The sequence below is a fragment of the Oryctolagus cuniculus genome, assembly GCF_964237555.1.
Source record: "Oryctolagus cuniculus chromosome 17 unlocalized genomic scaffold, mOryCun1.1 SUPER_17_unloc_2, whole genome shotgun sequence".
Taxonomy (NCBI): domain Eukaryota; kingdom Metazoa; phylum Chordata; class Mammalia; order Lagomorpha; family Leporidae; genus Oryctolagus; species Oryctolagus cuniculus.
In genome coordinates, this window is record NW_027208203.1 from 70,888 (window position 1) to 142,623 (window position 71,736).

The 71,736-nt window shown below is 47.2% G+C and overlaps 5 pseudogenes; 2 read left to right on the forward strand and 3 right to left on the reverse strand.

Annotated features, from left to right (window-relative positions):
• Positions 1-1,556: 1,556 nt before the first annotated feature.
• LOC138847870 (adenomatous polyposis coli protein 2-like) lies at positions 1,557-6,262 on the reverse strand (annotated as a pseudogene).
• A 20,016-nt stretch (positions 6,263-26,278) lies between these two features.
• LOC127488648 (protein CDV3 homolog pseudogene) lies at positions 26,279-52,888 on the forward strand (annotated as a pseudogene).
• LOC127485620 (ubiquitin carboxyl-terminal hydrolase 45 pseudogene) lies at positions 33,640-37,756 on the reverse strand (annotated as a pseudogene).
• On the reverse strand, positions 41,178-41,883 carry LOC138847871 (protein FAM3D pseudogene; annotated as a pseudogene).
• An 856-nt stretch (positions 52,889-53,744) lies between the features above and the next one.
• LOC127485623 (deoxyhypusine hydroxylase pseudogene) lies at positions 53,745-54,602 on the forward strand (annotated as a pseudogene).
• The last annotated feature ends 17,134 nt before the right edge of the window (positions 54,603-71,736 follow it).

Sequence of the window (71,736 nt, forward strand, 5' to 3'; positions counted from 1 at the left end):
AAATAACTTTTTGATTCTTATATTAAATGTGTGAGCACAAGTGAACAGCATAAAAATGAATTTCCCACACACACTTTTGGAGGATACTGTGGGACACAAACAGGCAGAGAGAGTATAATGTGAAAGATAAAATGCCTTGGAGTGGGCAGGCCTTGGCGGTGAGAACACGGCTGTGTGTGTGTGACAGCTGGGTCAGAGCCCCTCTGGGCAAGTGTACGTTCGGATGCTGGTGACACAGACATACACATGTGTACACGGGTTTATATTACACAAGCTAGCACTTTTCTTGTACTGGAAATCAAATTTGCTTTGTAATAGTTTGTACATTTTGCCTCTGACAGCAAACATTACAAATAAACAGGAAATGAACAAGCAATAAAATAAAATACTATAGTAAAGGTGCATTGAAAATGTTCAGATAAAAATGGAAACAACTGTAAAAATATTTCTTTAAGTTTAAAGAATGTAAGCTTACGGTAACTTCCTCATTACTGTAAACACTTCGCTTTCCATTGTATCAAATGAAGGTTATTTGACAGAACTTCTAATTAAAATATAAATTTCCCAATATATGGATTTCATTGTGTTTTAAATAGTGAAAAGCCATTGGTGTCTGTGTTACAGGTGAATATTAAGCAAAGGAACATTGGCAAGGGCGCCTCCCACATCATATCAGCTCATGCAAAGGATGACACAGCCGTCACAGACACCAAGGTTGCTATGACTTGCCACAGTTCTCATGACAGTGTCATCTATAAACTATTAATAAGCTGGGGCTTAGATAGTATTTTCCACCAGCATTCATATCTTTTCATATGAAAAACAGATAAGGGAGGAAGAGTGAAGCGAAAGCACTATTCTTAGAGAATTTAGCTACTGAAATCTGAAGTACATTAGAAAACTATAGTACTCTGGTCATTTTTTCTTTCTTTTTACAAAATACTTAGCTATTCATTTGAAAGACAGAGAGAGCTTGGAGAAAAAGAGAAGAAACGTGTATTCAGGTGTCGCTCCCCATCTTCGTGGAGGAACGACACAGGACCCTGCGCTGTTCTTTTGTCTGCTCGGCCCTTCCCGGGTTTGCTGCTGGTTCTTCCCGGGTTGGCTACCGACCCTTCCACCTCCGTGGAAGGGCAGTTCCCCCTAGCCACTTTCCCCACTTCCGCGGGGGAGCCCGCGGCTTTACATGGGGTGCTGGCAGTGGCGCGCTAAGTACACGTGGGACGGGTGCTGCAGGGTGTGAGGAACAGGCGGGTGGGCGGAGGGAAGGCTGCCAAGTGGCCGCCCATCCTGAGTGGCCCTGGGAATGGCGGGGGGGGGGTACTGGTGTCCAGGGTCAGGGGCTGGGCAAGACCCGGTCCCCAGGACAGGGCCTGCAGCCCCGCCTCAGCTCCATTGCCCAAAGGTCACTCTGTGATCTCCCCATGCTGGGCGGGGTGAGCTGTGCCTGCATCTCCCCCTCACTGATCCGGGAGCAGCCCCGAGCCCCAGGCCTGAGGACACCCAGCAGTCCCTGTGTGCAGAGGCCTCGGGCGCTGCCTCACCCCCACTGCTAGTCATCTTCTGGCCGGCTGCCCCACGCTCCCCAGGACCCCTGCTTGGCAGCCGTGGCCTAGAAGGAAGTGCGTGGCACCTGGGGTGCACCCCGGAGCTTGGGGGCCACCCCAACTCCTCCTGGGCTGTGTCCTGCAGGGCACGGGTGGGGCCTGAAGGGGGCGCCCGCTCGGGTTGCTGCCTGCGGCTGTCTGGCCAAGGCCCAAGGGTGTGGAGCACAGGATACAGCAGGTGGAGCCCCTCCTGGGGGATGGGGTGTGGGGGTAGCCCTGCTGGGCAGCCACCCGCAGGTTCCCTTCTCCCAGCCGGATTCTGCAGGAAAGAGGTCGCTGGCTCTCTCTACAGCGCGCTCCTCCGTGGAGGTGGGCAGGGCCGCGGGGCCCCTCTCCTGCTGCGTTCAGGCTCCTGGGGTGTGATGAGGCTCCGGTCCCCAGGCTGTGATGGCCCTGGGGTCCCGTGGTCCTTGTGCTGTCCACGTGGTCCGTGCAGAGGAAGCTGGGAGGGAGGCACAGAGCCAGCACCCCCCGCCACGCCTGCCTTGCCCACCGTGCCTTGGCCGGCACCGGCCCATCCATGTCGCTGCCCAGGAGGGTGGCCTGGGCGCCGGTTGGCGCGGGGGGCTACTGCCTGCTCTCCAGGCTCAGGGACGCGCTGGCGTTGGTCTTGGGCTGTGCCACCTCTTCTGTCTGCACCATGGCGACGCTGGTCTTCTGCAGCGGGGGGCCGGCGGGGCCCTCCTCGGGCGAGGCGCCCCGGAGCAGCAGGGCCGAGGAGGGCACGGTGCTGCGCAGGATGTGTGCGACGTCCTCGTCCCGGATGCGCCGCCATGTAGTACCTGGCGCGACCACCCTGGGCAGTGGCCGCGCCTCGCCGTCGCTCCCGTGGCTCCGGGTGGTGTGCGCTGGGCTGGGGGCTCCTGGGGCCCCGCCATCGGGCCTGCGGGCCACGCTGACGTGGGGCAGGGAGGAGTAGCGCTTGACCGCCTCCGGCCGCACGGGGGCGCTCACGGGCAGGAGCGAAGGGCTCTCAGAGCTGGTGCGCTGGTGCACGCGGGCCGGGGCCGGGACCGGATCCTGGCCGGGTTGGCTGCTGCCCCGGGGCCGCCCTCAGCTCGTCGCAGCGCGAAGAGCAGAGGAAGACGGCGGGGAGCGCGGGCCGGCCGCGGCGGGGCGACGCGCCCTGGGAGGTGGAGGCGGAGTCGGACAGCAGCTCCGTGCGCCAGCGACGCAGCAAGCCGGGCTACTCCTTGATGAAGGTCAGTTGGCGCTGGAAGCCCGAGCGGTCGGAGGACTCGCTGCCGCTGGAGCGGGTGGAGGCCACCACGCACCAGGCCCATTCGGCCCCCACGCGCCCCTGCCGCCCCCTCGCGGCCTCTGGGGCGGGTCTGTCCGGCGGCGGCGGCCCGCGCCTGGCCGGCCTCTGCATGAACGGGATCCGGACGGGCGACTTCCGTGTCTTGTGGTGCTTGGCCAGCAGGGCCCGTGCCAGCGTCTTGGGCACGCGGGGGGCTGCTGAGCCAGGCAGAGACCCTGAAGCTGGGGTGGAGGGGCGCGACTTCCTGGGCAGAGGCTGAGAGGCGGGCGAGGTCTGGGAGGAGCTTGAAGAAGAGGTCTTGGCCAGAGGAGCAGGGTGGGTGGCACTCCTGGGGGGGGGGGCGGGCGTGGCTCAGCGCCGCCAGCTCCGATATCTTGCCCGGCCGGTGCAGGCTCCGAGAGCGCTGCTTCCTGGGCGCTGGCGCTTTGCCTGCGGCTGCTGGCTGTGCCAGGCTGGGGGGCTCCGCCGCCTTCCTCAGTGTGGCCCGGGGCCAGGGACAGCTTTGGGCTGGGCCGGGTGGCCGGGCTGAGCACGTAAATCACTGTCCGCCCCTGGAGAATGGCCGGCACCCCCGCTGCTACCTATTGAACAGTGTGCGGCTTCTCGGGCCACCAGGGGCGCGGGGGCTCGAGCGCTTTTGGCTGAGGCCAGGCTCCCTTTCTCTGGCCGCCGGGCACTGCCCTCCGTGCCCCGCCCCGGGCTGGCGCCTGCTCCTGCGATTGGATAGCTGTGGGGAGGGGTCCATGGACAGAGCAGACCATAGGGACAGGAGCTAGTCAGACTCGGAGGCCGCCTAGCGGGGTGCCGCCGCGGCCGCCTGATGCAGCCATGTGAGGATGGAATTGGCGCCCTCCTGGATGGCCCGCCACTCGACGCTGTCCAGGTCGGAGGCCCGGTCTGAGCTGGCCGCCTCCTCGCCGAAGTCCCAGGGCGCCTCTGCCGGCCGCTTGTCCTGCCCAGCAGCCCGAGCCTTGCAGCGCTGGAGGCCAGAGGCCGAGGGCCTGTGCCTGGGCATGGCTGAGCCAATGCAGCAGCGCGGGAGTGCCTCCTCGGAGCGCGGGCTGGGGGAGCTGTCGCGCCCGCCTCCTTGGTGCAGGGCCTGGGGGACCGTGGGCTCCAGGCCTCCCAGGTGGCTGGCCGGTCGCTCACAGCCTTGAGCGAGGTAGCCGAGGAGCTCAGGGAGTAGCAAGGTAGGGTCTTACCTGCGATCAGCCTGGGCTGGGCCCCGGGGGGTTGGGGCGGCTGGGCCGGAGCGGCTGCCTTGGCTGGGACCCGGGCCTCCTTCCTGCCCTGCTTCAGGGCCCGCGGGATGGGGCGGCCCGGCCAAGGAGGGCGCCTCGTCAGAGTCGTAGAAGCAGTACACGGCCTCCTCGTGGGCGTCGTGAGGCACAGGGACTGCCTCCCCCCTTCCCCGCTGACCCCGGTCCAAGTGGGCACTTGGGAGCTGGCCCAGGGGCAGCTCCAGCCCGGCCGGCTCCTCCCTGTGCCCCGGACCTGCTCCGGGCTCCGGCCGGCGACCCCGGCCTTAAGCCAGTGCCTGGAGACCCGGCTGGCGGGGGCCACGAGGCCGGCGGGCTCCTGCCTGTCCAGCCGGCCCCCTGGGGCTGCTCCCTGGGGGGCCCTTGCAGGGTCTCCTCGCTGAGGGACGCTGCGCTGGAGAAGTTGACAGGCGTGCCCTTGGCCGAGTCAGTGCATGAGTCGTCCTCCAGGGCCAGGGCGGGCCCCAGCATGTAGACCAGGACGGGCAGCGCGCAGCAGCTCCAGCTCCTGGTCCGCGGCCATGCGTGTGCGGGAGCCCGCGGACGCCGGCCCCTCCTGTCGTCCCACATCCTCTTCTCGCCGGCGGTGCCCGGCGCCACCGCGACCCCCGCCGGCGCCGCGGTCAGCAGCAGCAGCAGCTCCACGTAGTGCTCATGCAGGGTGAGCGCACTGAGGCTGGAGGCGCAGGAGAAGTTCTCCTCCGGCTTCTCCACAGTGAAGCGGACGCTGCCGGCGTCCAGCTCGGAGGCAGGTGGCAGCGCTCGTGGCAGTTGGCGATGTCCAGGAAGCGCTTCACGTAGCTCTCCCACTGCAGGCTGAACTGGCTGCTCTGGGGCTGGCCGGGCGGCGCGGCCGGCGGCGCCTTGCTGAGGCTGGGCGGCATGGCCTGCCCGGGGCTGTCAGGCAGCTTGCTGGGGCTCACCTTGCCGCTGCCCAGCCCGCTGCAGGGGTCGCTGGGGGTGGAGCTGGCGATGGACGGGCTCTCAAAGCTGCCCAGGGAGCTCACGGAGCTCCAGCGGCTCAGCACCAGCGGTGTCTCCTGCACACAGCTGGATGGCGTGACGTCCTCCAAGGTCAGGCCCCGGCCTGCGCCACGCCCGGTCCAGCTCCGCCTCTTCGGGGCCTGCCTCCTCCAGGCCCTGGAGGGAGGAGTTGCTGTCCAAGTCTCCGGCCTCGCTGGGGCCTGGGCATCCGGTCGAGGACAGCGAGCTGCAGTGGGACAGCGAGATGGGCCCCTCCTGCGCCACCAGCCTCTGCAGCGCCCTGCTGGCCGCAGCTGTCCGGGTGGCCCCCAGCTTCTCGGGCACCTGGCTCAGGCCCTCCACCAGCAGCCAGGCCTGCTTCCGAGCCTCGGGGGCTGCCTTGGGGCCGCAGGGGGCCCCCGCGCCTGCCCTGCCCGCGGCCTCCAGCAGCGGCACGGCACGTGCTGATAGGTGGGCGACAGCTTGATGGTGGGCACGCGGGCGTCGGCGCTGGCGGCGTCCCGGGTGGGCCCCTCGGCCTGGCCACCCCGCAGGTCGAGGTCGAGCCCAGCGGGCCGCGGCTGCCCGCCCAGGAGCTCCTCGCGGTGCGCGGCCAGCGCGGCCAGCGGGCAGGGCCGCTTGTGCTCCCGCGGTCAGTAGCCGTCACTGGTGCTGCCGCTATTGAGGCTGTCGTTGGAGAGGCTGGCGTGGGCCGCCTTGAGCCAGAGCAGTGGGTGCGCCCGGCCCAGGTGCCGGGCCGAGCTCCATCTCCAGCGCCCACTGCTTGCGCACGTAGAGGCTGGGCATGCAGGTGCGGGGGGGACACGGCAGTGGCGGCCGCCTGGTGCTTGGCGGGCCGGTGGGCCAGCAGGTTGTGCAGCATGCCCACGGCGCCCAGGTCCCACACCAGCTCCTGGTCCCGCGCGCTGCGGGCGGACAGTTTCCAGAGCGTGCCGCACGCGTTGCTCACAATGGTCAGGCTGTGCGAGGTCAGGTGCTGCAGCAGCGTCTGCAGGCAGTTTGTGGTCGCGGAGCACCTGCCTGGGTGGGGGAAGTGGGGGCGGGGTCAGCTGTGACCGGAACAGGCGGCCCCGCCCACCCTCCCGGGATTGGGTGGCCGGAACTGACGGCCCCGCCCAGCTCTCCGGGGATAGGGCAGCCTTTGTGGGCATTTGGGGGCGTGGACCAGCAAGTGGGAGGGATGGTGGTGGTGTGTCTCTGCGTTTCTCAAATAAATTTTAAATTAAAATTCAAAAATAATAATAATAATACTTTGCTTATGATATTTGTATCTGCTTATGAAAGGTATGCTTTTAAAAATCATTTCAAATCCTGGTACACTTGCATCATCATCATCAATGTAATGCTGATTTTCCAAAAGAAATTAAAACTATTCTCAGCTTATTTCCATTTGCATAGGTTTGGGAACAGGTTTCCTTTTTCTTCCTTAGAAGTTTGAAATATACCTGTAAGCCTGAAATTTTGGTTGTTTAACTTTTTTTCTTGGTTGCAGTTTTCAAAATGTGATTTAACGTACTTGGTTTATGTATGAGGTTTTCTATTTTATGTTATATTTGTGTTTTGCGAATTTGATTTTCAAAATATGATAGATTTTGATCTATGTAGTCAGAATTTTACTCAGGAATTTCACACATTTCTCTAAGTAGGTTGGTAAAGACTATAGTTCCTACAAAAGAATGATTCTGTTTTAATTCCTGAAATAGGTTTTTTTTTTTACTTTGACTTATGTTTCCTTAATCGCTTTTAATAATGACCAAAGAAAAGACCCAGTCATTTGCCCTCCTTTGTTTCTTGGACATGTCTGACATGTGGAAAAAATGAAGTAATCATTGCTCATTAAGTTGCAAAGAAATGCATGGCTGAACAACAATAAATATTCATGAAATCAGATAACTGTGATGCTGATGTAATGTTCTTATATTGGAAAAAAGTAATACTGTGTTTTCATGATGCAATCTGATGAGCCTTAAATGTTGATAGAAAAATGTACTATGATAAAACTATGCATAGATTTAAATATTTTTGTAGAAATACTTATCTTTCAATTCCACGTTTCTAAAATCTTCTCAATGTGCCCTTGTTTATTTATGCTAAGCAATCTCCTATGAATCCCTTGTTGTTTTTGTACAACCCAGTACTGAAAGTGAGTCTAGTCTGACTTGTTTTAAGGTTGTACATTATGATTAAAAAGAAATAAAATAGTACATTTGCAGTTGTTAAATTCTGGACTATTTCATTTTCAAAGATTTATTATTTACTTGAAAGGTAAAGTTCCAGACGGTGAGAGAGAGAGATCTTCCATCTGCTGGTTCACTCCCCAAGTGGCCACAATAGCTGGAAATGAGCTAATCTGAAGCCAGGATCCAGCAGCTTTTGGGTTTCCCTTGTGGATACAGGGACCAAGTACTTGAGCAATCTTCCACTGCTTTCCCAGGTGCATTAGAGGGAGCTGGATCAGAGGTGGAGCATCTGGGACTCAACCCAGCACTTATATGGCATGCTAGCACTACAAGCAGCAACTTTACCCACCAGGACACTGTGCTGGCCTCAAAATTTTGGATTTTTAAGACAGAAATTTCGCCAGCGCCACAGCTCACTAGGTTAATCCTCTGCCTGCAGCACCGGCACCCCAGGTTCTAGTCCTGGTTGGGGCACCAGATTCTGTCCCGGTTGCTCCTCTTCCAGTCGAGGTCTCTGCTGTGGCCCGGGAGTGCAGTGGAGAATGGCCCAAGTGCTTGGGCCCTGCACCCCATGGGAGATCAGGAGAAGCACCTGGCTCCTGGCTTTGGATCGGCACAGTGCGCCAGTTGCAGTGCACAGCTGTAGCGGCCATTTGGGGGGTGAACCAATGGAAAAGGAAGACCTTTCTCTCTGCCTCTCTCTCACTATCCACTCTGCCTGTCAAAAAAAAAAAATACAGAAATTTCACTGATTGGAAGCTAAAGATGTTTGTCATCCATTCTCTCAAAGAGACTTGGCACTGTATAGCAATAAGCCCAGAGTACCCAACCTTACTATTTATATTGCCTGTCTATGCTGAGGTACATGCATTGCCAGCTGTCACTTCTTAGTGAAATTCGATTGTACTTAAAAATAAAGCAAAAGAAATACCAGCACTGTTTACAAACATGAAATTTAAAATAAATACATAAACCTTCAAATGCAACAGTCCATAGTTTCTTATGGTTTCCTGCTGTAAATTTTCAAAACATCAAAAGCCAAGAATAAAATGAGGAACAATAAGACAAAAATAAAATACTTAGCAATACTGCTAATGACAATAATGTTAACAGTTTAGTTACATGCCCTATATCAATTGAGTTCTTTCAAATTGGGACCCAAGCACACAGACCCCCATAACTACCTAAATAAACACTTAAAAATCTGGATTATTTTGTAGAAAAGTGCTAATCTAACCCAGCCCTCATTTGAAAAGACATTTATCCTAGTAAAAAGGAAAGAAAGCCAAGGCAAAACAGTCAAAATGAAGACTACTCTGATCATTGAGGTTTCAGATGGTGAAGTTTAGAGCTGTTCTCATGGATAATCCACACATACATAATTATCTTTCACTTTCATTAATTTTCCAAATGAAGGCAAAATGCTGTCAATAAGCTTTTGGAAGGGCATTACAGAGTCTATCAACCAACTTTGCGTGGGAGTAGCACCACAAATTTACTAGGTCCTAATCTCCTGTTAATTCGCCCCGCCCAGAGTCAGGTTTTTCTGCTAGGCTCAGGGCCGGTGCAGACCTGAGGTTGCTCTGCTTATGACGTATGTCCAAGATGGCGCCTGCTCTTTGTCTTGCTCGCCCTTGAGAGGTGAGCGGAGAGAGAGAAACCCGTGTCCGTACCACTCACCTTTCTCTCTCTCTCTCTCTCTCTCTCTCTCTTCCAGTTAGCCTGGTGAACTTTCCCCCCCCGGGGGTCGTTCCCTCTAGTCTCCTCTCTCCGCTTGCCTGCCGGTGTCTCAGGCTATTGAGGTTCGGCTCACCTCGCGTTCCAGCGCTGGTGTGTTGAGTCTGCCGCTGGTGTCCCGAACTGTGGGCTCCCACGCTCTCCACGCAGGTCCGCTGTGAATCACACATTCCGGAAGAGTTTCTTCTGCCGTTTCCTCCCCTACTCTTCCTTGAACCTGCAGTATCTCCACTTTTATTAAACTATCTCTCTCCGGACTATCAGTGTGCTCCCTTCCTATTCCACCATCTTGCCTCCTCCCCCGTTAATGGATCATTAAAAACACTTGCAAGTTGTCTCACTGTGTAATTTGAGAAAATGATAAAGTGTCTAGCTTATATGACACTGTATAGGATGTGCAAGATCAAAATCACAGAGCTAGAGAAATTATGCTTTGCTATTTTATGATCATAACATAAGGCAGAGGCTCTGAAAGAGAAAGAGCTAATAAGAATCTTCATTGCAGCACGCAAACAAGCTGTCCTGAGGGGTGGCGAGGTGAGGAATGTTGGCAATTTGGCCAATTTCATTTCTTTTCTTGATGGCGGGATTGGATCATTGGGAGGCACTGTGTGAAGGAAAACATTGTAACTGCAAATCATGTATTTTTGAGAAACAGTGAAAAAAGAAAACCATTCAAATCATCATAGTTGCTATATCAACTTCTCTGTGCTATGGAACTCCAAAGTGTAATGACTGGGCCAAGTGAGCACAATGAATTAAGAAAAAGAAAAAAAAGCAAAAGAGGCCACACAAACAAGAGAAACACAATTTCCAGTGCTTCCTTGGTTATATGTAATCCATGCTGCATACATGTAATAAATGATCCTCTGGGTTTTTAAAGCCATATTTAATATTACAGTAAATTCAATATGCCCAGAGATAATTATTCTTCCATAATGAATAATAATTGTTGTGTGCTGGTCTTACATAGCCACTTTTCTTAAAGAACTGACAATCTCTGTATTTCTATTATGCTTGTGTGTTTCTATTTGTGATTTTGTGTTTATCCTACTTTTTTAAAAAAGATTTATTTATTATTTGAAAGGCAGAGTTAGAGAGAGAGAGAGAGGTCTTCTATCCACTGGTTCACTCTCCAAATGGCCACAGTGGCAGGAGCAGGGCCAATCTGAAGCCAGGAGCATCTTCTGAGTCTCCCACACAGGTGCAGGGGCCCAAGGATGTGGGCCATCTTCCACTGCTCTCCCAGGCCATTAGCAGAGAGCTGGATTGGAAGTGGAGCAGCCAGGACTCGAACTGGTGCCCACATGGGATGCTGGCACTATAGGTGGCAACTTTACCTACTATGCCACAGTGCCAGTCCCTATCCTGTGGTTTTAAAAATGAAATGATAGGGCAGGTGCCATGGCACACTAGGTTAATCCTCCGCTTGAGGCATTGGCATCCCATATCGGTGCTGGTTCTAGTCCCTGCTGCTCCTCTTCCAGTCCAGCTCTCTGCTATGGCCTGGGAAAGCAGTAGAAGATGGCCCAGGTTCTTGGGCCCCTGCACTTGTGAGGGAGACCAGGAAGAAGCACCTGGCTCCTGGCTTCGGATCGGAGCAGCTCTGGCTGTAGCGGCCATTTGTGAATGAACCAACAGAAGGAAGACCTTTCTCTCTCTCTCTCTCTGTCTCTCTCTCTCACTGTTTGTAATTCTATCTGTCAAATAAATAATAATATTAAAAAATGAAATGATGACATATGCCTGTTGATGCCATTCAAGTGTATCTGTGAGTCGAGAGAAAGCACCAGTGAATGTCAGCTGGGCCGTTCACTCACTACCTGTGTTGCCTTGGTCGGGTTACCTAAGTCCTTGGGCTTCCATGTCCTCATCTGTGAAATATGAAGATGACAATTACAGCCATTGGGAAACATATTCTGTAATTTATATAACACTGTGATTTTTAGAATGTCTCTGGATTCTGTGGAATTTTTTGCATCAAGGCGTACAGTGGAGCAGGCATTTAACCAACAGGGAAGATGCCCATGTCTCATTTTGGCCTGCTTGATTTTGAAGCCCAGCTTTGGCTTCTGGTTCTGGGTTCTTGCTAATGTGCACCCTGGGAGGCGGCAATCCTGCTCTGGTCCCTGCCACCCACAGGGAGACCTGGATTGGGTTCCTGTCTCCTGACTTTGGCCAGACCCAGTGCTCAGCCATTGTGGACATTTGGAAGAGTAAATTAGCAAATGGGAGCTCTCTTTGTCTCTCAAATTAAAAAAAAAAAGTACAGTAGTAAAAACCTGCGCCCTCCCCATCCCTAGCCTTAGCTTCCTTTGTAAGCATCCTTCTTCTCTCTCAGTGCTCTATGCACCAATAAAGGGTCTGAAGGAGGAGAAACTTTGACCCTGCCACTCGCCCAGGAGCAATCTGTGATGCACCTGTTCATGTGCACGGATCCTTGAAAAAATGTCTTTCTTTTTTTTTAAGATTTATTTTATTTATTTGAAAGAGTTACAGAGAGAGGTAGAGACAGAGAGGTCGGTCTTCCACCTGCTGGTTCACTCCCCAGATGGCCACAATGGCCAGAGCTGCACCAATCTGAAGCCAGGAGCCAGGAGCTTCTTCTGGGTCTCCCAAGTGGGTGCAGAGGCCCAACGACTGGGGCAATCTTCTACTGCTATCCCAGGCCATAGCAGAGAGCTGGATTGGAAGAGGAGCAGCCAGGAATGGAATCGGTGCCCATGTGGGATGCCGGTGCTTCAGGCCAGGACATTAACCCTCTGTGCCACAGCTCCGGCCCCGAAAAAATGTCTTTCTTCATAAGTGATCTTCATGCTAACAGCTTGAAATGGATCTGATGTAAACAGCTTGTTGGATCACCAGAGCTGCAGCTTGGTCTGCAGACGCAGTATTTACTGATGGTTTTGCAAACTGTTTTCACTGCTGAGGGTCCACATTCATGGCCTGTGTGGCCCAAGTGGGTCTTCATGCAGTGAGTTTACCCTCAGCTGTGACCATCTTGTAAGAGGGTGCAGCTCAGTCAAAGGCCTAGATGTTTGCTTGGAAGGTTAAATCTGAATTGCTCCTTGGATTTATTTGCAGGAAAATTGGACTTTAAATACATCTATGCTGGGACTGGCGCTGTGGCATAGTGGGTTAAGCCACTGCCTGCAGAGGCAGCATCCCATATGAGCACCAGTTCGAGTCCCGGCTGCTCCACTTCTGATCCAGCCCTCTGTTATGGCCTGGGAAAGCAGGAGAAGATGGCCCAAGTACTTGGGCTCCTGCACCCATGTGGGAGACCAAGCTTCAGACAAGCACAGCTCCGGCCATTGCAGCCATCTGGAGACTGAACTAGCAGATGGAGGACCCCCCGCCCGCCTCTGCCTTTCTGTGACTCTGCCTTTCAAATAAATAAATAAATCTTTAAAACAAAATGAGCATCATACTTGGGCAAGTGTTGTGCTACAGCATGTTAAGCTGCTGCCTGTGATGCTGGCATCCCACATGGGTGTTGGCTTGAGTCCTGGCTGCTCTACCTCCAAGCCAGACCCCCTGTATTCTGCCTGGAAAAGCAGTGGAAGAGTTTCCAAGTGCTTGGGCCCCGGCTACTCATGTGGAAAACCTGGATGAAGCTTCTGGCTTTGGCCTGGCCCAGCCCCAGCCACTATAGCCATTTGGGAAATGAACTAGTGCCTGGAAGATCTCTCTCTCTCTCTCTCTCTCTCTCTCTCTCTCTCCTTTTCAAATAAATAAATCTTTAAAGAAAATCTCTGCATGGCACCATCATACTTTTTCTTAGTTATTTTTAATCTTCAATATTATGATTTCATAGACATTTTTTTCCCTCCATCTACTTGTAAGAAACATTTACAGGGAAATTTCATGTGTTCCTTTTTGAATTCAAAGAGAAATTTTGTTATAGCCATCAAGTGGATGAAATATGAACTCCTGAGATTTATGACGAGAAACAAAGTGTCTCAGAAAAATTTCTGATAAAGACATTTCAAATGGAAATTCATAATTCATTGTCCTAGGAAGACAGTGTTATTTCAATTTTAGATCATTGTGTCTGGGTATTGAAATATTCTTTTACTTTTTTTTTTTGACAGGCAGAGTGGACAGTGAGAGAGAGAGAGACAGAGAGAAAGGTCTTCCTTTGCCGTTGGTTCACCCTCCAATGGCCGCCGCAGCCAGCGTGCTGCGGCCGGCGCATGGCGCTGATCCGATGGCAGGAGCCAGGTACTTCTCCTGGTCTCCCATGGGGTGCAGGGCCCAAGCACTTGGGCCATCCTCCACTGCACTCCTGGGCCACAGCAGAGAGCTGGCCTGGAAGAGGGGCAACCGGGACAGAATCCGGCGCTCCGACCGGGACTAGAACCCGGTGTGCCAGCGCAGCAAGGCGGAGGATTAGCCTAGTGAGCCGCGGCGCTGGCCCTGGGTATTGAAATATTCTAGATGGGCTTTCAGGCACTCACTGTAGGTTTTTATCTCTATCCATTCTTTTGAAAAATTCATTTTATCTGAGAGAGAGAGAGAGAGAGAGAGAGAGAGAGAGAATCTCCCCCTTTGTGGCTCCCTCTCCAAATGCCTGCAATGGTTGCAATGGCCAGGGTTGGGCCAGGCTAAAACCAGGAGCTGGGAATTCAATTCAGGTCTCCATATCAGTAGCAGGGACCCAAGTACTGAAGCCATGAACTGCTGTTCCCAAGGTGCATGTTAGCAGAAAATTGGCATTTGGAGTAAATTGGAGAGTCAAATGAGATCCTCTGATAAGAGTCTCCAGCAGTCTTAACTGCTGAACCAAGTGCTTACCTCCCTCTATTCTCTCCAATATTGTTTTCAAATGCCAGCAGTGGCCCACTTCTTCAAACTAGTACCTCTATAATGTGAGCCTCCATTCTTCTTAGATGAAGGGGCATCTGGTTTACCGAGTAGCCATTAGATGCTAGATCTTCTTTAATCCGCGTAGTAATATCACCAGCAGGGTAATGATTGTCCTCATTATATGTGTGCTACTTTCAAAGAACAAATTGATGATTTCACCTGTCTTCTTTATTGCTTTTATAGTCTCTATTTCATTTATTTCAGCTCTAGTCTTCATATTTGCTTCTTCATGTTGGCATTGGTTTAGCTTTTTCTTCTTATTTGTTTTTTCTCTCTCTTTTTAAAGTGTTTTTACCTTTAACTTTCTCCTTTAGTATTGCTTGTGCTATTCCTGCATGTTTCGGTATGTTTTGTTTTTATTCTATTCATTTCCCAGTATTTTCTCATTTCCTTTGTGATTTTTTCCTTGGCACACTGGTTTGTTTCACAAGTGCATATGATCTTCACAATTTTTTGGATTTCTCTGTTTCCCTACCGTTATTGATTTTTTTTTTTTTTGGACAGGCAGAGTGGATAGTGAGAGAGAGAGAGACAGAGAGAAAGGTCTTCCTTTGCCATTGGTTCACCCTCCAATGGCCGCCGCGACTAGTGCGCTGCGGCCAGCGCACCGCGCTGATCCGATGGCAGGAGCCAGGTACCTATCCTGGTCTCCCATGGGGTGCAGGGCCCAGGGACTTGGGCCATCCTCCACTGCACTCCCTGGCCACAGCAGAGAGCTGGCCTGGAAGAGGGGCAACCGAGACAGAATCCGGTGCCCCGACCGGGACTAGAACCCAGTGTGCTGGCGCCGCAAGGTGGAGGATTAGCCTAGTGAGCCGCAGCGCTGGCCCCGTTATTGATTTCTAGCTTCATCTTATTGTGGGGGAAAAATTGCTTTGTATGATATCTATCTATTTAAATTGATTGAGACTTAATTTGTTACCTGACATTTGATATATCCTGGAAAATGTCCCTTGTGTACTTTAAAAAAAAAGATTAATTTTATTTATTTGAAAGAGATACAGAGAGGGAGAGAGAGACAGAGAGACACAGAGAGACAAAGAGACTTAGTCTTCTATCTGCTGGTTCACTCCCCAAATGGCTACAACATCCAGAGCTGGACCAATCTGAAGCTAGGAGCCAGGAGCTTCCACTGGGTCTCCCACATTAGGTGCAGGGGCCCAAGCACTTGGGCCATGCTCTGCTGCTTTCCCAGGTGCACTAGCAGGAAACTGGATTGGATAGAAGCCTGGGCTTGAACCGGCTCCCATATGGGATGCTGGCACTGCAGGCTGGGGTTTTAAGCTGCTGCGCCACAGTGCTGGCTCCCCCTGGTGTACTCAAGAAGAATGTTGTGTTGTTCTTGGGTCAAGGGTTCCACATGTGTCTGCCATTTCAAGTTGATTTAAGTCTTCTATTTCCTTACTTACCTTCTGTATGGTTATTTTATTCACTATTTACAATATAATATTGAAATGTCCAACTATATTCATATACTTTGATGGTATTGTTAAAAATGTGTTAATAACTGTTATATCTTTTTGCTATAGTGAATATTTTATTAATTTTTAATGTCCTTTGTTGCTTGTAAATTTTTTAGATTTAAATTCTATCTTGTCTAATATGAATACAGCCATCCACACTCTCTTTTGGTTGCTATTTATATCGAAGTTCTTTTTCCTGCTTTGTTCTTGAAATCTCTTGTGTCTTTCTATCTAAATTTAGTCTCCAGTGGGTAGTGTGTAGGGGATCATATTTTTTATTTATTTTTTCAATCTCTGTCATTTAATTAGATCAAGCAAACATGGAGGAATGTGAGAGAACATGTGGTACTTGTCTTTCTGGGTCAGGCTTATTTCACTCTACATAGTGTCTTCCAGTTGCATCCATTTTGATGCCAATGGCAGAATTTCATTCTGTTTTCTGGCTGAATAATATTCCATCGTCATATGTACACTTTCTTTATCCATTCATTTGGTGATGTGTTCCTTGGTTGATTCCATATTTTTCCTATTGTGAATAGTGCTGCTATAAGCACAATGGTGCAGATATCTCTTTGATACAACATGTTCACATTTTCGGGTATATACCTTGTAGCCAAGTGCTGGATCATATGGCAAGGCTATTTCTAGCTTTTAGAGAAATCTCCGTGTTGTTTTCCACAGTGGCTGCACTAATTTATATTCCCACCAGTAGTGTATGAGTTCCCCCTTCTCCACATCCTCACAATCCTTTGTCTCTATGTCTCTTGGATAATAGCCATACTGACAGAGATTAGGTATATCTTGCAGTTTGCTTTTGCATTTCCCTAAAAGCTAGTGATGTTGAATTTTTTTCAAATATTTGTTGGCCAATTGTATTTCTTTTGAGAACTCTGTACTGAAGTCTCTTGCCCATTTCTTAACTGAATTATTACTTTTTTGTTGTTGCTGCTGTTTCTGAATTTTTTGAGCTGCTGATATATTCTAGATATTAATCTTTTGTCTGATAGGTAACTTGCAAATATTTTTCCCATTCTATTGGGTGTCTTTTCACGCTACTCACTGTTTACTTTTCTATGCAGAAGCTTCTGAGTTTGATATAATCCCTTTTTTCTAGGTTTTCTTCTGTTTTTTCATTTTTTGTTTTTGCCTATGCTTTGGGAATCTTATACAAGAAGTCATAATCTATATCAATGTCTTGTAGCACTTTCAACTGAATTTTCTTCCAGCAATTTCATACGGTCAGGTCTTAAATGTAGGTCTTTGATTCATCTTGAGTTGATTTTTGTATACAATGAGAAATACGGATCTAATTTAATTCTTCCACATATATACATTCAGTTTTGCCAGCACAATTTTTTGAAGAGATCATCTTTTTTCCAGTGTATAGTCTGGCCACTTTTATCAAAAATCATTTGGTCATATATACCTAGATTAATTGTTGGGCTCTTTATTCTGTTCCATTGATTTATATGTCACTTTTTATGCCAGTACCAAGATGCTTTAATTACTATATCATACTGATTGGGGAAAAGCTGAAAGCATTTCCCCTCAGATTTGGAACAAGACAAGAATGTTCATTTTCACAACTCTTTTTCAGTATAGTACTGGAAGTATTAGCAAGAGCAGTTATGGAGGAGAAAGAAATAAAGGACATCAAAATTGGAAAGGAAGAAATAAAAACATTCAAGTTTACAGATTTCATGACGTTATACATGGCAAAAACCTAAACATTCCACCAAAAAGCTGCTAGAACTGATAAACCAGTCCAGGTGGAGGATTAGCCTAGTGAGCCGCGGCGCCGGCCTAGAATTTCTTAAAGAGAAGCTCTAGTGGTAAAATTCTCCTTAGCTTTTGCTTTCCTGAGAATGTCTAAATTTCTCCCCTGCTTTTGGAGGACAGTTTTGATGGATATGGGATTCTTGGTTGACAGTTGTTTATTATTATTATTATTATTAGTTTTATGTCCCTTTGAATATATCAGCCCACTGCCTGATGGCCATCATGGTTTCTGATGAGAAATCTGCCAGTTGTTGGGGGATATGTTGTATGTGATTATTTGCTTCTATCTCAAGTTGTCAGGGTTCTCTGTTTCAAAATGAGATTACACTGTCCTGATGTGGGTGTCTGCCGCTCCCTTGCCCGCAAAGGAACGGCACTGTTCACAGCTTATCGGTCTTCAGTAGACTTTTAATGAGAAAATAACAGTGACAGAGAAAGAATGAAGGGAGGAGAGTGGACAGGAAAGCCCCCTCCTTCCTCAGCACACAGCTTATATGCAAAATCTGGCCAATTGCAAGTGGGCTCAAGTCCATGCATGGAACACTCCAATCCGCTGTCTGTTCACGCAGTGTGCACACGTCCTCGGGCCAATCAGATGAGGTGTCACGCAGCAGGCAGGCTCACCGCGCGGTCCTCGGTGCCATCTTGTTGTTTACAACATTCTCAACTCCTCTGGAAAGTCCCGACTGTGGGAAAGTATTGCCCTAACCGAAACTAGCAACATCCACCTTGTGATAAAGACACAGCAACAGCTATCAGACTGACCTTGACGTGGGGGCTCCATGGCTGCGCATCCCATGGAGCCCCACAGGTGTCTTTGAGTTTGTCAGGTGTCTTGATGTTTCTCTAGTTATTCCTTCAGACTCCCAGGATGCTTTTGTTGGTCCACTTGATGTTGTCCCAGCAAGTCTCTTAGGTTCTATTCACTTTGCTTCAACCTGTTTCCTTTACGTTTGAAGTTGGTGGTTATCTTCTCTTCAAGTTCACTGATCATTTATTCTGCCAGCTCTGATCCATCTTTGAATCCCTCTAATGAATTGTAAATTTTAGTTATTGTACTTTTCAGCTTCAAAGGTAGCTCTCAGCCTTTTGTACTATTTTCTGAATTGTTTATTGATATATTTTTTTTGACAGGCAGAGTGGACTGTGAGAAAGAGAGACCGAGAGAAAGGTCTTCCTTTGCCGTTGGTTCACCCTCCAATGGCCGCCGCGGCCAGCACGCTGATCCAAAGGCAGGAGCCAGGTGCTTATCCTGGTCTCCCATGGGGTGCAGGGCCCAAGCACTTGGGCCATCCTCCACTGCACTCCCAGGCCACAGCAGAGAGCTGGCCTGGAAGAGGGGCAACCGGGAAAGAATCTGGCGTCCCGACCGGGACTAGAACCCGGTGTGCCGGCGCCACAGGCAGAGGATTAGCCTAGTGAGCCACGGCGCCAGCCTGTTTATTGATATTGGTATTTTTGTTCACATATCATTTTCTTGATTTTCTCTGCATATTCCTTTAGTTCTCAGAATATCTTTAAGACAGTTATTTAAAAGTCTTTGTCTAGTATGTTTGGCACTAGATCTTTTTTAGGGTCTGTTTCTGTTTGCTTTATGTATGTGTGTGTACATTGGTGTTATATATAAATTATTATATATATTTTGTTTTTATATTAATACTATATATGTATGTATCTATCTATCTATGTATATTAAGGGACCATATTTTCCTGCTTCTTTGATGCATCATGATTTGTGCTGGGTTAAATGATGTAGTAACTCTGGAACTCAGATGATCTCCCTTCTCCAGGGCTTGCTTCATCTTCCCCCATCTACCTGCTCCTGTCAAATGTGTGCAAGCTACTTCAGGAACGCAGCGCAGTTGCTTGCCATGGGACTGACTGTGAAGCATGGGCAGCTGCTACCATGCTAAGAGCTGAAACTATCCACAGCTCACCATCCAAACCTGCTGCAGGAGACTCCTGAGTGCCAAAACAGATCCATCAGATTCCTCCAGTATAAATGATGTGTAAGTAGGCAGAGATTTCTCTTGTTCTTCCTACTCTGCTGTCTTCCCAAAAGCCTCTGTCCCATTGATTTTTCTAACATTTCAATTTGATATATTTTCAGCCTTACAGCAAAGCTACAATAGTATGAGAAACTCCCCCCATACTGTCTTAATTCATTTTTGCTCATATAACAGAATATCTGAGACTGGATAATTTATTTGAAATATTTGCTTCTCAGGGCTGCACTGTGGCATAGCAGGTAAAGCTGCCGCCTGCAGTGCTGGCATCCCATATGGGGTGCCAGTTCAAGTCCCGGCTGCTCCACTTCAGATCCAGCTCTCTGCTATGGCCTGGGAAAACAGTGGAAGATGGCCCAAGTCCTTGGGCCCTGTACCCACATGGGAGACCCTGAAGAAGCTCCTGGCTCCTGGTTTCAGATCAGCCCAGCTCTGGCCATTGTGGCCAACTGGGGAATGAACCAGTGCATGGAAGAACTTTCTCTTTCTCTCTCTATCTCTGTCTCTGCCTCTCTGTAACTCTGCCTTTCAAATAAATACTGGGGTACCCCAGAGATTGGCATTGGCATCTGGTGGGGGCCTTCTTATGGCATGGTGACATGGCAGAGAGCATTCCATGGTGACAGGGCTACTAATGCCATCATGGAGCCTCACGCTCCTGATCTCATTAATCTCAAACACCTTCCTAAAGTGCCAATTCTAACTGCCATTAACATATAAAATTGGAGATTAAATATCGAACATGTGAATTTTAGGGGATACGCATAAATCATAGCATGCATTTTGTTTGGATTCATCAATTGTTTATATTTGCATTTTATGTATTACCTCCCCACATATGTTATATTTTATGAATATTTTGAAAGTGAATCAGGGATACAATGGCTTCAACATTTTAGGATATACTCATATTTCCTGTGAAAAAGAACACTCTTTTATAAAACCTCAGGACATGGATCAAAATCAGAAATTTAACGTTGGGGCCAACATTGTGGTGCAGCAAGTAAAGTCACCAACTATGACAATGGCATCCCATATGGGTGCCAATTTGAGTCTCGGCTGCTCCACTTCCAGTCCAGCTCCCTGCTAATGGCCTGGGGAAAGCAGCAGAAGATGGTCCAAGGGCTTGGGCCTCTGCACCAACATGGGAGCCTGCAACAATCTCCCAGCTTTGGTCTAGCCTGGCCCTGGCTGTGTGGCTCTCTGGTGAGTTAACCGGTGCATGGAAGATCTCTCTTTGTCTCTGTCTCTGTCTCTCTCCATCTCTCTGTCTCTGTGTGGAACTCTGGCATTCAAATAAGTAAATAAATATTTTTAAAAAGAAATTTAACATTGATAAAATGGTATTCTTGTTTTAATTTTATTTACTTATTTGGAAGGCAAAGTGGTAGAAAGATCTTTCATCTGTTGTGCCTGCAACAGCCTGGACTGAGCCAGGTTGAAGCCAAGAGCCAGGAACTCCATCCAATTCTGTGTGAGTAGCAAGAACCCAAGCACTTGGGCCGTCCTCTGCTGCCTCCCAGAACATACATTTGCAAGAAATGGCTGGAAACAGAAGTGGGACTTGAAGCCAGGACTCCAATATGAAATGTGGGCATTCCAAGTGGTGGCTTAACCCATTGTGCCACAAACACCGACTCTGATAAAATGGCTTCCTAATCCAAAATTTACACTGACATTTCATCAATTGAATAATATTTGTCTTTGCAGCAATTTCTTCCACATTTAAGCATCCAGTACAGAATCATGCAGAGCACTTTATTTATTTATTTATTTATTGACAGGCAGAGCGGACAGTGAGAGAGAGAGACAGAGAGAAAGGTCTTCCTTTGCTGTAGGTTCACCCTCCAATGGCTGCCACGGCCGGCGCGCTGTGGCTGGTGCACTGCGCTGATCCAAAGGCAGGAGCCAGGTACTTATCCTGGTCTCCCATGGGGTGCAGGGCCCAAGCACTTGGGCCATCCTCCACTGCACTTCCCTGGCCACAGCAGAGAGCTGGCCTGGAAGAGGGGCAATTGGGACAGAATCCGGCACCCCGACCGGGACTAGAACCCGGAGTGCCGGCGCCTCAAGGCGGAGGATTAGCCTAGTGAGCCGTGGCACCGGCCACATGCAGAGCATTTTAACATGCAACATTGCTATGATTTCTTTATGAATTAACCTGTTTAAATTAGGTAACATCCCTTGTGAATGTGTGTGTGTGTGTATAAATTGATTGGTTTTCAAAGATTTTTATGTATTTTGGATACAAATTCTTTGGCAGAAATGTGTAGTAAAATTTTTTTCTGGTGTGCGGCATGATATATTTTTTTCAAGATTTATTTTATTTATTTGAAAGACAGAGTTATAAAGAGGTAGAGACACAGAGAGAGGGGGCGGGGAGAGAAAGGGAGAGAGAGAGAGACCTTCCATCCTTTGGTTCACTCTCCAAATAGCCACAATAGCTGGAGCTGAGCTGATCCAAAGCCAGGAGCCAGGAGCTTTTTCCAGGTCTCCCACTCCACTACCTTCCCAGGTACATTAGCAGGGAACAGGATTGGAAATAGAGCAGCTGGGACTTGAACCAGTGCTCATGTGGGATGCCTGTGCTGCAGGCCGGGGCTTTAACCAACTGTTCCACAGCACTGGCCTGATATTTATTTTTAATTTTGACGAAGTCCAATTTAACATTATTTTTATTCTATCATTTTTACTTGCTATATCTTGATAAACTTCTGCCTATCTCCATGTGTTGAACATATTCTCTTATTTTTCTTTTAGCAACTTTATGAGTAAAAATTCTATAGGTATAGATTTTTAGCTTATATTGAAATCTACAATTCATCTCAAACTATTTTTGAAGGTGTTAAAGCTTAATTTTTTCATAGGAATACACATATATTTAATAAAGCAATGTTCATGAAAACTTTATGGAAAATGGAATGAAAAGGTAAGTGGATTTAGGTGCTAAAGAATTTGAAATCCATGCATAGTTTTTCCATAATATACATTTTCCATAAACTTTCTGAAGATTCTTTATAAATATCAACAGTATTTGTTAAAAAGCATTTTCTTAGCCTATTGGATTCCTTTGGCTCTTTGGTGAAAATGAGATGACCATAAAAATTTGGGTCTATTTCTGTGTTCTCTCTTCTTTTATAATTATCTATTGATTCCTAGTCTCTCTTTATGCCAGTATTGCAGTCTTTTTTAAGATTTATTTATTTGAAAGGTAGCATGACAGAGAGAGATGGGGACACAGAGAGATCTTTCGTATGCTGGTTCATTCCCCAGATGGTTACAGCAGCCTGGATAGGCCAGCCCACAGCCAGGAGCCTGAAACTCCACTCAGATCTTTCACATGGGTGGTAGAGGCCCAAGTACTCGGGTCATCTTCTCCTGCCTTCCCAGGCACGTTGGTGGGAGATGGAATTGGAAGCAGAGCAGCTGAAACTCAAGCTGGCAAAATGATAGGGGAATCCTAGGTTGCCAGCGCTGTGCCAAAAGGCTGGCCCCACAGTATTGAGTCTTTTTTTTTTTTTGACAGGCAGAGTGGACAGTGAGAGAGACAGAGAGAAAGGTCTTCCTTTTTGCTCTTGGTTCACTCTCCAGTGGTCGCCACGGCCAGCGCGCTGCGGCCGGCGCATTGCGCTGATTCAAAGCCAGGAGCCAGGTACTTATCCTGGTCTCCCATGTGGGCCATCCTCCACTGCACTCCCGGGCCATAGCAGAGAGCTGGCCTGGAAGAGGGGCAACTGGGACAGAATCCGGCGCCCCGACCGGGACTAGAACCCGGTGTACTGGCGCCGCAAGGCAGAGGATTAGCCTATTGAGCCATGGCGCCGGCCAGTATTGAGTCTTGATTACAATTCTTCCAGTAAGATTTATTCAGAAACATTAAGTCCTCCAACCCTATCCTGCCCTTTCAATCTGGTGTTGGGTATTCTAAATCCTTTGCTTTTTTCATGTAAATTTTACAGAGTGCTTATCAGTCCACCAAGCCCAGGGCAGACATGGCTGAACGTTTTCTTGTCTGCTCCAACCCTCGCTTCACTGAAGCAGAGACAAAAGCCCTGGGAGAGATGTTGGGATTGAGATGTGAGTCAGTCAACCCTGAGGCTTAGCTCTGGGTTGTCCTGCGTAGCTGTACACAGGCAGGCTGGCTTTGGTGACACGAGCCCTGCCCCTGAAAGTGAAGTGGGGGCATAGGGGCAGGCACCACAGATTCTCCCTGCATCCCCTGTGCATGGAAGCCCCAGCCCCAGAACACCTGCCTCGGTTGCTACTCAGCCATTCCCAGGGTCTCTGCATTCCTGGGGCAGGTGTTTGCCCTGGACAGCTTCATCCTGTGGCAAGAGGGAAAGGTGGTGGCTGGTGGGAGGACAGGTCCCAGCAAGAGCGGGAAGGAGTCGGCACCACCTGGCCACAGCGGGGTGCGCTGGCTGTGAGGTCCCAGTCTGCATCCTGCTCACCCTCTCCATCTCCCTTCCACCACCCTCCTCCACCTCTGCCTCCCCCCTTGTGTGAGGGGGAATGCAGCCAGGGCCCATGCGCTGAGCCTCCCTCTCTCACCTCCTCCTCCCAGCACCCTCCTGGCCCTGCCGCCAGGCTCCTGTAGTCTGCCTAGTGGGTGGGAGCCCCTGCAGACAGGGTTGTGGCTTAGGTGGCTCCGTTCACCCAGAATGCACACTTGGTGCTTTGGTGAAGGACCTGGAGCTGGTGCTCAGTGTTACTGCATGAACGAATGAACAAGTGAATGAAAGTGAAGGAGTGAACAGACATAACCCCATGCCTGCTGGATCCCCTGAAAGATGGCAGGGTGGTGGTGGTGGTGCAGGCATGGAACCCCACAGCCCTGTGCCTGCTGGATCCCCTGAAAGACTGCAGGGTGGTGGTGGTGCAGGCATGGAACCCCACAGCCCTGTGCTTGCTGGATCCCCTGAAAGATGGCAGGGTGGTGGTGGGGCAGGCATGGAACCCCACAGCCCCGTGCCTGTTGGATCCCCTGAAAGACGGCAGAGTGGTGATGGTGCAGACATGGAACCCCACAGCCCCGTGCCTGCTGGATCCCCTGAAAGATGGCAGGGTGGTGGTGGTGCAGACATAGAACCCCACAGCCCCGTGCTTGCTGGATTCCCTGAAAGATGGCAGGGTGGTGGTGGTGCAGGCATGGAACCCAGAACGGGAGGTGGAGTCAGTTGCTGGCTAACTGCAGGCTGGGGCTGCCCTCCCATGACAGGCCTTAGGCTGCTCACCTGCCCAGGGAGGATGTGCTACAGCTTAGAGCCCTTGTGCGTGCTTCACTGTACCTGGGAACCAGCCCCCTGCAGCTGATGGGGGGAGAGGAGGGGCTGGGGGACTGGGTCCAGAAGGGTGCACAGTGCTGTGTGCCTGGAGGGCCCACCACACCCCAGATCCCAAGTCCTCGGCATGCTGCGCCCCTTCCCCGGATGGAATCGGCCAGCCAAGCTTGGCCTCAGCCCTGTGGTCACAGCAGCAGCTGTGAAAGCATCCGCGCAGTGCCCGCACCTGGCTGGCTGGCTGACACCTGAGGCCACCTGCTGGGCTGGACCTAGGACCTCTCACTAGGCTGGGGCCCAGGACACAGATTACCCTGGGCCCCCAAGATGCCTGCCCTTTTGTTCCCTGGATTCCCAGAGGGGGCTGGATGGACAGACACGTGGTCCTGGTTATAAGGAACCCCCCATAACCCTGAATCCATCGTCCACACCCATAGGGGACTGCATCTCCACTAAAGTATCTCCAGACTCCCGGCTCCCCACCCACCCAGCCTTCCATGCTGGGGCACCTCCACCGAGACCAGAGGGGAAACCTGGCCCCAGCTGGAGCCCTCGTGGAAGTGCTGTGTGACCTGGGAAAGCCAGAGCTGCCCACTCCCCATCTTCCTTGGGGAATTGGCTCTCATGGCCATCCTTCTGTCCACCAAAAACACTTTAGAAGGTGCGCCAAGCTCCTGGTACACAGCAAGCATTTAATCAATGTCAGGTGATGTCACAGTGGACTTCTAGTGCCTCTCATGGGCAGTGGGCGGAGGGCGGAGAACTCCAGCAACTTCCAGGCCACTCAGCAGAGCTGCTCCCTGTTCCTGCTCAGACAGATATGCGGGAATCCCTCCGGCAGCTCTCCTTGGCTGTGGCCCAGAGTGCCAGGCCTGTGCCTCCACCCCCACCCCACCGAGGCAAAAGGGCAGAGGAGGAAGGATGGCCCCAGTGTCCTGGCCCCTTGGGGGCATGGGCACAAGCTCACTCCCCCAGTCTGATGTGGGGGGCGGAGGGAGGCAGAGCCTGAGGGTGGCTTAGAGCCCCAGAGTAGGTTGGTCAGTGCTGCCCCTCTTTCCTGCCCTCTCCCCTCTGCAGCCTAACTCTCCAGCAGGGAGACAGAGGCCTGGGCAGCCAGGTGAGGTTCTGTCCCCGCATCTAGGCTGTGGGCCAAGTGCAATCGGCTTCCTTGTCTTCCCCAGCCTCTGTCTCTCATCCACCCACAAGGTGGTTCTTCAGGGAGAAGCTGCCAGCCCCGCCCTTACCAGGTGCGTGCAATCTTACTCTCGGGGAGCAGAGGTCTTGGGGCCAGGCCCAGGCTGGAAGCCTGGCTCTGCCCTTCCCAGCCGTGGGACTCCGCTGTGCCTCTGCATCCCCGCCTGTGACATGGGTGCCTCCCAGGCCAGCTGTGAGGACCAGGGACGTTGATGTCAGCAGAGCTGGGCACAGAGGGCGCACCTGGCCCTCTGAAAACAGCAACCTGGGGAACGGGAGCCAGGTGTTTTTGATTAAGAACTCAGACTGCATGCAAGGTGCACGGATCTGGCTGGGAGGAAGACGCAGCAGCGCCAGGTCCCAGGGCTCACTCTGCTTAGCACCCTGAGGGGGACGCCTGCTTAGTCCAGTCCCTCTGATTGCAAGCAGCTCTCCTGCCACAGCTGCTTGTAATCAAGCTGTCGAGGCCATGGGAAGGTGAGCACCTTTTCCCTCCAGCCCGAGAGTTAGGGCTCTGCTGACACCCAGCCTGGGGGCAGAAAGGCCAGGAGGGGTCCACAGGGCCGGCCCCCAGGGCCTCCAGGCTCCCCAGACCCCCAGTGCTGCAAACACATCCAGTACCCAACCCAGGCAGTGACCTGAGCCAGCCGCTGGCCTCAAGCAGCCGAGCTGGAAACTTGCGGAAACTCCCCCGGCGGCGGGGGTGGGGGGAGCCAGGTAACTTGGGGTCGGAGGTGTTCTGGAGGTAATTAGACCCGGCCTCTGGAGCCAGCTGTGTAGCTGACCATCATCCCTGGCTGCTTGTGTGTCAGCTTTCTCACCTGCAGAGTGGAAGCCATCCCCGCAGCAGCGAGGACCCCACAGGGCAGTCGTGAGGGCAAAGGAGAGGGGCATGCCCAGGAACTGCTGTCCAGAGGGAGAGGCCTGCCAGCGGCCGGCAGCACAGAGGAGCTGGGTGCCCAGGCAGTGACCTCATGGAGGCCAAAATCAACAGCAGGGTTTTTGTTGTCATTTAAGATTCATTTATTTCAAAGGCACAGGGAGGGAGAGAGATCTTCCATCCATTGGTTCACTCCCCAAATGGCCGCAATGGCCAGCGCTGGACCAGGCCGGAGCCAGGAGTTAGCTGGGTCACCTTTCACTGTTTTCCCAGGCCATTGGTAGGGAACTGGATCAGAAGTGGATCGACAGGGACTCAAACCAGTGTCCGTATGGGATGCTGGTGTCGCAGGTGGGGGCTACAGCTGCTATGCTGCAGCACCTCGGCTGACAGCTCTGCCCCTGACTCATGCCCATGACCCCTCTGTCTGATCTGCCAGCACTCTGTGCGCTCTTACTCTGTGCCCACAGCTTGCACTGAAGCCTGCACCAAGTGTGCCTAGGACAGTGCCAGGGGTGCCATAGGAGCTCTCAGGGCTCTTGGGCAAGTGCACCCCAGAAGTCGGGAAGTAAGGACCCCAGTTGCAGGTTGCAGAGCTGATGGGCAATCCTGGGAGGCCTCTGTGCCACCCTCAGAGGTCCCAGCAGATTTGAGTCCCTGGTGCCACAGTGGCAACCTTGGCCACGACCCTTGTATCAGCTGCCCTCCTTCCTCATCTCACACTTCCTGCCCTCTCTGGCCACCACCTTTCACACAAAGCAAGTCCTGGCCTCCCATTCTGATGTCAGGGGCCTGAGCTGGGCTCAGGGCTTTGAGTTCCAGGCCTGGCCCTGCCTCCTCCACACAGAGTGACCTTGCACGGGTCAATGTTCCTGCCCCTCCACACAGTGACCTTGCACGGGTCCATGTTCCTGCCCCTCCACACAGAGTGACCTTGCATGGGTCCATGTGCCTGCCCCTCCACATAGTGACCTTGCACGTGTCCATGTGTCTGCCCCTCCACACATAGTGACCTTGCACGTGTCCATGTGTCTGCCCCTCCACACAGAGTGACCTTGCACGTGTCCATGTGTCTGCCCCTCCACACAGAGTGACCTTGCACGGGTTTGTGTGCCTGCCCCTCCACACAGAGTGACCTTGCACGGGTCCATGTGCCTGCCCCTCCACACAGAGTGACCTTGCATGGGTCCGTGTGCCTGCCCCTCCACACAGAGTGACCTTGCACGGGTCCGTGTGCCTGCCCCTCCACACAGAGTGACCTTGCATGGGTCCATGTGCCTGCCCCTCCACACAGAGTGACCTTGCACGGGTTTGTGTGCCTGCCCCTCCACACAGAGTGACCTTGCACGGGTCCATGTGCCTGCCCCTCCACACAGAGTGACCTTGCACGGGTCCGCGTGCCTGCCCCTCCACACAGAGTGACCTTGCATGGGTCCGTGTGCCTGCCCCTCCACACAGAGTGACCTTGCACGGGTCCGTGTGCCTGCCCCTCCACACAGAGTGACCTTGCACGGGTCCGTGTGCCTGCCCCTCCACACAGAGTGACCTTGCATGGGTCCATGTGCCTGCCCCTCCACACAGAGCGACCTTGCACAGGTCCATGTGTCTGCCCCTCCACACATAGTGACCTTGCACGGGTCCACGTGCCTGCCCCTCTGGGCCCTGGGTCCTTCATGTGCTCTGGCATAGCTGGGGCTCTGTGACTGGGGCACAGGTGATGAGGGATGGTGTGTGGACATTGCTTGGGTGAGCCTCACCTCCCCTGACCTCAGCCACACCCCTCCCTCCTGCTCCGTGACCCCCCCTCTCCTGCCTTCTTCTTCCCCAGAGGGGCCCAGGAGTGTGTGTCCACATGCATGTGCATTGGATGCCAAGTGCACACGTGCACATGCTTTGCTCACCTTCCAGGCTGCAGCCAGATGTGGCCAGGGGCCTCTCGTGTAATGCAGACACAGTGACACAGGGGCACAGGGACACCAGGGGCCTGGGGCCTGCAGGGAGCAACCCAGGCCACGTTTCCCTCCCAGAGAGGCTCACAGACAATCTCAGGCACGTGATGCATGGAGGAAGACAGGAAGTCAGATCCTGGAAGTGATTGGCAGACACCTCCTCTGGTGTCAGCCCACCTTAGAGACCAGGGGTGGGGTGCAGGGGAGGGGCTCAGAGAGACCCCAGAGTTCAAATCCAGCCTTGTGAAAGGGCCTTGATGTCTCTGATCTCGGTGCCCTCAGATGTAGAACAGTACCTGTGCTTCCTCCCTCCTGGGGCTCTGTGGGGCATCAGGCTGCCAGGTGCACGGTGCTTTCAGTCCAGGGCTGGGCACACAGGGAGGGCTTCTAGATATGACTCAGGATGACAGCTGGGGTGACAAGGTTCTGTCCCCTTGGTGGCACTGATCACTCTCTGCCCTGGTTCTGAGCTGGAAGACAGCCTTCCTGGGGGCTTCTTCCTCACTTGGGGGCTGCCATCACTCATGGTGCATGCCCCATGCGTGTGTGTCAGGTGCCCAGGTGTATGAGCTGGGATGTGTGAGCTCACAGGTGCACAGCTGTGGGGGCTGGCGGGCTCTCGCACCCTCCGAGCCTCTCCTAGATCAGAGAAGCGTGCAGCTCTGAGTGTGGAGCAACTGCTGAAGGCACCTGCACTCCTCCCTGTGGATCCTTCATAAACCAGGAGTCTCACTGTTTGGGGACAGGATTTTGTAAAGGCAAAATCGGTCATCCAGAGTTTCTTAAAATACTTCTTCTTAAAGGTTTGTTTTATTTATTTGAAAGGCAGAATGAGAGAGAGATTGATTCAATCCACTGGTTTACTCCCCAAATGGCTGCAACAGCCAAAGCTGGGCCAGGCTGAAGCCAGGAGCCAGGAGCTTCTTCCAGGTCTTCCACGTGGGTGCAGGGGTCCAAGGTCTTGGACCATATTCTACTGCTTTTCCAGGCACATAAGCAGGGAGCTGGATTGGAAGTGGAACAGCTGGGACTTGATCTGGTGCCCAAATGGGATACTGGCATCACAGGCAGCGGGTTAACCTGTTGTGTCACAGCAAGAGATTCTAAAAATTAAAAACAAATCAGTGCCGTGAAAAAAAATGTTTTACTGAAATCACTGTTGTGTTTTAAAAATTGTGTGTTCTTATATTTTGTATTTTCCTAGTATAAAATCCAAGTTATGTTTTAATTTTTTAGTGGTATTTTCACTTTGACGCTACATTGAATGTTAATGCTAATTGTATTTTTTTTTCTTTTAGGAATGACACGAATTTATTGCTCAAAATTGAAAATAGTCATCTATCTTTTAAACAAATTTAAATTGAGGACTTCTATGTGAACAAAAACATTTTAAATACCTAGAAATAGGTTCTGTTAATAATGCACTAGATATTATTGCTCAATTTTACTGCACATTACATTTTTGGTTGAGGCTTATTTGATCAGCTATCATGCAGAAAAATAAATTATCAATATGAATTTAAGAAAAGTAGTAAGATGTTTGTTTTCCAAACATTAGATGAGAATTGATACAGTTCACATCTTAAGGTTCAGGAAATTTTATTCAGCTACTGTATAAAAATCATGATTAAAATCACACATGCACACTAACAGCTATTAAATGTAGTCAAATATCTCTGTTGGTACATTTAAAATAAGAACAGGTATCAACTACTTTTTCTACTTATTTGACAGGTAGAGTTAGACAGTGAGAGAGAGAGAAAGGTCTTCCTTCCATTGGTTCACCCACAAAATGGCCGCTACGGCCAGCACTGCACCAATCCGAAGTCAGGAGCCAGGTGCTTCCTCTTGGTATCCCATGCGGGTGCAGGTGCCCAATCACTTGGGCCATCCTCCACTGCCCTCCTGGGCCACAGCAGAGAGCTGGACTGGAAGAGGAGCAACCAGGACTAGAACCCGGTGGCCATATGGGATGCCAGCACCGCAGGCAGAGGATTAACCAAGTGAGCCACAGCGCCGGCCCAATCAACTACTTTTTTTTAATTGATATCAACTGTCACTCTCTTTGGCTGCCTGAAAAGGCAGTCTTCACATAATTCCTAAAAACATTAAATAATAGAAATCTTAAGTATAGATGTATATTTGGTTATGTCAATAATATTCACATAATTAGCACATAATCAACATTTTATCATTTTAAATATGGAAAAACTAGGGAGAATTTGGGTTTAATATACCCTGTAAACCAGTTTCTAAATAAAGCTAGAAAACATCTTTGCTATGCTTCTTTTTTTTTTTTTTTTTTTTTTTTTGACAGGCAGAGTGGACAGTGAGAGAGAGAGACAGAGAGAAAGGTCTTCCTTTGCTGTTGGTTCACCCTCCAATGGCCGCCACGGCCGGCGCGCTGCAGCTGCCGCGCTGTAGCCGGCGCACCACGCTGATCCAAAGGCAGGAGCCAGGTGCTTCTCCTGGTCTCCCATGGGGTGCAGGGCCTAAGCACTTGGGCCATCCTCCACTGCACTCCCAGGCCACAGCAGAGAGCTAGCCTGGAAGAGGGGCAACCGGGACAGAATCCAGCACCCCGACCGGGACTAGAACCCAGGGTGCTGGTGCCACAAGGTGGAGGATTAGCCTATTGAACCACGGCGCTGGCCTTGCTATGCTTCTTAAATTCCTTCAGTCAAGCATCATGGTAATTGAGTTGATGGTCTGTAAACATTCTCACTCATCTACACTGTTTCCTGAGGTGACCCAGGAGCTCACTGTTATGCTATTGTTATGCTAGTGGCCTCACAATTTAATATCCTTACAAATATGCATTGGGAATAATCAAAATTTAAAAAAACTAATGTAGGCCAATGTGTAATTCAGCATACTTTCTCTATTACAAAACAATGTTTAGGATATTTTTTGGGTATCAAAGCCAAATTTATCCATTTTCAGAAGAAAAAACTTGTAGTCCTAGGCCATAAAAAATTTCAGCATTAATTCACTTAAGACTAAGGAAATGAAAATAAATGTGTCTTACTTGCATGTACCTTCTGGAATAATGCCTAAAATCTATGTAGGTCATTCCATTTTACAGAATGTTAAAAGGCAGTACAGTAACTGGCCCATGGTAGTTCTGACAAGAAACAGATGACTAGTCAATGAGAAGTGCATGTTTCTTAGTATCTTTTCCATGAGAAAAATGAGGTGATTTAATATTTACATTTGTTGGAGAGGACTGTGGTTGCTATTACCAAAATAGCTGAATTGAATGAAGAAATTTATTAATACTTCTAAAAAAATTCACTGCTCCAACTGTGGTACTTCAATGTTAATTGGTTATACTTAAAAAGAAAATACTGCAAGGTACTTATATAAGATACAACCTGACTTAGCAGATTAATTTATAAAAATATATTCTTCCATTATCTCATGGCTTAAAAAATCAAGAAAAGCATTATATCTTAAAAAGAGAATTCATGCCTCTTCCAGGCCAGCTCTCTGCTGTGGCCAGGGAGTGCAGTGGAGGATGGCCCAGGTGCTTGGGCCCTGCACCCCATGGGAGACCAGGAAAAGCACCTGGCTCCTGGCTCCTGCCATCGGATCAGCGTGGTGCGCCGGCCGCAGCGCGCCGGCCGCGGCAGCCATTGGAGGGTGAACCAACGGCAAAGGAAGACCTTTCTCTCTGTCTCTCTCTCTCACTGTCCACTCTGCCTGTCAAAAAAAAAAAAAAAAAAAAAAAAAAAAAAAAGAGAATTCATGCAATGATTTTTAAGCACTATATTTGGTATACCATTACCACCTGAATCACAATTCCATCCATCCCTATATCAAAAGGCAGCACTGGTAACCTTGATTGTGTCATATACACTAACATTTTAAAAAGGGCCAATCTTGGTTAAATATTTCCACACATTATCTACACCCACTATTCTTATCCTTTCTTCTCCAGAGGAGAGCATCCTGGACCCAGGCCCTCATCTGGTGTTTGCCTGTAGTTCATTCTTGGGAAAGAATGATCAAAATGACTGAATTACAGTTAATGTTTTGATTCAAGAATATGGCAGTGAAGAAGCCATTGTTTTTGAAAATTAGACTTAATAGTATTTTTCATGCTAAATTCCAAAAGCTTAATAATTTGTTATCTAGAGGAAAAAACCATCATCTTTTTCATATTATTTAAAAAGAAAACAAGAAAGGTCAACTTTATGCCCCATGAAAATAAAAATAAACTCACATGAACTTATTAATGATGCTTACTGAAGACAATAAAAGTGACTTCAAAATTCCAAAAACCATTTTTAACATATACTGAAATACAGAGGTAGAAAGTGTATTTATTATATTTCCCTGTTAAGTCTAATAATATAATTCTCTATCACTTACAAATATAATTTGCTTTATATGTCAAACTATCCTACAGTTCCATATGGATTATCTACTTTTATTTACCAATTCTGCATTTTACAGTATCTACAATTATATTTTGATTCTGGACAACCACTTGCAAATTATTCCTAACTCCACCATGAATAGGTTGCAAATGGTATGTTGATGAAATGTTTTCAGCAGCTTTCTAGGTCTCAAAGCAAGAGGCCAATCAATAGATTATTGGTAAATCCACACTACTTAAATTACAGTGATGCCTTTTTATGTGGCTGAATCATACAAGATGACAAGAGAGCTATGCTGTATTAGGCATTACTCCGTTATCACAGCAGTGTTTCTTATGTAGCAATACACATATACCACTGGATAGCCCTGAGATGATTTTAGAGGGGGTGCGAGCTGGATGAACAATGTTTCATAGTTACATGTTTTAATGTGAAATGTGATTGCTCAATAAAAAAAAAGCTAGGGCTAAAAAGGTGAAAAGATTTTAAAAATAATAGGTAAACAATGGCATAGGATATACACATATATATGAGATCAGGAAGGTGTAGCACATTGAGGAAGCATTGTCTTCAGGAATGATTTGACTCTGACTGCCTGTATTAATGAGCCACATGGTGAAGGGTTTTCCTCTTCTGTAAATTCTGAGTTGCTTATTTGAGACTGCAAATCTGAAAGCACTGAGTACATTGAACTTACTTTAAAAGGGCTTCCCACAATGGTGAGGAAGTTCGGAAGCATAGGAGGGTCATGCCATTCCTACAGGAGAAAGAGGACTACAAAGGCACATTACATATGTTGGTGGTGTTGCAGCATTCAAATAAAAGTAATCTAAATATTACCATTAGCAAGTAATGAATCCTCATAATAGTCTTTCATAAAAAAGAAGGTAATCTTGTGCATTAGGTGCTCTTGATTCTGGAACCGCCTGCACATAAGTGTCACTAACATGGACCCACTGGCCCACTGATTCATTGTCAGGTTCTTTCTCACCAGGCCCAGTCTTCTTTCCAGTGAGATATTCTGATAACTTCCTGGAGGGTGTTCTTGCTTTCACATAAGCCAAGTAGTGCCCTCCTCTCCTGGAGCCACTGTGTTCCACTATGCCATAGAGACTACAGAGAACTTCATCACCCACACTTACATCCTTACAAGTAGCAGAACAGAATGGTGCTAAATCAAGCATAAGTGGAAAACCTACATGTCTGTTGACTTTAGGAAGACTCAAGCCAGCCTGGTGGAATCTTCAGATGGAGAATTGGGATAGGAGGAACGGCAGAAAGAGCAATTGCTTCCTGGCATTAGCATGAACCCCTCTGCTTTCTTCTCCGCAGAACTGATTTCCTTTGGATACTCCTGCTTCTTCTCAGTACAGTTCTCACACAGAAGCTTGTTGTTCCCCATAAGTAATTCCACAGACGTAAACTGGTAGCGACAGGACTGAACTGAACAGTCTTTGGAAGTAGTGATGTAGCTCTGAGAGAGGGTCTGAAAAGCATGCTGGGGACTGCGAGGCCTCATATGCTCCTCCCCTGCAAAACCTAACTTATTTGGAATTCTAAGTGGCTGCTTTTCTCTGTCAAAATCTCCATCTCCAATTTCAGGGCTGCTCAAAGTTCAGAAATGGCGTTAGCCACTCCCTCTTCACTATGGCAGTGTCCCCTCTGTGTGTGCGCAGGGTCTGCCGCGGGACCTGCACTGCCCCGCCTGCTTAGAAGTGCTTTCGACTCGGAGGCCTCACTGTGGGCCTCAACACTGCTCTCAGAACCGCTGGCTTCTTTTCCGCTGCCGTCGCTGGGGCTTTCGCTCGGACCCATTGCGCCGGCAGACACTGAAGGAGAGCCATCCATGCCCAAGTCCGCATTTTCCTGGTACGTGAAAATGGTTTTTCTCCTGCGGGTGAGAGTTTTCTTTGACGTTTTCTGTCATGAATTTGCTGATTCTTATCTTTAGAAGGACAGTGTTTCTTGGCAGGTCTGGGTTGGTGAGTATTTCCATGGTAACCGTGCCACTGTACTGATCATGATCTCTTCCTGTGAACTTCTGTGTTGACTCAGTCTTCCCACAGCACAGGCTTTGAGACCCTTTCTTCTATTATAGGAAGGGAAATACCAATGAAAGGATCTTCCGTGGTGGAGATAGTTGCACATTCTTCCACATTACTGTGCTAGTCAGTTCACCAATAAAGATCTAATCTAGGAAGTTCATTTTCACACCATTCACATCTGCTTTGACCTTTTCCTAGTTGCATCAGCAGCAGCTTTAGTAGTTGGGTTGTTAAATGCCTTTAGAACACTAGCTTGTATTCTCTTCGTTTCTTCTGTCCTCACTACATCCCGCAGGTAATGGAGAAGTTCCTGACTGTCCTGTGGTTGGAAATCTTTACATCGAGGTGCCTTCTGGCAAAGCTGATTGAAAAGAACTTCTGGAGAAAGTGGTCCTTTTTCAGTCTCCCTCATGCTGTGCAGAAACAGGAACAAGGCTGAGGTCAGTGGGCCAGGGCTTGGAAGTTCCACCACCAGTGGGTCCAGCTGAGAGTCTGAGGAAGGAAAAATCTTGAATTTTGTACCGTTTTCTTTCATCTCATTCATAAGTTCAGTCAGGATATAAGTCTGTGACAAGTTCTGAATGACTGCATTAAAAAAGCAAGTATTTCCTAAATTCGTAATTCCTTTTACAGATGGTCCACTGCTGCCTTTTCTTCCTTTCTTTATTTCACTCACTTCACATTTTTCTTCACAAAGTTTCATGAGCCTAGAAACTGCACTTGTTTGTGTTTTAGAAACATGTTTCTGGAGAGAATCAATGGATGATGATTGCGAATCAAAGGATGATGTCCAGTTATATCCATTTTGTTCCAACTGATTTCATTTTTTTTACTGCTGTGTAGTATTCCATGGTGTATATACCCCATAATTTATCTGGTCTTCAGTTGATGGGCATTTGGATTGATTAGATATCTTAGCTGTTGTGATTTGAGCTGCAATAAACATGGAGTACAGATAACTCTTGCATGTGCAAATTTCATTTCCACTGGGCAAAATCCCAGGAGTGGAGTGGCTGGGTTATATGGTAGTTCTATATTCAGATTTCTGAAGTATCTCCAACTGTCTTCCACAGTGGCTGTACCAGTTTACATTCCCACCAACAGTGGGTTGGGGTACCTTTTTATGCACACTCTTGCCAGGATTTATTGTTTGTTGATTTCTATATGAAAGACATTCAAATGGGGTGAGGTGAAACTTCAATGTGGTTTTAATTTGTATTTCCATGATAGGTAGTGGTCCTGAGGATTTTTTCAGGTGTCTTTTGGCCATTTGGATTTCCTGTTTTGAAAAATAAAATAACTGTTTAAGTCCTTTGCCTATCTCTTAATTGGGTTGTTTCTTTTATTGTTGCTTAGGTTCTTCAGTTCTTTGTATATTCTGGTTATTAATCCTTTATCAGTGGCATAGTTTGCAAATAATTTCTCCCATTCTGTGGTGGCCTCTTCATTTTGCTGTGTGCTTTCTTTGCAGTGCAGAAGCTAATAATCCCACTTGCCAATTTTGGCTTTGATTCGCTGGGCATCTGGGGTCTTTTCCAAGAACTCTTTGTCTATGCCAGTTGAAGAGACTATCCTTGCTCCAGGGATTGATTTTAGCTCCTTTGTCAAAGATAAATTGGTTGTAGATGCATGGATATATTTCTGGAATTTCTATTCTGTTTCATTGGTCTGTCCATCTGTTTTCCTGCCAGTACCTGGATGTTATGATGATACATGTCCTGCAGTAAATCTTGAAATCTGGCATTGTGATGCATCTGACTTTGTTTTTGTTGTGTAAGATTGCTTTAGCTATTCACATCTCTTGTGTTTCCATATGGATTTCAGTGTCATTTTCTCTATGTCTGAGAAGAATGTCCTTGGTAGTTTTATTGGTATAACATTAAATCTGTAAATTGCTTTTGGCAGTATGGTCATTTTGATGATATTGATTCTTCCATTCCATGAACAGGGACAAATCTTGCATGTATTGTGTCATCTTCTATTCTTTTTTAATCATTTGTAATCCCCATGATAGAGAGCTTTGAAATCCCTCTTTTAAATTATCTATTGTGATAATCATATGGTTTTTGCTTTTCAGTTTGTGAATATGATGTATCACATTGATTTGCAAATAGTGAACCTTTTCTGCATTCCTGTGATAAATCCCACTTTATCTGGGAGAATGATCTTTCTGATGTGTTGTTGGATTCAATTGACCAGTATTTTGTTGGGGATTTTTATATCAATGTTTCTCTGTTGTATTTTTTTCAGGTTTAATAATTAAGGTGATGCTGGATTCATAGAAGGAGTTTAGAAGGATTCCCTCTCTCTGAATTGTTTTGAATAGATTGAGAAGAACTAGAGTTAGTTCTTCCTTAAATGTCTGGTAGAATTCAGCAATGAAGCCATCCAGTCCTGTGCTTTTCTTTGCTGGGAGGGTCGTTATTCTTGATTAAATTTCTATCTTGGTTATTGGTCAGTTTGGGTTTTCTGTGTCTTCATGGCTCAATTTAGGTAAATTGCATGAGTCCAAAAATCTAACCATTTCTTCTAGGTTTCCCAATTTGTTGGCATACTGCTCTTTGTGGTAATTTCTGATGATTCTTTTTTATTTCTGGGGTATCTGTCATTATATTTCCTTTTTCATCTCTACTTTTATTTCTTGGTCTTCTTCCTCTTTTTGCTTACTTAAGCCAATGTTGTGTCAATTTTTTTTTTCAAAAAACCTGCTGTTCATTTTGCTGATCATTTGTATTCTTTTTTTGTTCAATTTCGTTTATTTCTTTTCTAGTTTTACGTATTTCTTTTCTCCTACTAGTTTTGGGTTTGGTTAGTTGTTTTTCATCTAGGTCCTTGAGATGCATGGATAGCTCAACTATTTGGTGCCTTTCCAATTTCTTCATGTAGCTACCAGTTGCTATAAACTTTCCTCTTAACACTTCTTTTGCTGTATCCCATAAGTTTTGATGTATTGTATTGTCATCTTCACTCATTCCAGAAATTTTTTTATTTCTTCAATGACCCACTGTTCATTTAGGAGCATATTGTTCAGTCTCCATGTGTTTCCATATGTTCTAGAGATTCTTGAGTTGTTGATTTCCAGGTTAATTTCATTGTGGTTATAGAAGAAGCATAGTATGATTTCAGTCTTTTGAATTGCTGAGACTCGCTTTGCAGCCTAGTATGTGGTCTATCCTAGATCAGTACACATTGTATGCATGAATTAAAATTTCACTCTGTAGGCCATACATGTGTATAATTAATGTTATGAAATAAACTCCAAACAGTATCTTACTTGGTGTATAAGTTTAAGGAGTGTTAAAACATTTACATTAGTTTCACGTCTAATATTATTGTCTTTGGAAGTAGTTTATTAAGACTAACATAATCTGGAAATAACAGAATTGGTGTTTTATTATGCTAAGTGGAGCGATTAGGAGGTAGTACTTTGGCCAGCGCCATGGCTCAGTAGGCTAATTCTCCACCTGCAGCACCAGTACTCTGGGTTCTAATCCTGGTTGGGCACCAGTTCTGTTCTGGTTGCTCCTCTTCCAGTCCAGTTCTCTGTTGTGGCCCTGGAGGCAGTGGAGGATGGCCCAGATCCTTGGGCCCTGCATCCACATGGGAGACCAGGAGGAAACACCTGGCTCCTGGCTTTAGATTGCCGCAGCACGCTGGCCGTAGCAGCCATTTGGGGGGTGAACAAATGGAAGGAAGACCTTAAAAAAAAGGAGGTAGTACTTTACCTTAAGTTGATGCTAAATACATCTTTTAAATTGTTTCACATAATAAAAATGAAGTATTTCTTTAAGTGTATTTGGAATTAATTTGAATTAGGCAATATCAAATAAGAAATATGGAATTAAATGTTAATTTAGGTGCAAAAATTTCTTAAATATGTGTAATTCTTTCATACTGAATATTGCCCATTGAATTGTAAGACCCCTTGTCTTTAGGGTCTCAAGTATTTTTGAACCAAATTGAGCAAAATATGTGCAACCTTGTCTTGTTTGTTTGTCTTCACTTTCTTCTGTGAAGCCCAAAGTCAGGAGCCTCTCCGCCCAGCCATAATATTTCAAGTGAGTATTCCATGCCTGTCATATTTTTGGAGCTCTATAACCATAAGCACAGTCTAATATAAACACATTTTTATTAATCCCTAAATTATTATTTACAGTAACTCCTCATCCACCATTAACCCCAGACTGCCTTTAACCCAAACTCTGTCTCCAGAGTTGGCCATTTCTTTTTTTTGGATATGTTACAATGTGTGGGGGTTGGCTTCTGATTCTTCTCTTCTGTAAAAAAATATTTTGTAACTACTTCCCAGGAATTATATCCTACAGAAAACAAGAAATAACAAGAAATACTATACATTAATATGCACATCTATGTAAGGACACATGTAATGTATTATATATAACATAATGAGATAATATATGTAATATAAATAGCCTACATTGGTTGAAATATTTCATACATATATTAAAGGTATACCTCAGAACTTTAAGGACATTGTTAATGATGCTATATCATAAAGTTGGAAAATAGTTTAATAGCCAATAAATAAATTAATAAATTATAATACATATAGAATAATGTGGTATGCATCCATTTTCAAAATGAGGATAGATCTATATTATACTGATTATTAGACCATTTCAGTATATTTAAAGCCTTTGGTTTGATGACACAACTTAGTAAATTTAGTTAATAATATTTGAGATATCTTTTGATGTGCAAAGAAAAGCCCCATGCTAGTCTGGCTTTCTGATCTGTTTCTAAAAAATGACTAATCATGAGATTTTTGGATTTTCCTCCCAATGCATTAATGCTCAAATGATAAACACTCAAATTAGTTGACTATTGTTGAGGGATTGCATACAATGTTACATACTCTCTAAACATTTCTGAATGATGGATAAAACCTATTAAAACATATCAAAGGATCTTTGATCTAAGCATAGCACTGGCAAACCTTTTCATAAATAGTCATAAAGTAAATACTTTATGGTTTATGAACCATAATATCTCTGTTGTTGCCTAAAATATGTATAGACTGTAAGTAAACAGGTGTAATTGTATTCCAACAAAATACAAAGATAGCAAGGAGCTGGATTTGGCCCAAAAGGACTGCTAATGCAGTGACTCTTCCTGCTCAGAACACCGTGCATGCGTGTCACTACCCATTTTAGAGACAGCAATGTGTGCCACACCACGTTTCTCAAGAGGGAGCTCAAATAAAGCTTCAAAGCTTTACATATATAATAAGATTACTTTCTACATTTCCTTTAAAACAATTAAAAATTTAATATGATTAAGATCTTTTATCTTTGACTAGGAAAGAATTAGATGATGTGTACCAAGCCTTTGAGATTTTTCAATCTTTGTGTGGTATTAGAAGTCTAAACAAAATGACAACTAGTACACTTAATACATATTTGGGAATTGTCAAGAGGTCCTTTTATTCTCTAACTTTAGGAATGTATCCTTCAGTGCCTTGGTCTGCCTTTTAGTGCTACATATTCATTTCACAGTTTATTTTATTTTATTTATTAATTTTTGACAGGCAGAGTTAGACAGTGAGAGAGAGAGAGAGACAGAGATAAAGGTCTTCCCTCCATTAGGTCACCACCCAAGTGGCCGCTACGGCCAGCACACTGGGCCGATCTGAAGCCAGGAGCCAGGTGCTTCTCCTGGTCTCCCATGTGGGTGCAGGGCCCAAGCACTTGGGCCATCCTCCACTGCCTTCCTGGCCCACACCAGAGAGCTGGACTGGAAGAGGAGCAACCAGGACAGAATCCGGCACCCCAAGCAGGTTTAGAACCCGAGGTGCTGGTGCCACAGGTGGAGGATTAGCCTACTGAGCCACAGTGCCGGCCCATTTCACAGTTTAAAAACTGTGAAGTGTTGCAAATATAATTCATAATTATTATTTAAGGATTAGAAAACACAGATAAAGGATGATTAGATCATGTATGATTGTCACTCAGTACTTTTTTTCCGAATCAGTAACAACAACTTTAATTTGCTCGGGTGTGGGTGGTCAGTCCTCCCTCAGGGTGGGCCGGCAGCTGGCCCTGGATGCAGCACGCCGGTGCCACCCTCACATGGCAGCTGCCAGAATCCATGCAGCTCCCAGGTAGGAGCTCTCGGGGTGCTGGGCAGGTTTGGTTTCTGACCAAGGGCAGCGAGTTGCGGTGTGTGCAGCCCCTCGGTGCTCTCTGTACCGGTGCTGCCTCCTCCTTGGCCCTGCTGGGCCTCTGCCCCCTGAGTCGGGCAGGAGCTTCCCAGAGCCCTGGGCCTGGGTGAGCCGCGTCCATCCTAGAACAGGTTGTTGGGATCACAGCCTTCCATCTCCAGCAGCTCTGGCCAGCCCTCATATTTGTGTCTGGGTTGTTCTTCAGGTATTCCTCAAAGGGGCTTTTGCTCTTGAGTTCTCGGCCCCCAGGAACACCCAGCTATCGCAGAAGCCCAGCTGTGTGGCATAGGAGCTGCTGAGGTCAGAGAGGAGCTTCCTGATGTCGTCATTCATCTTGGTCCCTGGGTCATCGTAGGAGGCCACCAGCACCAACGTGCCCATTGGAACTTCTTTAAGGAATCGCACTGGAGTCTTGGTGTCTCCAGTACATGTCGAAGGAGTTGTGTCTCAGCACCAGTCCCATAGTCCCGTTCACCAGGGTAATGTTCAGGCCTCTGCCCACGTTGTTTTTCACTGGACTCATGATAATGTGGTTTTCAAAGCACATGGAGGGGCCCACGGCATTGGCAGCCCGCTGGAGATCAAAACGCAAAGAAGTTGGCCGGGCAGGGCTTGCTGAGGCCACACTTGGTCTTCGCCACCTGGTTCTCCTTGGTGACCAAGCCCATCCAGCACGGCAGATGGGATGCCTGCATGTTTGAAGCTGATGTAGCTGCGCACAAAGAACAGCGTGGTGACCAGGACAAAAGTGAACGCCTGGAGGCGTGCAGACCTGAGACTCATCCTGTGCAGGCAAGGAGCAGCTTCGGGTCAGGATGGGTCTTCCTGAGACTGGATCGCGTGGGCTGCCCGCGGCAGGCCCACAGGCGGCCGTGGCAGCATCAAGGGCGCTCTGGGGAGCTCCGTGGCCGCCGCCGCCGCGATGCAGGAGAGTTTCGACTGCATCGTGGCCAACCGCTTCCATCTACTGCTGAACGACGAGTCGGACCCCTTCGACATCCTGCTCAAGGCCGAGCACCAGTGCCAGCAGCAGCTGCAGCACAAGAGGCGCGACGAGGGGGCTGCGGTGGCCGTGGCTGGAACCCAGCCGCGGCCTTGGCCACAGACCTGGCGCGAGGAGGGAGTCCCAGAAGGAGCGCAAGAGCCTCCTGGCCCCCGCGCTCAGCAGCACGACAGCCCCAGCGGCGGCCCACAGCCATTTGCCCAGAAACGAACTCCCAGAAGAGGGGAGCAGCAAGGACCGACTGACAGCCAGCGCAGGGGTGACGCTTGATGGAGCAGAGCGGAGACCCTACAGGGAATCCCGCCCCTATGAGACCGAGAGGCAGGTGGACTGCACAGCTGAGACGTTTACAGATGAAAACCAGTGGACAGCTTTGATCGTGAGAGGCCTCTTCCAGGGCGTGGAGGCCCGAGAGGGGGCATGCGAGGCAGAGGCAGGGGCAGTCCCCGAAACAGAGCCTTTGATGCTGTCGACCAGAGGGAAGACAAGATTTTGAAAGATACGGCGGGAATGATAAAACAGCAGTCAGAACTGAAGACAACATGGGCTATGGAGTACGCACTTGGGCATCAGGGAAAGACACCCGTGACATGGAGCCGACCACAGTGATGGAGGAGTCCCAGGACTCTGGAGCAGGAACCCCCAAGCAAAGTCCCTGAGTCAGAGGTAGAAGAAGAAACTCAAGTTCAAGAGGTGACCTTAGATGAGTGGAAGAATTTTCAAGAACAGACCAGACCAAAGTCCGAGTTGAACACCCGGAAGCCGGAATCAACTGTCCCTTCCAAAGCAGTGGTAATTCACAAGTCAAAATACAGAGATGCTATGGTAAAGGATGACAAAGAGGACGACTCCCATGTTTTCCAGAAAGCTGCAAATGACATCACGTCCCAGCTGCAGATTAATTTTGGTAACCTCGCTCGTCCCGGGAGTGGAACCAGAGGCGGCCCAGGGGAGGCAGGAGAAGGATCTGAAGGGCAGAGAACTGCGGGCCCAGAGCTGAAGTGGTGACAGGAGACATGGCTCTCAACCCCCACGACCCCAGGACTTCCTTTCCTGGCCTGAAGAGACTCGCCTTGCGGTCTCTGAGGACAATAGATGTCGTTTTTCTGGAGCCTGGATTCCTTGCACTTTGTTTGGTCTGGGTGTGGGAGGCGGCACTGTCCTGGGGAGGGGAGGGCTGGCCGTGTTTGCCGAAGGCTCTCCGGGTGGAGTTGAGGTGTGCAGACTGGAGGGACTCGCATGGGAAGCAGCCTGTCAGCCCGGGGGCGAGCTGCGGGGACCCCCAACTGTACCCCGCAGTGCAGAGGGCCACGGAGAACTTGACCAACTCATTTCAAGCAGTCACAGCCTAGTTTTCAAAGACCAACAAACTGGAACCCAAGTGTACTCACTGCTGACTTGTGACTGTTACACTCTGCCGGGGCTCCTGAGTTCTGGTTGCCATCTAGACAGCAGTTTGAAAATGCTCGTGTGCAGCCACTGGTCACCACTCTGTAACAGAGAAGTGGAAAAAATGGTGATTTTAATGGTGAGTTAAACTACCTCATGGTGCATGCGTGTGTGTGTGTGTGTGTGTGTGTGTGTGACACACTTAGTGCTTATGCGCACTGTGAGAGTACTGCCTTTCCTCACTGTTATAAATATTGTTTCCCTTTACTCCTTAACTCATTCCAGTAATTTCCAATCCCAGGATCCCGTCAAAGCTTGTTCTCTCCAAGTTAATACTTATTTTTATAAAATTAGAGGTCATTTATTCAGTGTCATTTTATGTAACCTGTCAGTAGTATTGTTCTGAACAGAAAACCCTCCTCCAAAATAGCTTCCTCATTTGTTTTTCAAAATATCTTTCTGTCGGCCTGTGCTGTGGCTCAATAGGGTAATCCTCCGCCTGTGGTGCCAGCACCCCAGGTTCTAGTCCCAGTCGGGGTGCTGGATTCTGTCCCGGTTGCTCCTCTTCCAGTCCAGCTCTCTGCTGTGGCCCAGGAGTGCAGTGAAGGATGGCCCAAGTGCTTGGGCCCTGCACCCGCATGGGAGACCAGGAGAAGCACCTGGCTCCTGGCTTTGGATTGGCCCAGTGAACCAGTCGCAGTGGCCACTGGGGGGTGAACCAATGGAAAAGGAAGACCTTTCTCTCTGTCTCTCTCTCTCACTGTCCACTCTGCCTGTCAAAAACAAACAAACAAAAAAAATCTTTCTGTCTAGGGAGTGATTTTATTTCACTTGTCAAATATTAGTTGGTTGCCAATATGTGAGTTCATGTCTGGGGTTTCTATTCTGTCTCATTGGTCAACATGTGTATTTTTGTTCCAGTACCAGGTTGTTTTAATTATAACAGCCCTCTAGTATGTCTTGAAATCTGGTATTGTGATGCCTCAAGCTTCATTTTTATTTAAGATTGCTGTAAGTATTTGGGGTCTTCTATTTTTCCATATGAATTTTAGGATCTTTTTTTTTCTATAATTGTGAAGAATATCTTTGGTGTCTTGATTGGGATTGCTTTGGATTTATCGATTACTTGGGGTTGTATGAACATTTTGATGATATTAATTTTTCCAATCTATGAACATGGGATAACTTTCTATTTTTGTGTCTTTTATTTCTTTCTCTTTTTAAAAATGATTGTAATAATTTATTTGGGAGGTAGATTTACAGTGAGAGGGAGAGACAGAGAAATGTCTTCTATCCACTGGTTCACTCCTCAATTGGCCACAAAGGCTGGAGCTATGCCAATCCAAAGCCAGAAGCCAGGGGCCTCTTCCAGGTCTCCCACATGGGTGCAGGGACCTAAGGACTTGGGCCATCTTCCATTTCTTTCTTTCCCTGCCCATAGCAAACAGCTTAATTGGAAGAGGAGCAGCTGGGACTTGAACCATCATCCATTTGGGATGCCAGTGCCTCAGGCCAGGGCATTAACCTGCTGTGCCACAATGCTGGCTCCTCTAATAGTCTTTTATTAGAGTCTTTCAGTTTGTTTATATAAAGGATCATATCAACTGCAAACAGGGATAATTGTGCTTCTTTTTTTTTCCAATTTGTATCATTTTGATTTGTTTTTCTTACCTAATTTATCTGGCTAAAGCTTCCAGAAGTATACTGAAAATAATGGTGAAAATGGTTGTCATTGACTCCAGATTTAGTGGAAATCTTCCCAGCTTATCCCCATTCAATATGATGCTGCCTGTGGTTTAGTCATATATTGCTTTGATTGTGTCATGGTATGTTTCTTCTCTATGCAATTTTTAAAGTGTTTTTTCATGAAAAGATGTGGTATTTCATCAAATGTTTCTCTGCATCTATTGAGATAATCATATGGCTTTATCTTTCATTTTGTTGATTTTAAATAACACATTTATTGATTTGTGTATGTTGAACCACCCCTGCATCCCTCAAATCAATTCCACTTTGGATAGATGATCTTGTTGATGTATTGCTGGACTCTATTTGATACTATTTTATTGAGAATTTTTGCATCTTGTCCACTAGGGATATTAGTGTGTAGTTCTTTTTTATTGCATCTTTGTGCTTTTGTAATTAAGGAAATGCTGGTCTCAAAGAACAGGTTTGGATTGATTCTATCCTTTTCAATTGTTTTGAATAATATAAGAATGGGGATCAGTTCTTCCTTTAAAGTTTGGTAGAATTCAGTCTCTTCAGGGCTGGCATAGAAGGTTAAGCTTCTACTTGCAGTTTCTGCATCCCATATAGGTGCTGGTTCAAGCCCCAGCTGTGCCACTTCCAATCCACCTTTGTGCTAATTCCCCTTGGGCCCTTACACCCATGTGAAAGACTCAGGAGGACCTCAGCAATGCTGGCTTTGGTTTGTCCCAGCCCCGGCCATTGCAGAGAAACCATTTGGGGAGAGAACCAGTAGATTGTTTCTCTCTCTCTTTTCTCTCTCTCTCTCTCTCTCTCTCTCTCTATCTCTTCCCCCTAATCTCGCTGTCTTTTTCTCTCTGTATCTCTGCCTTTTAAATAAATAAATAATATTTTAAAACTGAATTCAGTCTCTTCTACAATAGTATTTGGAAAGCTGGATTTCATATGCTGAAGTTTGAAACCAGTTTGCTCCAACTCACAATGGATCAAGCATCTAAACCTAATACCCAAAACCATCACAATTACTAGAGAAGAACATAGAGGAAAGTCTACAATATATTGGCCTAGGCAAAGAATTCTTGGGTAAGATCCCAGAAACATGGGTAATAAAACATACACAAATAGACAAATGTGATTACATCAAGCAAGAAGTTGCTGTGCAAAAAATGAAATAATTAACAAAGTGAAGAGGTAATCAACAAAATGGGAAAAATATTTTCAAAATATACATCCAATAAAGGATTAACATCCAGAATATATAATAAGCTCAAGAAATTTAATAACAAAACACACTCCAGTCAAAAAATGGACAAATGGCATGAACAAGCATTTTTCTAAGAATGAAATAAAAATGGCCAACAGATGACAAAAAATTCAGAATCACTAGTCATCAGGAAAATGCAAATAAAAATCACAATGAGGTGTCACCTCTTCCCAGTTAAAATGGCTACCATCCAAAATCAAAAATGACAAATATTGGCCTTAATCATAAATATTCTGAAATAAACATAAAACTGTCACTCATTTATCTAGTTTTCTATTGCCTTTCTAGTGTATTCATCATAGTCCATTTTTTCTCATTCCCCTCTTTTTAAACATAGAATTGTTCTAGAGGGCAATCTTTGATATTCTTTCTAATGACTTTTACTACCTTGTATGTACTAATGGTTTCCACATTTGTATCTCTAGCCCAGGAACCCTCCTTCATTTCAGATTAGTGTATCATACTGCCTACTTGAGATCTCTCTTTGGATACCAGTTGTGTAATTAAATCCTAACAAGTCCAAAATGTTACTAATGTTATTCTGTCTCATACCTGTCCCTTGTATAGTCTTCCTACTTAAAACCCTTAAAAGTAAAAATCTACTTTTAAAAAAAGTACTTTTTAAAATTAGTTTTAAAAGTAAAATCTACTGTACATGTTACAACCTGTCTTCTGGCCAGAATTCCTGGATTTGAATTGAGAGTCTGCTGAGGGTGGGCTGTCTGAGTTTAGGCAAATCACTTGGCCTTCTTGTACTTAGTTACTTCCTTTACAAGATGCCTAATGTTACCTAACTCACAGAACTGTGAGGATTGACAATGGTTTAACACAGGAGCAATGCTTAATACAACAGTTTGTAATTGTATATTATGTACTGAAAAATCTATTATCATCAATACTAAGGGTTTCTCGCCTAGTGACACCTTCCTATATAGATTTTAGTGACACAGAATCTTGAAAATAGCAATGACGACCAAACCTGGCTTATTTATTCCTACATATAATAAAAGTAATACTGTCTTTTCTCTTTTGCTTTGTTAGAAAGTTTGACATAAAGTTATCTATTATTAGTAGTGTTATTTTCCTTGTTCCTACATGTTGCTCATATAGTTAACCCCACTTGGAGAGTGTTACTGTACATTAAATCACTTAGTGGAGTACTTAAGAGGTAGTGCTTTATCTTAAATTGATGCTAAGTACATCTTTTAAATTGTTTCACCCATGAAAAATGAAGTATTTCTTAAGTGCATATGGAATTACAATATATGGAATTCCTGGACCTGCTGTTCCAGCTGGAGCTGAGCAGCACCAGCGAGGCCAACACCCTCTTTTGTAGCAAGTCTCTGGCCTCCAACTCCATGGAGTCAGGTGGGGGCTGCGACAGGACGCGGGCACAGGGGACCCTGCGGGAGTGGAGTGACCCTCTGGACCATGACCTGGAGGCTCAGCTCCTCTCCCGGCACCTGCGGGGCATGGAGCCTGCGCCACGGGAGAAGTGTCGGGAGCTGTGTGCAATATAAAATAAGAAATATGGAATTAAATGTTAATTTCGGTGTAAAAATTTCCTAAATGATAGTTCTTTCATACTGAACATTGTCCATTGAACAGTAAGGGCCCCTTTGTTTATGGTCTTAAATATTTTTGAACCAAAATGAGCAGAGTATGTGAAACCTTGTCATATTTGTTTGTCTTTAGTTTCTTCTGTGAATCCCAAAGTCAGGAGTCTCTCTGCCCAGCCATAATGTTTCAAGTGAGTATTCCATGCTTTGTCATATTTTTGGAGTTCAGTGATCATAAGTACAGTCTAATATGAATGTATGTTCATTAATCACCAAATTCTTCATATTATTTACAATAACTCTTCATCCACCAGTATCCCCAGACAGGCATTAATCTAAACTCTATCTCCAGAGATCCACCATTCTTTTGGATATGCTACAATGTGTGGGGTTTGCTTCTGATTTCCTCTTTCTTAAAATATTTTGACTTTCATTATTTTTGTGGTCTTTCATTTCTTAATTGATTTGTATTTCCAAATAGTATGCCATTATAAAAGATATACTGCACACTGGTTTTCTTACACATTAGTGTTTGGGTTGCTTTCATATTTGGCTTTCATGAATATTGCTGCAGTGAGCCTTTATTGGTGTGTGGACTTTGTAGCTTTTAGTGGCATACCTGGGAGATAAACTACTGAGGCAATAAACAGTCCCATGTAGAACAAGCTGAGAAACTGCCAAATTGCTGTCCATAGTGGCTGCACTGGAAGTTTATGAGGGTCCCATGCTCTTCATGTGCCTGGCAACATTTGTCTATGGCTGAATCAGTCATTTTACTGTATAGGAATTGATATATTTCTCAAAATTTGATTGCATTTCCAATGACTAGTTATAATTACATTTTTTGCAGTATTAAAATTAAAATGTCTTACTGAAATCACTGCTTTGTTTTAAAATTGTGTGTTCTTATGTGTGTTCTTATATTTTTCTTTTCTAGTATAAAATGCAATTTTTTAAATTTCTTAGTAATATTTTCACTTTGACGCTACATTGAATGCTAATACTAATTATATTTTCATGATGTTCATTGCTGCTCTACAGAAATATGATTGATGCTTATGTATTTATTTTATATTCTGAACATCACTGAGTTTTACTTTGGGATTTTAGTGAATACCTCAGAATGTCTTTTGCTTGCAAATATGTCTTAGATGTTACAAGTCACGTTTGCTCTTTTGTATGCAATCTGGAGTTTTTTTCTTTTGTGTGTGTGATTTCTTTAGCACAATATTCCATTACACTGCTGAATAGAAATGTTAAAATATCTATGCCTTGGCCAGTGCCGCGGCTCAATAGGCTAATCCTCTGCCTTGCGGCGCCAGCACACCAGGTTCTAGTTCCGGTCGGGGCACTGGATTCTGTCCTGGTTGCCCCTCTTCCAGGCCAGCTCTCTGCTATGGCCTGGGAGTACAGTGGAGGATGGCCCAAGTGCTTGGGCCCTGCACCCACATGGGAGACCAGGAGAAGCACCTGACTCCTGCCTTTGGATCAGCGTGGTGCACCAGCCGCAGTGTGCTGGCAGTGGCGGCCATTGGAGGGTGAACCAATGGCAGGGGAGGACCTTTCTCTCTGTCTCTCTCTCACTGTCCATTCTGCCTGTCAAAAAAAAAAAAACAAACAAACAAAAAACAAACAAAAAAAACCTTGAGTTTGGACCAATGTCCGCACCAGATGTAGCTGGTTTGGATCGGTGGCCTCTACAGTAAGGTTGTTAGGGTTTTTGGAGATACTCTATACATTATATGGGTGTTGGTTCATGTCCCAGCTGCACCTCTTCTGATCCAGCTCTCTGCTATGGCAAAGTAATGGAAGAAGTCCCAAGTGCTTGGGCCCCTGCCCCCATGTGGTAGACCCAGAAGAAGCTCCTGGCTTCGTATCAGCCTAGCTCCAGCCATTGGGCCATTTGGGGAGTGAACCAGCAGATTGAAGACCTTTTTCTCTGTCTCTCCCTCTCTGACTGTAACTCTGCCTCTCAAATAAATAAAATATTTAAATATATATAGACATAAATTGTTTTAAAGAGTGGCAAGTGATTTTGTTCTGTTTTCAGTGATACTAAATCCATAACTGTCAGTGGTACTAGTATCTTTGAAGATTGACTACTGCAAAAGAAAGTGGAACAAAGTGGGAAAATTCAAGTGAAATGAAGAACATGGTAAGTCTTGAGAGACTAAATAACACTTTTAAAATTTTCATGTTCATATTTGTTAAGCACTTTTAACATGCAAGACACTTGTCAGTCTCTGGTGATAAAATAAACAACACAGATTCGGTGATTGCCTTGAGGGGCTGTGGTGTAATTTTGCAACACGGAGTTGTATTCCCCCCAAAAAAAATTATAGACTACACGAAAAAGAAAGAAAAAGTTCTTGAAGCATCTGTGTGCATGTTAAATATATTGAAACTTGAGAAGTTAAATAAACACATAAGGACATGAGGTAGTTTTCAGTTTAATACTACAGTGGCACCATGACATTGGTTAGTTTGTGTGCTCAAAAATAGAAAGTGAGTGAACAATAAAAACATTTCACATCTACTTTCCTAGATGTAGTGTGTGTGTGTGTGTGTGTGTGTGTGTTTATGGTCTTTCTTCACTTAATAACTGAAATTCTGCAAAGTACATCATTTGGTGATTCTGTAGTTGTGTGAACATCATAGATTATGTTTGCACAAATTTTCCTGATATAATCTACTACACACCTGGGCTACATTATATTGTGTAACCTATTGTTGCCAGACTACAGACTAACACAGCGTGTAACTGTCCTGATCACTGTTGACAAGTGTGACACAATGATTAGTATGTTTGTATTTTAAGATAGAAAAATTACAGTGTGAAAACCACAGTTTGAAAGATGAAAAATGCTTCATTTTTCTTTGATAGTTAGCATGAATTGAACTTGCATGATTAGACCCGGCACTCCTCAGCACAGTGGGAGCCGCGTACCCTACTGCCCATACCTCAGGGACCCCTCAGGGCTGGGGCTGCACCACACCTGGCCCGGTGAGCACAGAGCCAACCTGTAGCCCTTGCTTGGGGCCCCGAGGGCTTCACCTGCTGCGGGCCCCACCCATCCTGGCCAAGGAAGCCATGGCCCCTGCTGAGATGGAGGAGGGGAGCCTGGACAACGTCTTCGCCAAAAGGGACAAGAAGAAGGAGGAAGAGCAGAGCAGCCTGTGGCGAGCACCGCGGGTGTGGAGGGCAGTCCTGGCAGGAGCAGCCGAGCAGCGGGCGGCGGGGTGGGTGAAGGGGCTGGACCGGGAGACAGCAGCACCTTGGGCACTGGGGCTGCCACCAAGGCCGTGATGAAAGATGAAGACGAATGGAAAGAGTTTGAGCAAAAAGAGGTGGATTATAGTGGCCTCCAAGTTCAGGCGATGCAGATAAGTGAAAAGGAAGAAGATGATAATGAGAGAAGATCCAGGTGATAACTGGGAAGAAGATGGAGGTGGCAGTGGTGGTGTAGAAAAATCTTCAGGCCCATAGAATAAAACCGCTCCAGCACAAGCACGTCCTGATCCAGTAATTGTTACAGAAACTCCAGAGCCAGCGATGACAGTGGTGTGTGTATAGGCCGACTGGAGCCAGGCTAACCACAACCAGGAAGATGCCACAAGGGCCACCAGAGTTACACAGTGACACACAGTTCCCATCCCTGCAGTCCACTGCCAAGCATGTAGAAAGCCAGAAGGATAAAGAGCTAACAAGCAGTTGGAATTTCTCTCTTGCTCACTCCCTCTATCACTGCCTCTGTAAATCTGCCTTTCAAAGAAATAAAGCTTTTAAAAAGAAATTGATGAGATTTTGTTGGGTATTGCTTAGAATCTATAGATCACTTTATTTTTTTTTAAGATTTCTTTATTTATATGAGTTACACAGAGAGAAGGTGAGGCAGAGAGAGATCTTCCATCTCCTGGTTCACTCCCCAATTGGCAGCCAGAGCCAGGAGTTTCTTCTGGGTCTCCTACATGGGTGCAGGGGCCCAAAGGTTTGGGCCATTTTCCATTGCTTTCCCAGGCCATAGCAGAGAGCTAGATCAGAAGTGCAACAGCCGGGACTCAAACCGGCACCCTCATGGGATGCCAGCACTGCAGGTGGCGGCTTTACGGCTATGCCACACCTTTGGCCCCTCTATAAATCACTTTAAAAAGAATTTGAAATTCCTAAATATCAAGGCTCTAAACTGTGAGCATGATAAAATCTTTTAATTTTCCTGAAATATCTTTCAGCAATGTCTTAGTTTTCAGTATACAGATATTTCCCATATTAAATTTATCCATAAGTACATATAATTCTGATACATCTATTGGTCTCATCATAGGCTTTTATTATACAATTTCCCTTGTTCGTACTGTTAATATGTTGAATTACATTGTGCATTTTCTTAATCCTAAACTAATGTTGGATTCCTGGGATAAGCCCCACTTGGTCATTGCTTCTTACTTTTCTTTATAAAATATTGGAGATTACCACTGTCCCAGAATGTTCTCTTTGGATTATTCTCTTTCATCCTTACCTTTGCTCATCTCAATGCCAACAACTGCTATGACTTTTTACTTTTATGAGCAGGGATTAGTTTTATGTATAGTTTCATATAAATGGAGTCATATATTACATAGCTTTTTCTGTCTGATTTTCTTATTTTTCAGATTTTTCCATGTTCATTTACAAATACTTTATTGTTACTCCTTAGTATATTCCCAGAACTTAGACTCTTTCCAGTTTTTGGCTGTTATCAACAAAACTGCTATGTGCACTTGTGCTAAGACTTTCTGTATTTTTTTTGACTTTCTCTGGAATACATACTAGGGAATATAATTGGTAGATGGATTTTACAGAAGGTTTGGGTTTTCATTTTTAGAAGCTACCAGATCCTTTTCCAAAAAGAGTGAACTGCTTTTTTTAAAATTTTTTTTACAGGAGAGTGGACAGTGAGAGAGAGACAGAGAGAAAGGTCTTCCTTTTGCCATTGGTTCACCCTCCAATGGCCGCTGAGGCCAGCACGTTGCGGCCAGCGCACCGCGCTGATCTGAAGGCAGGAGTCAGGTGCTTATCCTGGTCACCCATGGGGTGCAGGGCCCAAGGACTTGGGCCATCCTCCACTGCACTCCCTGGCCATAGCAGAGAGTTGGCCTGGAAGAGGGACAACCCCGACAGAATCCGGCGCCCGGACCGGGACTAGAACCTGGTGTGCTGGCGCCCCAGGCGGAGGATTAGCCTAGTGAGCCTCGGCGCTGGTAAGAGTGAACTGTTTTAACCTCTCACCAACATTGTGAGATAATTTGGGCTGTCTCATACCTTTGACAACCTTTTACACTGTTAGTTTACCCATTTTGTTTTGCTTAATGTTCTTGTGTGTTTTTTCATATTTAACAATCTGTAATTCAAATGTAAAATTCAATACAAGCCATTTGTAGGGTTTGGAATCTGTTGTTCCTTAAAAACAAGAATGGGGAAATGCAGCAAAATGACCTTTCCACTTTTTAAAAACATCCAAAGAATAGATCATGGGGCCGTGAAAGAGCCACTTAATCAAATCCAGTTTCTCCCTAGACCAATAGTCTTACACTCATTCCAGTCTTAATTGCATATCCCTGAATGAAAAGACTCACCATTCAGTTTTGCTTTCATAGCCATTTAAAAACACTCAGCACCAAAGCTTGCTTCCTGTAACACCAGACAACGCGGGAAGCTCCTTCAGCGTCCACGTCTTCTTTGTAAACAAGGAGCAGGGATGTGTAGAAAGCAGAGCTGAGCCTGCACTGACATTTCCCGGAAACCGCGGGTGCCATTCAAAGGCCCAGATGCTCTCAGGCTTGCAGTGAATCACATGAGCCCTCAGCTTCCGGCCCCGCGAGCTCTGGGGCCGTTCTTTGCAGGGAGGCCCTGGGGGCCCTGGGGGACCCCAAGGTCCTGGAGCTCCTGAAGACGTATTCCACGGACCCATGACCGTGGTGGCCAAGACGGGCCAGCTGGCGTGGGCGTCTGTAGTGGCCGCAGCGCGGCGTGGAGCCTGCGGCCGGGCCCTACCTCTCGGTGGACCTCGCGCTGCCCGCCGAGGAGCACGACGTGGGGGCTGCGAGAGGCGCTGCTGGACGAGGCCTGGCCGCTCTTCGACCGCTACTGCGCCCGGTTCGCCCTGCGCAGCGCCGGCGGCGAGGAGGCCGCGCCCTGTCCACCACGAGGTGGACTACGTGCCGGACCAGCTGCAGCACGAGCGGCCGCCCTGGCGCGCCGGGCCGAGAGCCCCACGGTGCGGCACGAGTGCGCCGAGGCCCTGGGCGCCATCGCCCAGCCCGCCTGCCCGGCGGCGCTGCGGGCCCACGCGGCGGACCCGGAGCGCGCGGTGAGGGAGAGCTGCGGGGCGGCCCTGGACGTGTTCCAGAGGAGCGCTGGCGGCCTCCCAGTACGCGGACGGGCTGGAGCGACTGCAGGTGGGCGTGTCCTAGGCCGGCCCCGCCCCCAGGTGTTGCAGCCCCGCCTCCAGGGGTTCCAGTCCCGCCCTGGAAGGCTCAGGACACGCCCCTGATGGTTCCAGCCCCGCCCCCAGAGGTTCCAGGCCCCGCCCCCAGACGGTGCTGGTTCTGCTGCCTGCTCCGGCGCCTCCCCGGGTGCAGACGCTCTGATCGCCCCACCCAATCAGGGACCTGTGCATCCGCCTGGCGCCCCCTAGGGCCTAGCACAGGGCTCCACCGCGCAAAGTTCCCAGGCACGAGGCCTGTGGGGGGACCCGGGGGCTGTGCCTGAGCTGCTGAGAAGCTGGGGCTACAGTGGCTCAGGCTTCCCTCATAATGGGACAGCGGGGATGGGAGGCCTCGAACTCGGTCCTCAGGATGGGGAAAGGGGAGCGGAGGCGGTCGCTGGCTGGACCTGGTGGGGTCACGAGCACCAGTGAATCTTTTAGCCTAATGTACATAGAAACTTGAAAAAGTTGAAGGTCAATATTATAACTAATTTTTTATTTATTTGAAGCACAGGAAAAAACTTGGGACACTTTGGAAATTCAGTGGCACACATACACTGCTATAACTTCAGGAACATTATACAGTTAAAAAGATTAAAATCTGAATAAAAAGGGAAAAAAATACTCTCCTGTTTCAGACATTACATTAAATAATTTTACCTGCCCAAACAGACCATTTACAAATATTTGGTCAATAAATTGGTGACATCCATAAAAAGGAAGATTTTTTACTAATATGCAAGAATTTAAAAGATTGATATCTAAACAAGAAAAGACAAAACCAAATGGAATGAAAGCCTCTCTGTCACATCTAAAATCGGGCTTTCTGTTGGGGTCTTCATACTCTTCTCTCCCTCTACCATATCCTGCTGGAGCTCCAGGCCCCATTCCTCTAGGACCCTGTCCACCCACAGGCCCGGCACCTCCCTGCCCAAAGTGCTCAGTGCGCATGCCGCTTCCCATGACGAAACCACTCATGGTGCTGCGGAACTCCAGGGTTAGCTTCCTCACCTATGCCGCTGCCACCACCACCTGGAGGTGGGAATTTCTGGGACTTTCGCTGTCCATTGCTCCTCCACCTCCCATTCTCACGTCTCTTTCTCTTGGGCCCATTTAGCCCATATGACTGTAACTTTCCTCTCTTGGGTCTCATTTGTTCTTCCATCTCACGTTGATGAATCCTCATCTCTTCCTCCTTTCTATGGCATTCTTTCTCTTGCCTCAAGTGCATTCCTCTATGTTTCTGTATTTGGGGTTGTGAAGTTTTTCCATACATTTTAATTCTTCCTAGTGTCGCATTAGATCTTGGCGCTAAAGTTTGCCTGATGCTCATGATAGCATCTTTCATCCCGATTTTTCATTTGCATCTTTCATATTTTTTTCTCACTTTGTTCCCTCTTTGTGGCCCCAAGAACCGTCACGGACCCTCCCACAGACGGATGCACGACGCGGTGCGTTTTAGACCAGGAACCAAGGGCGTCAGGGCCGCGGAAGGCAGGGAACCGAGGAGTCAGAGACGGAAACATGGGCTGGAGCCGGAACTCCTCCCAGAGCCTTCGGGTTCTGGATCTGCGCGGGCAAAAGCTGTGTCCAGGGAAGGGGAGCACGTGCGCTGACCTCGCATGGAGACAGAAAGGACAAAAGGTCCCCTGGCTTTGACCATCCCCGGCTCAGCATTGCCCAGCATTTAAGGGAGAGTCGCAGGTTCCTGTGCAGGGAAGAAGCAGCAGACACTGCCCTTCCAACGCCCCCCTCTCCACCCACCCAGCGCGTGGTCAGAGCTGAGCCAGGTCAGGGGGGCCCCAGTTCTGCTTGAGAGCGCCAATAAATTTATGGCTAAAGGGACCAACGGTGACACCTGCATTCCATGTGAGCACTGGATCAGGGCTCGGCTGCTCCACTTCGGATCCAGCTCCTGCTAATGCGCCTGGGAGAGCAGCAGAGGATGGACCGAGGGCTTGGGCCCCTGCACCCACGTGGGAGACCCGGAAGAAGCTCCTGGCTCCTGCCAGCGTTGTGGCTATAAAGGGAATAAACCAACAGATGGAAGGTCTCAGTCTCTCTCTCTCTTCTCGTCTGCCTTTCAAATAAATCTTTAAAATAAAAATTCGTGTTGAAAACCCAGGATTCTCTTTTCTTATTGGAATACTTATGAATTTTTATTGCTGGAAACTTTCTTAACGTTTTCCTTTTAATAAAGCTCAAGAGTTTCTACAAATGGAATTTAGTGTGACTGTCCTGCGCTGCCCAGAGCCCCCGCATCACTTCCGGTCATCAGACCCCGCCTCTATTCCCCTCACGGCGCCTATTGCAACGCTTGTGAGGCTTGTTTCTATCAGTATTTAAAATTCTGTATTAATATTTATTAGAAAGGCAGAGTCGGAGGGAGCTTCGACGACCCGGGATGAGACAGTCGCGTGGAGTGGAGCAGATGGGCCCGGGTCGGGAGTGCTGCTGCTTTGCCCGCCTGGGGCCTGGGTCTCTCCAACTTGGCGGGGCTGTCGGTCGCCCCCTGGCGGACGCTTCTATTTTTTCGTTCCGGCGCTCGGAATCTGGAGAACACTGGGCTGGGATCACAGTGCCCGGGAGCAGTTCCAGGAGCCCGTCAATACCCACAGGGTCGCTCCAGCCATGCCAGAGACTGAGCTCCACACCTGTTCGCCGGAGATTGGACTCGATCTGGGGCTGTGGACCCCATTTCCTGGCTCCTAGGTCGTCTCGGGACTCCGGCATCTGGTCTTCCAGGATGCGTGCAATTCCGGGTCTCTCCCCCGGGGGAGGCAGCGGCCGGGCTCCGTGTGAGGGGGACCAGGGTGGTTAATGGGGGCTCCCACGCGTGTGCATGGGGAGCCTGCTGGTGGAGTCCACACGTTTCCGAGTCTGCGCCCTCGGTTGCGCATTGCTGGGCCCAACCTGGAAGCACGTGGGGCGGCCCCGGGTTCTGCCGCAGCCGTGCGGTCCCGTGCATGGAGTTGGCCTCCACTGTCTCTGAGTCCCGCTCCGTGCGCCCCAGGGGCAGGGCAGGCGGCCGCGATGTGGACACACAGTGTCGTCGGCCGCCCGCAAGGGGGAAGTGGGGCCTCACCTGGGGCCCCTCCCAAAGTTCGCACGTGGCCCGGCCCGGTGGTGCGGGTGTCCCGGCGGTGGACGGATGCCCTCTGCCCACCTGAGAGAGGGGCTTCGAGAAGCGCAAAGCCTTGATGAGGAGACAGAGGGTTATTCCAATGTCCCGCGGCGCCTCTGCTCTGCTGAGATCTCCGCAGGCACAGCAGGTGCATGCACCTGGAGCCGAATGCACGCAGGGCAGCTGGCGTGGGGTGTGCGTGTGTGTGCATGCGTGCTCACAATGAAAATAATAATTACATGATAATGAAAATCCTGATGCACAGTTACGTTGTAAGTGAGTTATGCCAGTGTCTATGAATACTGTGGGGTGCAGAGGTTCCAGACACAGATCTGCGCTGGGCGCACAGGTAACCCGGTTGGCGTTCTTGTTGGTCTCTGTCACTGCTGCTGAATCTGCTGTGATGGACACGCGGACACCTGTCCTCCCCACGAAGGCGCCCACATACGGCCGACGGCGGCACAGGGATTCTGGCCTCAGGGATTTCCGGATCCCCGGGAGCCTGGGCAGCAGGGGTGCGCGCGGAGCGGCCAGGGAGCGACTGCTGCAGGGAGCCTCACAGTGCCTGGTGCTCCAGGCGGCAGGGGGCGAGGCTGTGCCCGGAGCTTCTGAGACCCCTTCGGCTGCCCGGGGGACCACCGCCCTGCCCACGGCTGCCAGGTAGCACAGGTGGAAAGGAGCCGGCAGGACCCCGACAAGGCCGGGCTTCTGACCCGCGGGAGGTGCGCCCGCACGAACCTGAGATCCACAGTGGCCAGGTGACTTCCACGCTGGGTGCAGGGCGCTCCCTGGCGGCCGCCTCTATAACCCGCAGGAGCGACTCGGAGGCCAGACCCTAAGCTGCCAGAAGGGATAGGACAGGGCTGGGGGCGGCTGGGGCTGGGTACCTGTCGGAGGGTTAGAGCTGACATTCATTTGTTGGGTGCAGGATAGGGTGTCAGGTGGGTGATGGAGTCCTGAGGTTCAAAGTAGTAAAAGGAACCTTGAGTGTCCTGACGGTGACCATTCAGGAATTTTCGTCTTTGTTCTCTGTGCTTGTCCCCCTCCCCCTTCCAGGATCACAACTTGAAATGACTCATTTGCCCTCTGCCTGAGCTGGGGCATCTCCTTCTCCAGAATTACAGAGAAGCTCAGAAGTCGCTCAGCTTGGGGCTGAGCTCAATGTGGACACCCCGTGTCTGTGCATCAAGCATCACCTCTCCCCCAAAAGAATCCACCCTCCACCCGGGCCAGGACCCTCCCCCTCCCCACCCTTGCCTGCCTGCCCTTCCTCCCCTGCATCACCAGTGCCCCCCTCACACAGGGTCAGTCCTGGTCTCCAGTATCCTACACCTTATTTACAACCCCCACCTCACAGAGCAACCCCAAGAGCCCTTAGGCTGACACCTGTTCTTGCTTCCCTCTAGTGAGGGGCAGAGACACAGGTGAGCCGCTTTGTGTCGTTTGAATGCCCCCAGGGCCCCTGGGGTTCCCTGCACAAATATCCAGACGGTTGATGACGAACAGAAAGGATCTCCTAACCCATCCATCCCCAGCGCACCCTCCTGTTTGCACTCTCCCTCACAGCGCCTCCTCCACTCCACCCAGCTCAGCCCCTCCAGGGGAGTCCCCACCACCTCCGTCCTTACACGGGGTTATCCTGTGTCAGATGCTGGCCCCGAGAACCTGGGTCATTATGGAACCCCTGACAGTCACTCGGCAAAGGACAAATTCTGATTTCCCCTCTGCGCCATCTTTCCCGCTCTGGTTTCATCCTCCAGAGCCACGGAAGACAGAGCCTGCGGGTAACGCTCGCCGCCCTCCCCCATCCCTCCTCACGTTCCATCAAGGTCAAGACCTTCAACAGTCATGACTTTGTGTCCCACACTGCATTTCACCGTCGCCGGCCTGGCCTGAGCACCGCCTAACGCTTCCTGGTTCCTGGCTGTCTTTTTTATAGTATTCGTTTTATGATTGGTTGGTGCCCTTGCTTGCTGTCCAATCAGAGTCGGTCTCCCAGGGGTCACCGCCCCACTACTAGGGCTATAAAAGGGGCTCCGCTCTCTCCGCCATTTTCTCCGCGAAGCCCGCCTTTCTGCTCTTCTGTCCGGGGTTGTGTGGTTACCTGACGGGCGTCCAGGGCTCCAGCCCTGATCCCCGGACAAGGCGGCGAGCGGCAGCGGGGACACTGGCAGGAAGGGCGGGCCCGCGGGTCGTGCGCCAGGTGAGGGCGCAGGTTCGGCCCGGGCCCGAGAACTTTCCCGCGTCCGCGCGGGGCCGTCCTCGCCGGCTCCTCAGGCCTGGCGAGTCCTGGTGTCCGCGGCCGGAGCAGCCCCGTTGGGGCCCTGAGGCCGTCCTGGAGCGGGCAGCCGGGAAGGGAGAGCGAGGACCCCGGGCGTGCGTGGTCGTGACGGCGTCCGCGTGGCTCCTCTCAGAACAGCCCCGGCCGGCAGGGCTCTTGTGGAGACGCCGCCTGGCGGCCTCGGCCTCTGAGAAGGGAGGTGGATCAGCCGCGCGGCCCCTCGTGGCCCCGGGGTCCGGGCGGTCCCCCCAGGGCGTGCGCACTGAGGGTCTTAGTGTGGTCAGGTGGACCCCAGAGGAAGCACCTATATGGCGGTGGGGGGTGTCCCCTGCTGGGTCTCGTTCTTCTGTTGAGTTGGGGTCACAATGCCCGTCCCGTGCTGGGAATCCTCCCGCCATCCAGGGCTCGCCTTGGGGTGTGTCTGGTGTTATTCCCAGGCTTTAGGGTTGTGCTTCCTACTAGTTTTCACTTCAGGATAAGAAATCCGAGCTGCCCTCCCCTCTCTCTGGAGGTCAAATTCTAAGACCCCCAAGTGATCCCTGAAAACACAGATCATATTGACCCCTATGTATTCTATGTGTTTTTAAATATACATCCCGCATGGAAAATTCCTAAGTTACCCCCAGTACAGGTCCAGTATTTCGTCAGGAGGATACGATGCTGGTTCAGATGTCCGTGTCCCATGTTGGAAAACCCGAGCATGAGACCTGACTCTGGCTTCTGACTCTGCCCACTAATGCATATCTTGGGAAACAGCAGTAGTTGAGTGGCTGTCACCCACGTGGAATTTTTGGCACCACACATGTTGGTAGTGAACTAGCAGATAGGAATGTGGCCCTGTTTCTCAAATAAAATTAAATAAATAAGGCACATTAGAGATTTAAAAAGCAATTTCCTCATAAATATTGGTGCCTGTTACTATAATTAGTTAAATTATAGAGGAAGAAAATAGATTAGTTTTAGTTGTAGTTACACTAATTTCTTGGTTCCTAAAACCAATAGATTATTTCTATCCTTTATAAATTAAGCAAGTCGTATTATATTTCTGAGCATGAGTTAGTGGTTTTTGCATACTTTAGTGAATAAGGAAACTTAAGTTTCTGTTTTTACATTCATAACCTAATGTCTTTAAACTCTGTTTAAAATGTATGTGCCCTGGGGCTGGCGCTCTGGTGCAGGAGGTTAATCTTCCGCCTGCAGAACCGGCATCCCATATGGGCGCTGGTTCTAGTCCTGGCTGCTCCTCTTCCAATCCAGCTCTCTGCTGTGGCATGAGAAAGCAGTAGAGGATGGCCCAAGTCTTTGGGCCGCTGCACCCATATGGGAGACCAGGAAGAAGCACCTGGCTCCTGGCATTGGATCAGTGCAGCTCTGGCCATTGCAGCCATTTGGGGAATGAACCATGGATGGAAGACCTTTCTCTCTGTTCCTCTCACTGTCTGTAACTCTACCTCTCAAAAAATAAATAAATAAATAAAATCTTTAAAAAAAAAGTATGTGTCCTAAAATGATTTGAGGATTGGGTGATAGTAGGGAAGAAGGTGATGGAGAATGAGTTATTTCTTCATGTGAATCAAAGAGGGATATTATTGATATGATATATAAATTTTCCTTGTGGTGTTGTGATTAGTAGGTAGACTGAGTTCAGTGTTAATTCACCGGTTAGTCTTTGTTAGGATGGTAGTAAGTTTGGACCATGAGAATGATGACTATGTGAAGAGCCACTTGATTAAATTAATGATTGGCCCTGAGGCTGAGTAAGTTAGGTTTGCTAAGGGTTCATCATGCTCCTGCTAGAGGTGAAATTGTTTTGTAGTCTTGGCCAAAGAGTGAAGTTTGCCTGTGATAGAGTTTGCAAGACAAAATAATATTGATGTTATTAGGCCATGGGCCAGTGTTAGAGCTGTAGATCTTGTAAACTTTCATGATGTTTGAATAAGAACTCTCACAATTACCAATGTTAATGTGGTTCACTAATGAAAAAGTGATTAGTGATTCCAGATGTGTTTGACAGAGCGAGATGGAGTTTGTTATGATTTTCCTCATAGGGATCCTCAAAAGTGAATAGGCACTGTAGTCTGTTGAAGGGATCTAAGATTGTAGTGAGTCATATTATGCCATAGCCTCCTAGAATATTGACTTGGCAATAGAGGCCTCTACATGGGCTTCTGGTAATCATAGTTGAAGATCATATAGGGACATTTTTGCTTCTTATTATCAATGTTAATTGGATGGCTAGGGCTAATGCTTAATAAATAGGCAAATACTTTCAATAACTACTATCAAAGAAGTAAATGAGACAGATGCATCTTGAGGGAGGAAATGGCTAATGATGCTTTTATTTTAGGGCAGAGGCCAGTAATTACTGCTTCTGCTTGAGGCGTGAAAGCTAGTGCTAATAAGTAATTGAGTTGTGTGTGAGCATGTACAACGTAACTGTCTTAGTCAATTTTGTGAATCACAGAATATGAGATTAATTCTAGAGACCTGGTTTGTCTTTCAGTGCTATGGATTGTTATTTAAGAATGAGTTGTAACAATCACTGTTTTTTTTTTCTTTTTTTATTTAATAAATGAATTTACAAAGTGCAACTTTTGTATTGTTGTGGCTTCCCACCCCAACCTCCCTCACTCCCCCGGTCCTCCCCTCTCCCACTCCCTCTCCCATCCCACCCTTCATCGAGTTTCATTTTCAATTACCTTCATATACTGAAGATCAACTTAGTATATACTAAGCAAGGATTTCAACAGGCTGCACTCACACAACCGCACAAGGTACAGGGTATTGTTCGACTAGTAGTGTTGTTTTTAAGTTTCATAGTAGAACACATTAAGGTCAGAGATCCTACGTGGGGAGCATGTACCCAGTGACTCCCATTGTTGACTTAACAAATGGCACTCTTATTTATGATGTCAGCAATTACCTGAGACTCTTGCTATGAGCTGTCTAGGCTATGGAAGCCCCTTGAGTTCACCGACTTTGAACTTGTTTAGTCAAGGCCGTATCACAGTGGAGGTTCCTTCCTCCCTTCAGAGAAAGGCACCTCTCCCCTTGATGGCCTGTTCCCTCTGCTGGGGTCTTGTTCACCAGGATCTTTCATTTAGATTGTTTTTTGCCACCATGTAATGGCTTTCTATGCCTGTGAGACTCTCATGGACCTTTTAGCCAGATCCAAATGTCCCAAGGGTTGATTCTGAGGCAGGAGTGCTGTTTTGGGCGTTTGCCATTTTATGAGTCTGCTGTGTGTCGTGCTTCCCCCGCAGGATCCTTCTCTCCCTTTTAATTCTATCCTTCATTATTTGTTTACACTGGTCTTATTTGTGATATCTCTTCCACACTTACCCTATCTTTTTGATCGGTTGTGTACTTATACTTATAACTTTACCAAGTGCGCTGGCATTGGTACCTGCCTCCTTGATAAGACTGAGTTGAAATCCCCTGGCACATCTCTCGTTCCACCAATGGAGGCAAGTCCGAGTGAGCATGTACCGACCTATACATCTTCCCACTCCCATGTTTAACAGAGATCACTTTTCTGTTAATTTTAAATGCCCAAGAATGATTGTGAATTGATTACAGAGTTCAACCAGTGGTCTTATGTAGAACAAACAGAGCACAACAACAACAACAAAAATACTAAAAGGAATAAAATAGTAAGTTGTTCCTCAACAGTCTAGATAAGGGCTGATCCTGTCATTGTCATAGTGTCCATTTCACTTCAATGGGTATCATTTTAGATGCTCGTTTAGTTGCCATCAATCAGGGAGAACATATGATATTTGTCCCTTTTGGACTGGCTTATTTCACTCAGCATGATGTTTTCCAGCTTCCTCCATTTTATTGTAAATGCCCGGATTTCATTGTTTTTTACTGCTGTATAGTGTTCCATAGAGTACATATCCCATAATTTCTTTATCCAGTCTACTGTTGATGGGCATTTGGGTTGGTTCCAGGTCTTAGCTATTGTGAATTGAGCTGCAATAAATATTAATGTGCAGACAGCTTGTTTGTGTGCAAATTTCATTTCCTTTGGGTAAATTCCAAGGAGTGGGATGGCTGGGTCCTGTGGTAGTGCTATATTCAGGTTTCTGAGGACTCTCCAAACTGACTTTCATAGTGGCTTTACCAGTTTGTATTCCCACCAAGAGTGGGTTAGTGCCCCTTTTTCCCCACATCCTCGCCAGCATCTGTTGTTGGTTGATTTCTGTATATAAGCCAATCTAACCGGAGTGAGGTGAAACATTGTGGTTTTGATCTGCATTTCCCTGATGGCTAGGGATCCTGAGCATTTTTTCATGTGTCTGTTGGCCATTTGGATTTCCTCTTTTGAAAAATGTCTGTTAAGGTCCTTGGCCCATTTTTTTATTGGGTTGTTTGTTTTGATTCTGTGGTGTTTTTTGATCATTTTATAGATTCTAGTTGTTAATCCTTTATCTGTTGTGTGCGAATAATATCTCCAATTCTGTTGGTTGCCTCTTCACTTTCCTGACTGTTTCCTTTGCTGTAAAGAAACTCTTCAATTTGAGGTAATCCCATTTGTTTAATTTATCTTTGATTACCCATACCTCTGGGGTCGTCTCCAGGCATTCTTCGCCTGTTCCAATATCTTGAAGGGTTTCCCCTATGCTCTCAATTAGTTTCATGGTGTCGTGGTGCATCTCTAGTTCTTTGATCCATGTTGAGTGGATTTTTGTATAAGGTGTAAGGTAGAGGTCTTGCTTCATACTTCAACATGTGGACATCCACTTTTCCCAGCACCATTTGTTGAAGAGGCTGTCCTTGTTCAAGGGGTTGGTTTTAGGTCCTTTGTCGAATATGAGTTGGTTATAGATGTTTGGATTGATCTCCGGTGTTTCTATTCTATTCCAACCAATCACTGTTGAAGGTAGATGAATTGATTGTTAGCTGGGAAGATGGGAGATGGGAATAAAATGTTAGGGGATAAGATGATAATTACAGTGTGTAATCCTGTTATTGTGGGAATAACAAAAAAGGTGAATACTCTTTTATTCATTTTGTTTCTTATGGAATTTAATCTTTGGTGATTCAATATATTTTGATGTGGGTTTGTGGGTTAAGTGTATTTAGAGAATTTTAGTTGGATAAATAAATACTGTTAATTTGAGATCATATTAATTCATTATATTGGTGTGTCTGTGGCATTTCATTACAGAAATATTTTGTATTCAATATTAAATTGATGTTACCTAGATTCATAAAGATGTAACACAGATATTTGTCAGTTTTCAAAGTGTTTTAGTGGTCCTGGTTTGAAGACATGGAGATATGGACCCACACATGTCAGAGCATTGTCATAGTATAGACCAAGTGGAGTAGATGTGAAGGTTGCTTCATGCAAGCATCTTGAGATGGAATTTGTTTTTAGATCAAATGGTGTGTCAGCTTATGGGTGTCAGCCATCTTCAGATGAAAGTAATATATGGATTGATATTTCTATAGGTATGACAACTCTATTATCTACTGTATGCAATAATAATTCTCCTGGTTTCAAATCTTTTATGCATTATATAAAGAGCCCATGGTTAAGCCCTCATATCTGTATATTCAGAGCTTCAGTATTGTTGGTGTCTTGTATCTTTTATGGTTAAGAGGGGTTGTTAATTTCATCTATCCTATGTATATAATTTGTAATTATGAATGGGCAATTAATATTTGAATAATAAAATACAAATAATAAAAAAATTAAATCTGTTTCTTGGGCATCTGTAGCTCTTTTTATGGGTTAATTTGGTTGTTAACATAGGTGGAATAATGTAAGGAATTCAAGAGCTAGTTAAGAATAAAATTATTAGGGTGTAGTTATGAGAGTGTAGTTTTTTTCTATAATGGATGATGTAGCATCTTGGAATGGTAGTTGAAATGGATATGCCATAGGATATAAAAGATTTAAATCTATAAATAAGCCATGACAATGTTATGTAATATTTTTATTTATATTTTAACAAGGAAGGGTTATAAGGTGCTCCAGTTGTTCCTTTGTGGTTTTTTTTTTAATTTTGTTTTTCAAATATTTTATTTATTTGAGGGCAGAGTTATAGATAGAGGGAGAGACAGAGAATAAATGTCTTCCATCTACTGGTTCACTCTCCAAATGGCCAAGTTGGAGTTGCACTAGTCCAAACCAAGGTGCCAGGAACCTCTTCCAGGTGTTCAGTGCAGGTGAAAGATTCCAAGACCTGTGCTGTCTTTCACTGCCTTCCCAGGCCATAGCTTAGAGCTGGATCAGAAGTGGAACAGCTGGGACTCGAACTAGTGCCCATATGAGATGCTGGAACTACAGGCAGTGACTTTGCCCACTTGCCACAGTGCCAGTCATTTCTTTTTTTAAAGATTTATTTTATTTACTTGAAAGGCATAGTTACAGAGAGAAGTAGAGACTGAGAGAACGAGAGGTCTTCCATCCTTTGGTTCACTCATCAAATGGCCACAATGACTGAAGCTGAGCTGATCCAAATTCCAGAGCCAGAAGCTTCTTCTGGGTCTCCCATGTGGGTACAGGGGCCTAAGGACTTGAGTCGTCCTCTTCTGCCTTCCCAGATGCATTAAAGGGAGTTGGATTGGAAGTGGAGAAACTGGGACTCAAACCAGTGCCCATATTGTATGCCAGTTCTTCAGGCTGGGGCTTTAAGCTGCTGTGCCACAATGCCAGTCCTAGGAGGATTATAACTATAAATAATAGTGGTGCTTGGTATTTGGATATAGTAAGTGATTTAATGTTAACTGTTATGATGAAATTAGTGGCTCCAAAAATTGATAAGGCACTTCCAGGTGAAGTGCAAAAATAGTAAATCTACCAAAGGTCCTACATGTGCTAGATTATTGGCTTCAGGTGGCTAAACTGTCTATCCTGTTCCCAAACCAGCTTCTACTATAGAAAAAACATGTAGTAATGAAAATGATGGGAGTAATGAAACAAGGCAGATTATTTACTTGAGGAAATGTTATATCTGGGGCTCCGGGCATTGTAAATTTGGACAGTGTGGGTGTATTTGATTGAGTCAAGTGTGAAGACATGACATAGATGGCATTTAGTGTTTATATTTTCATATGCTTTGTAGTGAAATAAGGTGTATTTTGTCACATGTATATGTTCTTTGAAAGTAGTTTTAGATTGTGGTGGTCTTGCACATCCTATGTGACTTTGGAGATATGCCATCCTCAGTACTGGTTTGTGGTTATGTGTGTAGATTATAAGTGGAAATGTATGGTCATACTTGATGAGTGTCTGTTCTGCATTGACCAATGTGTCTATCCTTTTGAGAATACTATGTGGGTTTTATTAGTCAATAGAAAGTGTTGACATGAAAGGCACTTAATTCCTATTTCTTGAAATTGCTTCAGTTACTTCAGTGCCTTTGCTTGTCCACATGTGACTTTTTAAAAAATAAATGTGCATACCATTTTTAAATCAGGGGAAATTATGTAACTTGCTTTTGCCATGTTCATCACCCATGATTTCCTCATTAAAGCACAAATGAACTACAGATCCAGAGTATTGTGTTTATGGACATACTGGAATTTATTTAAGGTGCCTTCTCTCACTGAATGCCTGAAGTCCTCACCTCCCAGATTTTCTTATTATTGTAGGTTTATGCTGAAACTAGTATTCTTTAAACATTTCTCTAAAGAAACACAGAAATCGCATTTGTTTCTAGGGTACCACATAATGGGCAAACAACATCCTTTGCTTATGCACATTCACAAGATGATTCCTATAGCATTGGCTATTTTAATGCTGCTTGTGTATTATGTTTAAACTTCATGTGGTCATGGTCATCTGCCATTTCCTTTTTGTCCTCTAGGCTTTGTTTTACTCCTGAATACCCTTCTCCAGTTCAGAATGCCAGGATCCTGCTGGTGCTGGGAGTCCTAGGGTTTCAATGTGGGAGGCCTAAGATACATGATTTCTAGTTGTTTCTCAGTGAGTCAGTGAGCCAGGCCTCTCTAGGACAAAGGAGTTCTAGGCAGAGCCAGCTCTGTAATCTGGCATTTTGTTCTGAGTCTGAGGCTTTCCTTGGCTTTTGTAATTCCCCATATATCCTCCTTGAAGTCCCATACTGGAAGGGTTGTCCATCCTGGTGCCATGTTGTATAATTTCTATGTATACCGTCTCCATGGTGAAGTGAGAACACAATGTGAGGAAATGCTCTTAGGGTAGAGGTCCATCCCTGCCAGACCCATTGGCACTTGAGATTCTAAGCTCTTTGATTTAACCAAAAGATGGCTTTTCCTCCTAGTGGACATCTTTGGAAAGAGTAGTCAGCTCCCCAGTGAGCTACATTTGCCATAGGTTGTTTAATGACATGTCCCTGGGCTTGGTGTTGCCAGGCTCCCATGGACATGTCAGTGAAGGAATTTCCTGGGTTTGTATGCCCTCAAGATTTCCTATACTGGAGTGGACAGCCAAATGGCCACTAGACCAAGGAAGTAAATGTGTGTATGTGTGTGTTTGTGTGTGTCAGTTTGCGTGTGCTTTATTGTGTTGTATATCTAAGTTATTTGTATATATTCACATTCTTGTTCCACTCATGCATGTGGAATCTGATGTTTGCCTTTTTTACTTATTCCTGTGGTATACATGTTTGTATGCATTTGTGTTTATATACATTTAAAGAAATAATGGTGGGCCAGTGCCGGGGCTCACTAGGCTAATCTTCCGCCTTGCAGCGCCGGCACACCAGGTTCTAGTCCCGGTCGGGGTGCCAGATTCTGTCCCGGTTGCCCTTCTTCCAGGCCAGCTCTCTGCTGTGGCCAGGGAGTGCAGTGGAGGATGGTCCAAGTGCTTGGGCCCTGCACCTCATGGGAGACGAGGATAAGTACCTGGCTCCTGCCATCAGATCAGTGCGGTGTGCCGGCTGCAGCGCACCGGCCACAGTGGCCATTGGAGGGTGAACCAACGGCAAAAGGAAGACCTTTCTCTCTTTTTCTCTCTCTCACTGTCCACTCTGCCTGTCAAAAGAAAAAGAAAAAGAAAAAGAAATAATGGTGCTAATGTATTATTTTCTCCTAGGGAGTTGAAGCATCCTAGATGCAAGAATACAACTATACAGGTAAAGGAACCATTTCCTATGTTTATAGAGTGGTACAAATAGAGAGTTAAGTATGTATCTTTAGGAGTTTTTTCGATGTTTATGTACATTTTAAAGTGTATATTTCTCCAAGAACACTATTTTAGCTATGAATAGCATACAGAACAGAAGCTGCCCATCATGGGCCAGAAGTGTGGAACCCTGGCTGGGTTGAGGTCATTGGAGCCCTTGGCTGACCATCTCCCTTCCTGTAATGGAAGCCATGGGGGCCATAAACATCCAAGGAGATCCTTGGAAGTCCTAAGGTTTCATCAGGGCTCTATGACATGGCAGACCTGTGCCACCAGCCTTATGTCACCAGAGCTCAGGCCTACAAGGACTAGCTCCAAGTCAGAACATAGCTCTCTGTGTGTGAAAATTCTCCACAGAGAGGCCTAACTTTAGTTCTGTTGGACTCTGAGTCACTCAGGCTCATGGCTGAATCAAAGGATGTGTTCTTTGGTGGAAAGAGTGACCATCTCCCCAATAAGATTCAGATTCCTGTTGTCAAGGCTATTTTGGTGGAAAGGCCCTGGTGATTGGTATGCACTAAGGGCCCCTGGAATTGGCAGTGAAGGGTCTCCAGGTGTCTTATGCTCCAAGCTTGCCAGTGAGGTGTAGAGGACCCAATGCCTCCTGGACAAATAGTCTATATACATTATGCATGTGTCTATGTTTGTCAGATTGTGTCCCCCAGTGTTTTGTGTATAGTTATTTGTATTTGTACATTGTCTTGTTACGTGGATTTAAGATTCTTGGATTCCTTTTTCTGTTTCTCATTTTGGAGACATATATGTTTGCATGTATTTTTGAATGTCTACAGTTCTAGAAATATTGGCAGTAGTAAATTTTTCCCATCTGCAATGTCATATCATCCCATACAGCTCCACAGTTAAAGGAACAATTGACTGTGTTTTGTAGACAAATATGAATATATACACAATTATGTACGCTTCCTCGGAGGTTTGTTCAATACGTATACACATTTACAGATGTGTCTATAATGTGGATTTGTCTAGTTTTAACTTTTGTTGTGGACATGATGTGAGTTTCCACCTGTCATTGTTGAAGCATGGAAAGGTTAATGAACAGGGGACTAGGGTTGACCCATGGCCTTGGTCCTGACTCCTGGCTTTGTCCATGGGCAATTTATATGTGCACACACCTCCAACAGTTTTGCTAAGTGTCTTGGCCTAGGATTGGTGGACCCTAAATTAGACACTCTACTAATACTTTCCACCAGGGCTTTCAGGCCAGACATTCAGCCTCTGACCTGGTGAGGAGTATATTTCATGTGAAGTATTGTCAGAAAGGGGTGGTAACCAGCCATGGATCCTGAGTGCCTTTCCAAAGGTGGGGGAGGCATGGCCTGTGCCATGTGCTGAGCTCTGAGAAGTCCCCAAGGAACCCCATTTTGGTTGCCCTGTGTTAGGACCATCCCTCCAGCCTTGTGCTCTCTGACCTGGTGCCTAGGTATACTACCTACAAGATAATCTCACCAGAATCACTGAATGAGTGGACAAATTGGGTTAGAGGCAAGCCTTCACCTACCCTTTTTGACCCCAAAGTCTTTGAGTACCATGAGTTTTTCAAACTGTGGGTATTCCTTCTAAAAATGAGTGGCCATGGTTTCTTAGGAAAGAGAGGCCAATTCTCCACTGATGTTGATGCACTGACATGCCCATGGTGATTGGTGACATCCCTGGTAAATGGAAATATCAGCAAAGGGTCTTTCCGGGTGTTTCTGACCCCCATGCTTTCCAGAACAGAAGAGGAGAGATCAATGGCCCCTATGTGAAGAGCATGAGTGTGTCTGTGTCTTATTTTGTATGAACTCCTTGAGGGCTGTGTATATTAGTTGTGTATGTCCACCGTATTGTGAAAGTCATGTACCTGGGTATTATGGGTTGGTTTCTATCGGGATTTATTTCTAGGATACATATGTTTTTATGTGTTTGTGGTGTACACATTTGTAAATTAAAGGTAGTCCTGACTTCCTCCTTCCTTTGAGAGGGAAACATCCTGGAAGAAAAGATAGTGCTTTACAAGTAAGAAACAACTTTATCTTTTTTCTCTTTAAAAAAAGGTTTTTGTATTTGAAAGGCAGTGCTACAGAGAAGGAGAGGTAGAGGTAGAGGGTAGAGGGTAGAGGTAGATCTTTATCTGCTGTTTTATTCCCCAGGTGGCTGAAACAGCCAGAGCTGGGTCAGGAAGAATCCAGGAGCCAGGAGTTTCATCCAGGTCTCCCTTGAGGGTGTAGGGGCCCAACCACTTGGGAGCAGGCAAAGTAACAGGGGGCTGCATTAGAAGTGGAGCAGCCAGGACTTGAACCGGCACCCATATGGGATGCGAGCCCTATAGGTGGCAACAGTACCCACTACACCAGAGCGCAGCCCCACAACATTATTTTTCAAAGCATAGAGGTATTTATGAAGTTATATACATGCCTTTAAATATTCATTCAGTATTTTCACACATTTCCTTAAATACATCAAGGGAGGAATGTGTCCAAGAGGATTATTTTTGCTATGTATCCCTTGCAGGACTGAAATTCCCATTGATGAGCCAGTAGTCATCCAGAAATCTTGTTGAAATGAGGTCCAGGGGCTCATGGCTGATCTATATGCTCAGTCTGTCCCTATCTCCTGATCTTAGATTATGCATAGATAGTTCACATCCCTGTGCCCTCCAACAAGGGAGAACCAACAGAATGTCCTTTATTAGACCCATTCTTGTGCTTCTACCTTTTTTTTCATGCTTTATCCTCAGCCTCTGATGTGGGGATTTGTTGTCTCCCACAT